Source organism: Paramormyrops kingsleyae, chromosome 13 (assembly GCF_048594095.1).
Source record: "Paramormyrops kingsleyae isolate MSU_618 chromosome 13, PKINGS_0.4, whole genome shotgun sequence".
NCBI lineage: Eukaryota > Metazoa > Chordata > Actinopteri > Osteoglossiformes > Mormyridae > Paramormyrops > Paramormyrops kingsleyae.
In genome coordinates, this window is record NC_132809.1 from 28,622,607 (window position 1) to 28,694,695 (window position 72,089).

At 41.4% G+C, this 72,089-nt stretch overlaps 2 protein-coding genes across 17 annotated transcripts in view; both read right to left on the reverse strand.

The window, feature by feature from the left end:
* The window catches only part of LOC111851957 (two pore channel protein 2-like), a 14,870-nt gene extending 4,064 nt beyond the window's left edge, over positions 1 to 10,806 (reverse strand). For 2 of the 7 annotated variants that reach the window (XR_002840137.2, XM_023827349.2), the window contains exons 1-16: positions 10,475 to 10,797; positions 9,891 to 9,946; positions 9,725 to 9,801; positions 9,323 to 9,500; positions 9,071 to 9,187; positions 8,697 to 8,803; positions 8,158 to 8,230; positions 7,426 to 7,525; positions 6,449 to 6,514; positions 6,185 to 6,249; positions 5,506 to 5,627; positions 3,815 to 3,896; positions 3,626 to 3,712; positions 1,590 to 1,709; positions 887 to 946; positions 582 to 710 (exon numbers count right to left, since the gene is read on the reverse strand). Coding sequence is in view for 6 of the 7 variants with exons in the window: in XM_023827349.2 (XP_023683117.1) it covers positions 582 to 710; positions 887 to 946; positions 1,590 to 1,709; positions 3,626 to 3,712; positions 3,815 to 3,896; positions 5,506 to 5,627; positions 6,185 to 6,249; positions 6,449 to 6,514; positions 7,426 to 7,525; positions 8,158 to 8,230; positions 8,697 to 8,803; positions 9,071 to 9,187; positions 9,323 to 9,500; positions 9,725 to 9,801; positions 9,891 to 9,946; positions 10,475 to 10,604 (1,569 nt within the window). In the remaining variant the exon portion in view is untranslated. Of the gene's footprint in view, positions 1 to 581; positions 711 to 886; positions 947 to 1,589; positions 1,710 to 3,625; positions 3,713 to 3,814; positions 3,897 to 5,505; positions 5,628 to 6,184; positions 6,250 to 6,448; positions 6,515 to 7,425; positions 7,526 to 8,157; positions 8,231 to 8,696; positions 8,804 to 9,070; positions 9,188 to 9,322; positions 9,549 to 9,724; positions 9,802 to 9,890; positions 9,947 to 10,149; positions 10,210 to 10,474 lie in introns of those variants that run through there. The other 5 variants (XM_023827347.2, XM_023827351.2, XM_023827350.2 and 2 more) reach the window with 5 other exon arrangements.
* Positions 10,807 to 17,517: 6,711 nt separating this feature from the next.
* On the reverse strand, positions 17,518 to 47,274 carry LOC111851852 (xylosyl- and glucuronyltransferase LARGE2s). 10 transcript variants are annotated; one of them, XM_023827131.2, is made up of 16 exons: positions 46,984 to 47,273; positions 38,282 to 38,342; positions 34,666 to 34,845; positions 32,720 to 33,009; positions 31,886 to 31,968; positions 31,165 to 31,288; positions 28,999 to 29,170; positions 28,806 to 28,910; positions 28,484 to 28,596; positions 26,843 to 26,968; positions 25,255 to 25,410; positions 24,887 to 25,050; positions 23,392 to 23,670; positions 23,029 to 23,175; positions 20,150 to 20,345; positions 17,518 to 20,033 (listed from the first exon to the last, which is right to left on the reverse strand). In XM_023827131.2, the coding sequence occupies exons 3-16, from the start codon at positions 34,763 to 34,765 to the stop codon at positions 19,842 to 19,844; spliced, it is 2,247 nt and encodes a 748-aa protein (XP_023682899.2). In that variant the 5' UTR covers positions 34,766 to 34,845; positions 38,282 to 38,342; positions 46,984 to 47,273; the 3' UTR covers positions 17,518 to 19,841. The 10 variants fall into 10 exon arrangements, with proteins under 10 accessions (XP_023682899.2, XP_072554648.1, XP_072554646.1 ...); XM_072698547.1 differs by lacking the exon at positions 46,984 to 47,273 and adding an exon at positions 43,494 to 44,615 and having other exon boundaries at positions 23,452 to 23,670; XM_072698545.1 differs by lacking the exon at positions 46,984 to 47,273 and adding an exon at positions 43,676 to 44,614.
* Positions 47,275 to 72,089: the final 24,815 nt, after the last annotated feature.

Sequence of the window (72,089 nt, forward strand, 5' to 3'; positions counted from 1 at the left end):
GAAATAACTCCGTACAGGGTTCCCCCAGATCTGGCAGAATACATTTCCATGACTTTTCCAAAACTTTTCCAGTACCATATGAAAATTATCCAAAACCCACAAGTTTGTAAAACTGAAGTAGATAGAATAGTATTTGTATAAGGTAGTTAACTACTGACTTCCGCTCGTACATTTCCGTTAGCGCGTTGCGGAACGAAGCGGGAAACAAAAATGAACAAGGCTAGTTTCCAAAACTTTTCCTCTCTATCCAAGAATTACAAAACTTATCCAGGGCCTGGAAGAATTATTTCAAAATTCCAAAACTTTTCCAGGTTTTCCATGACCGCAGGTACCCTGTCCATAACCATCAAAACCATCATCACATTACAATCCTAAAGAGTATATTATTTTTACAACAACGAACATGCAAATGAACATAAAGAAGAAGTATGTTAGTGGCTGTCAGAGTCTGCTAAAGCTCACTGACTGTAACACTAGTAGGAGTTAATGAATTATTAGCACTGTGACTGGTTCAGAACCAAGTGTGGGTACCGTCAAGTACTTTTCAAAAATACAATTCTATGAAAGAAATATGTCCATACCACGAGTGAAAGTGTCAGCAACCCATCCAATATGTTACTTCTGTAAAACAAATAGCCCCTCAATCCAAAGGCAACTATCTTCAGGACCATCTCCAACAGGTAGAATATCACAAAGGACAAATTGATGACCTTAAACAAAAAGGAAACAGAAGCAATTTCATTAACAATTTATTTAAATCAATTAAAAACACATTTATTCTTCTCAGCATTTACACATTGTTACATCTATAACACCAGCAAGAGATTTTCGCTGTACACATTTGTTTCTACAAGCCAAAACAAATTAAAATCTATTCAGAAATTACCTCCAGATAGTATTCACTCCAGTCTGAGATGGACTTTTCTGAGTCAACCACCAGAACAGTCTGCAAGACAATTCATATTAATTGCTCTGTCAATAATGACCTCTGCAGTCGATGTTACACATTTCCACAAGGTGGCACTGTTGTGCTACTTTTAGTACAGTCTCCTGTATCTACCCCTTATAGTCCAGCTAACTGGACATGAATGGAGGTTTCTTATTAGTTGAAATTTCATTTAAACGGTACAGTTATGCATGTTATCAGGTGTATAAAGCATAAATAACCAGGGAATTCGCATTCCCCTTGTTTTATTCTTTGACCTTTCTCTGAACACAGAGATTTATCCTGAGTATTCTACATGGTAGGACCATGACACTGATTAAGTTTGCATGCCCAAGCACTGGGTGCCAACCAGGGCTGGAATGGCATTAAAAATCTGCCCTGGACTTTGGGGTCACCCAGGCCTGGTGCCAGGAACCGTGATTGGCGAAACATCCAGAGCTGATTAAACTGCAAACTACTAAGCAGGCTATCAGATATAAAATGCTTTTCAGCTGTACTGCACGTGAATAACCCAGGTCTGAGTTTGTGTGCCTTTATTTTTCCTAATAGTTTATTTTAAATGTCTAACAAATATTTAACAATATTTAGGCAGAGTCAGAATTTAATGGAAAAATACGCAGCCCAGCTGCCTGTACAGACTTACAAAGATGCAGACGACGTTGGCCAGAGCCATAATGTTGCCAAGCAAGGTCATGTAATAGTGACTAAACAAAAACTGCAGCGTCTGCATGCAGCGGAGTCTGTACTCTGGCATCGGGGGCGGCTGAGGCAAGACAGAAAAAACAGAAACAGCATTACCATGTGGATCTCATTAAAATGTGTGAAATCAATCCAGAAATGAAATTTAACTTGCACAAGTACACTGGGATCTATTAGTTTTCACGTAATTTCATCTTGTCCTCTTTATATAGAGGTGAGAGTGAAGCGTGCCCAGCTAACAGGGAACATTCTCATAACTTTAGCCAGTGAAGGTCTTCTCAAAGTTTTTAAGTGTATACCTATGCATGATGTGTAAAGTTAGAGTGGTACCTACTACTATTCCATGTCCTTCGTTTATCTTCAAATTATTACTTAGTTGTAGTAGTGAGATAATGTTTTGGCAAAATCAGGAAAACCGGACACTGAATGTTTCCATACTTCAATCATAACATTCGGAAAACATTGCGAGAACAAAAAATTATTGGGGTGGGGGGGTCTGAGCACAGGGTCAGCCATTCACCCAGAGCCCCTGGAGTGTTTTCTGTGGGATAAGGGCCTTGCTCAACGGCCTAAAGGAGACATGGCTGCTCTTTGGAGCACAGGATTCAACCCAGTGGCCTTCTGATCACAGGCACAGAGGCCTAACTGTGCGCCACAAACCACCCCCGACCAGGAAAGCTCCAGCCAGCCAAGAGTGAAACCTGGAAACTTCTGATCCACAGTCAGACGCATTATCAGTAAAATATAATGCTTTAGCTTCAATTCAACTAAACTTCAAATTTAGAAGCGAAAATGGTAGATTACCTGGATACATATGCTGAGGAATAGCCAACATAGATTAAGGAGATGTAGATCCTGTTCGACTAATCTACTTGAGTTTTTTAGAATTAGAATTTAGTAATCACACCACAGTGCACAACAATGAAATGTGTCCTCTGCATTTAACCCATATGTGGCATTGTGACATAGCAGGGGGCAGCTAATTCAGCGCCCGGGGAGCAGCACCTTGCTCAGGGTACCTCAGTGGTGCCTTGCTGGACAGGGATTCGAACCTGCAATCTTTCAATTACAAGTGTGCTTCCCTAACCATTAAGCCACCACTGCCCACAACAGAGTATATTGGCTATGAAGGGCAGCCACCTGTTGCGGTGCCCAGGGAGCTGGGGGTTAAAGGCCTTGCTCAAGGACCCGCAGACTGCGTTCAAACTTGTGACCTTCGGATCACAGGCACACAGGCTCAGCCAACTGAGCCACGTGTTCAGTGGGCAGCTACAAGAGAAACTGAAGAAGCTACAAGAGAAATTGATCACAAAAAGGCCTATGAGGTGATCATCTTAGATTTCCAGAAGGCCTTTGATGTTATTCCCAACAAACGGCTCCTGCTTAATTCCACTTAGAAAAATGTGTGCAGGTTTGGTCACCTTACCATAAAAAGACATTGCTGCCTTAGAATGTGTTCAACGTAGGGCTATAAGAATTATTCCTGGTTTTAGAGGAATGTCTTATGAGGAGAGATTAACTGAGCTGAATCTGTTTACCCTCAAGCAAAGTGGACTAAGGGGGGACATGATCCAGCTATATAAGATTCAAACGGGTCAGGATGCTATTCAACAATACAGTTACTTCAATATTATTTCTAATACAAGAACGTGTGCTCATAGGTGGAAATTAGCAGAACATTTTAAACTAGATTTGAGAAAGCACTTCTTTACACAGCATGTGGTAAGAGTATGGAATAGTCTTCCTGTTACTGTAGTGCAAGCTAAAACATTGGGTTCCTTTTAATTAGAGCTAGATTTTAACAACTATGAACTATTATTTGAGTTTTCCCAAAACGAGCTTGATGGACTGAATGGCCTCCTCGTTTGTAGATATATTGTATTCTTATGTAAAAACATTTCAATATAATGGCAGGAATAGACCAGGTCTTGACTTCACTACAGGTACATGGAATACTGTGGTGGGAGCTCTGGGCACAACCTCTTTTATCCTGTCCCTCTCCAAAACATCAAAGAGGTTCTGAAAGGTCTGGCTCTGGATGCGGCGCTCTGTCAGCTGCTGAACCTCCTGGTGTGAACGAGAGGGACAGAACAGAAGTCAACTTGGTCACAGAGGGATGAAGAGGCTGGGGGACTCTGGGTGCAGATGATCCCACAAGGTCCTCCTCACCGTCATGATGGCGTGCTTGTAGTAAGACTCTGCCTGCACCTGCTGCAGCACCTGCTCTATGGTCTTTACCTGTACACCTCCGCTACAGGACCGAAGGAGGAGAGGGCAAGGATATCAGCTTACAGTCATATTAGACAGTCAGCTCATTATCTATTAGCCTTTTCCATAGACTACTGATCAACATGAAGTGGAAAAGCTTCTGGGGGTCAACAAAATGGCTCTATTTGAATACAGCCAGCTCTTAATTAACATAAAACAGACTTGATAAAATCCAGACTTATAAAAAATATCTAAGATATATGGACAAAAGTACTGGGACACACCTCTTAATCGTTGAATTTAGATGTTTCATTCAGACCCATTGCCACAAGAGTATATACAATCAAGCATCTAGCCATGCAGTCAGGTTTACAAATATTTGTGAAAGAATGGGTCGTTCTGAAGAGCTCAGTGAATTCAAGCGTGGTGCTGTCACAGGATGCCACCTCTGCTATAAGTCAGTTCATGAAATTTCTTCCGTTAGATATTCCATGGTCCACTGTAATTGGAATTATTGCAAAGTGGAAGCATGTAGGAACAACGGAAAGGCAGCCACAAAGTGGCAGGTCACATAAAGTAACGGAGCGGGGACACCGAGTGCTGAGACGCATAGTGGGTAAAAGTTACCAACGTCCTGTTGACTCAAAAACTGCAGAGTTCCAAACTTCCTCTGACATTAACCCCAGCACAAACACTGTGCACCGGGAACTTCGTGGAATGGGCTTCCATGGCTGAGCAGCTGCATGCAAGCCTCACATCACCAAGCGCAATGCCAAACGTTGGACGGAGTGGTGCAAAGCACACCGCCACTGGATTGTGGAACAGTGGAAATGTTCTGTAGAGTGACGAATCTTGTTTTTCTGTCCGGCAGTGTGAAGGATGAGTCTGAGATTGACAGATGGAGGAGAACACTACCTTCATGAGTGTTCTGCATACAAAGCAAGATCCATAAACACATGGTGTGGAAGAACTTGACTGGCCTGCACAGAGCCCTGACCTCAACCCCATCCAAAACCTTTGGGATGAACTATAACAGAGATTGCAAGTCAGGTCTTCATGTCCAACATCGAACATCAATGCCTGATATCATAGATGTTTTCTGGATAAATGGGCAAAAAATTCCACAGACACACTCCAAAATCTTGTAAAAAGCCTTCCTAGAACAGTGGCAGCTGTTACAGCTGCAAAGGGGGGATCAGCTCCATATTGATGCCTATGGAGTTAGAATGCGATATAAAAGTTCCTGTAGGTGTAATGGCCAGTTGTCCTAGTACTTTTGTCCATGTAGTGTATATAGTTTATGGAAGTGCTAATGCAAAAAGGCAACATACACCTGTAAATAAATTTACACAAAATGTTCACTTTTTTCATTGATTTATTCTGATGATTGGTTCTTTAATACATAATACTAGTATATTTTAGCTTATGTGTGCTACAAGGTGTCTTGAATGGTATAGTAACATAAATACATAAAATGTGACTTATGTAAGGGTTGCAGAGCAAATAATATACAGAACTGCCTGTATATTAAACAAGCATTCCATTGTTAGGCAATAAACTAGCTATTAAAACATCAAATACGGTGATTAAAAGAAACATGCTACAAACAGAAATGGGTATCGGCTTTTGGTGAAGGGGGCCACCAATCTTACGCTTGCTCATTTTCACACGCCTTTTCCAGGCCCTGGTCCTCAGCCTGGCCCCTGCAGCACAGGACCTCGAAGGCCGCCCGGATGCCAAGGCGCCTCCTCAGCACTGACTCTTGCATGGACACCTACAGGGAGACATGGACATCTACAGGGAGACATGGACATCTACAGGGGGACACGGACATCTACAGGGAGACACGGACATCTACAGGGGGACACGGACATCTACAAGGGATCCTCAACGTATGGGACACAGTTTCTCATTAAACACCAGTTTGTTAACAGGCTTGCTCCATTCTGGTGGGTTCTGCACGTGTACAGTATGTGATTCACTGACATTTTTCTTGCTATCAACCATGGCCTGTCAGTGGCGTGGTAGCTTAGTGGGTGGCACTGTAGGCTCAGATCTCACCTCTGCTCTCACCTTTCCTCTAAGTATTCAGGTGTTTTCACATAGCCCATAGTTACGTAAACTAGGACCACTAGTTGCTAATTGTGTATGATTGTGCACATGCACCCTGTGATGGCCCAGCATTCTGTCTGGGGTGTATCCCAGTCTTCTGCCCTATGGTGCCAAGGACAGGCTCCAGACCCCCCTTACAAAGATAACATGGATGGACAATGGTCTAGAAATTTTGATTGTACCTATTTTTAAGAGAAGATTAAATTGATTTAGGCTTACAAGTAGATATCCCCTGAACTGGTTGTAGATAATGGCTGTTAAGAGGTTCATTATCAAGTAGGTTCCTGAAAAAGCAGAAATGTGCATTTAGTTGGACAGAGAAGGTCAGAGAAATCACTGTGCAATAATAAACAAATAAAAAGGTTATAGATTGCTCTTTACTTTTGATGGCAAATACAATGATTTCTTTTGAATCATTTGACACTGGCTGGTTTGCAGCTGCATGTAGGAACATTTGAAAAGTTTACGGTATCTCTAACTTACCAATCACACTAAAGGCGATGAAGAAGATGGCATACAGTCGGTTTAAAGAGTATGCCGGGGTCATCACTGGCCACAGGAAAGCAAGAAGAGACTTTGCATAAATGTTTGCTCACTGTGACCAAAAGCCACAAACTTTTGAAGAGAAACATTTGCAAAGCAGCAACTGAAAATCCAAGGCATAGCCTGTATTTAATTTCCCATTGGTTTTCCAAATGTTCCCCTCTTCTCTCCGCTCTGAGCCATGTGGCCCAAGATATCATCATTTGGATCACAACATCATGACCATGGTCAGAACAGGTCCATGTGAACTCAAGGATTCAAGGGTTTTATTGGTCACATGCAAAGGCATACAGTCAGACCATAGCCTGCAGTGAAATGTAAGGTGGTCAACTCTCCCATATAAACAATGACAGCAGAAAGACACTTAAAGTAGCAATATGATAATTACGACATAGACATGAAAGTTACACTGAAAAATAGTTATACTGAAAGCAAAAATAAAAACGCAGAAGTTATGCTGTAGAGTAAATAGGCCTGACACAGTCCAGCAGTCTGACAGTTGTCTCCACCAGCTCGCCCCCAGCTTCATTCTGACCCCTAGCCCACAGCTCTGACTTCATAATGACTATGCCTGCTCATGACTGCCAGTCTCTTCACCATAACAAAGCTGTTTATGTATTCTCCACAACTTTGTCACTTAAAACTCTCCAAATACTCCTTTCCAGAAGGGTAACTCTGTGAGTTGCTTTACTGGAATAATCAGGGTAATATTTTCCCCAATGCTGGTAATTACAGGTCTTTCTGGTTATCCATGCCCTTTGGAGAACTACTGGCAATCACTGTAAAGTACTTTTTGGTTGTAATAGTGCTACACTGAAAAGGACTGATTTCATTATAAATTCAGTCTTTAACTGTATAATTTATACAAAGAACACTAGGAGGCCACGAAGGCGAAGGAGAACTGAAGGAGTACTCACCATCTGGGTTATTCGCGGTGGTGAGGAGCACAAGCAAGGACGACAGGGACAGAGGTAAATTTCTGAAGTAAGTTTCCCATTCTGCGTTCTCCTCTGATTTCTAGGCGAGAATACTTCAAAAATAGTCTCTGATCTGTATGTAGGCACCGCACAATTCAACCCACTGCAGTACATTCCAAAATAAGCTGGCATTTCCACTTTTGCTAGCTTCTGCTCATTGTGGTCATCCACTAATCCATACAAACACAACACAAAACAAAATGTACTACAAAGTCAGTTGTAATCAATATACAGATGCTCCCCGGGTTACGTTGGGGTTACGTTCTGATAAATCTATTGTAAAGTGAAAGTGTCATAAGGTGAAAATGCACACTTACTGTACATTAGCCTACAGTGGGGCAGAATCATTAACACAAAGCCTATTTTATAATATAGTGTTGAATGTCTCATGTAACTTACTGAGTAATGTACTGAAAGTGAAAAACAAAATGGAACACCCATCGTAAAGTTGAAATATCATAACGTGGAAATATCGTAACCCAGGGAGTGTCTGTAAACATTAAGTCAAGAAAATTGTACCTTACAATTATTATGTTGTACACATTTTCTTCAGGTGATTAAGGTAATTTTTTACTAGGTGCTTTTTAAACAGTACCCTTTGTTATGTTGTTATGTCATGCTATGTCACGCTATGTCACACTATGTAATGTTATGTGTGCTGGCCTCTTTTACCTCTCTCTTGGCAAACAGCAGCATGCCAAACATGGTGAAGAGACACAAGTGGAGAGCCAGAAGTAGGACCACACTGAACAACAGGAGAGATTGGCTGATACCCACCACAACATAACAGCATCATCAAATGTAAGCATACAAACATCATCGTAATGTCACATGCATGTACTATAATAAATGGGTATAGGTTGATGTTAAATTAGGGCAATTGCAAAGCTTATGTACAAATACATAATCAATAACTGAAGCAGGTGCTACTTGTGTAACATACAGAAGATTACCAAAAAATGTGAGCACAACAACATACACATGACCACATACTGTGCAATTTCAAGATACAATAAATTTCCCTTAGGTCTCATTTTATACATCAAGATCTAAGTTCATAACCAAGTAGAACATGCTAGAAACACATACATGCAAAAGCCTAAGATTATCTAGTAATAATAGCAATGATTAGGTTTCTCTTCTTAATAATCATTCATTCATTCCTTCCTTCTTCAACATTTTACAGTTAGCCATGAAAAAACGAAAGTTACCTTGCAATTTCTGGCAGAGTTTTCTTGAGGCTTTTTAATGTCTTCTTCATTAGTGATGAATTTTGAAGGAGAAAGAATGGACGAAATAATCGTCTGACTCTTATGTTCTGAAATATATATTAAAAAGAAACATGCATCGACACATTTCTGACTTTTAGACAGACGGCGCTCTCGGGACTTTTCTGATGAAGGATCGGCAGAGAACACAAACTGAGTTGCTCTTTTATGACACCCATGTGTAAAACAAAGGGACACATTGCTTTGGATAAGTGTAGTAAACCGTACATTAAAGAAATTATTTTGTCAGCCAGACAGACAATACATTCTATTCACGTTTCCACTGATGACAAAGACAAGTAAAGCACCTTGCCTACCTCACCACAAACCATACTGAGTGATACGATCAAGTCCATTAAGGACCCCGCGATAACCACCGTATAACTAATGAGCCACTTATTCTTCTTGAACTCCGTCCAGCCAATCAGATAACTCTGCCAACAAGAAGGGAGAGATTAGAAAGTAATCGGTATCTATATGGAACTGGAGAGTCTGATGACAGGATCAGAGGCAGGAATATGAACATTCCAATCTACGTCTAAACTCTCTTTAAACGCTGAGCAGCTGACCTTCACTGTTACATCAAAGGCAAAGATGATGAGGAAGGCCGTCTCGATGCCCTCAGTCAGGCCACAGGGGGGTTCCCATGCAGCCTGTCTGTAGCGTGGATCAGAAGAAAGGGACAGGGACGAGGGCCTCTCTACAAACGCCAAGCCGAGGATGACGGCGATGGCCAAAATCATTCCCCTTCATGAATCACCAAGTGTTGGAAGAGCAACAGGTTACACTGAGGAGCTGTCATTAAAAAATCATAGGCCTACTATGTATAAGCTACATAAATATCCTATTAATTCCTGTTACAAGGAATAAAATCGATCAAAATGAATGCTTTAATGATTTAATTTTTTTAAATAATATGAAAACATGTTACCTTCATAAGGAAAAGCATTTGATAGCTAGACAGATCTCACCATTGCCAGATCCAGGAATAATACCATCTGTAAACACGTAGTGATTTCGAGTCCACGCGATGATTGATTGAACGATACTGTAATAGATATTAAACTTTTAATAATGTTCTCAATGCGATCATGTATATATATTTTTATTTAAAGCGTACAAATATATAATTCATACATGTATTGCATCTTCGATAAAGACAACAGCGCGCCGGATATAGATGTCGTCTTCATCTTGAAAAAGAGAAAATAAACTAATTAATTATCAGTTTAATGTAAGATAATATATCTCTAAAACACGCAAACATTACTGAGTGAAGATGATGCATTTTTGAGTGACATAATCACCATCACAGATGTCGCAAACATACCTACGGTTACAAAATTACTAACTATACATTCATGTTGAAAGAGACAGCTAGGTAAAGGTCACCTACTTAATGTTATTTTCACATAACACACCATAAGTACTGCACCCTGTCATCCGCTAGATGTGCCTGTTCGTTAATAAAATACGCGCGTTAGGACTGTATCTATTATTGCCATTTAAATACATTTAACAGCTACACAATGACCAACCCTGACGCTAAAATCATTCAAAAATCAAAGCTTCCAGTTCCATATGCACTTCTTAGTTAGCTAGTTTACACTTGTTTGGCTATATACTGTAACTATCAAAGTATTACGTTTCTTTCTTTCTTATTTCGTTTTGACAAATTATGCGTTTTAAAGTCTACAGTTTGCAGATGAGAAATGACTCACCCCCCTCCACTTGGTAGGAGTCCTCGCCTGGCTTAGATGACCCGCTGAGTGTAACGGCTCCCGGGGCAGAGCCGTAACTAGCGGCTCTCTGGTTGATGCTCTCGGTAAGTAGCGGCTCCTTTTCCATCATATCAGTTACTTACGGTGATTTTCTTATCCCCCTTTTTTAAATAAGTAGAGTTGGGACACTGGCCTGGACACCGTAAAGTGCGCATATGTGTGACAAACTGACCTCAACTTCACTTCCTAGCAGATCTGCCGTATCTCTGTTTCTACAAGGCGACTCCGTCCTTCGTAACATGACTCAAAGAAAGCGGTTTTGCGCGCGCCTGCGCGCGCGATTGTGAAGTGTGTATGTGCGCGTGTCTGCGCGTGTTGTGTGTAAATTGCCTCAAAATAACCTCAGTGAAGGCGAGGTCACTGCTATCCTGGCAAATATAAGCACTACAGTGCAATGCATAAAGTATTCAATAGAAACGAAACAATAATAATTATTAAATCTTTAACAGTATATGATGGTTATTTACAAAACCAGGGTTGCCAACGACAAATCTGTATTATTACATTTTGAACCTAAATTTAGCTGCATCAAAAGCGTCGTAGTAGTTTGCAAACCCTACAGACTATTTACATGGTAATATAACTGTTACATACATGTCCTGCAAATGTGTACAGACTAGTCTCGAACTGAAAATCTAAATCCAGCCTGCTGACCAAAGTTGGTGACGCTGCAAAACAGACATTTCTGACGCACTAGTTTCCGCTAAAGGGCTGAAAAAGCAGATTATCTGGTAGTACAAATGTTAATGTTATAGTACTATAATCTCCACGCTGTCAAATTTAATGAATACATTTCAGTTACGATGTTCGAATATCTTGAAAGTACATGTAAACGATGTTGGGGTTTTATGAATGTCCTTTTGGAGTGCGCTTTGCGCGATGTTCAGAAGCTGAAAGACCACAGACAATGTGTATTTCGGAAAAACAAGAAGGGTTGTGGGTTTTTTGTAGGCATCCTCAACAATAACCACTTCCTGTGCCGTTTCACACAGGATGATGACTGCACAGGACATGTCAGGACTCACATAAATATTCTGAGAAACAGAAAGTGATACGTGTGACGTTAAAGTAAATCCATCATACCCGTCCAGCCCATGCCCTGGTGAAGAGAAATGATTTTTCCCCTGTAGGTCAGACTTTGACACTAGTCTGTAATTAATTTCACTCATTAAATCATTGCAACCAAACATTTCCCATTTGCTTATCCTGGTTGGGGCCATAGGGGAGGCTGAGACCACCCTGAACAGCACAGGTACAACCAGGACTGGATAACAGGTCAGCACAAGGCACATACACACACTGTGGGCAAACTGGAGACACCAAGTGGCATAATTGCATGCCTTGGACTGCAGGAGGAACCCGGAGTATCTGAAGGAACCTCACAGAACAAGCCAACTCCACACACAAAGTGGAAGTGGAATTCAAACCCTAAACTGGGAAGGAGTGAGGTACTGGCCAACTCCAAACCACTTCAAACACAGAAGAAGCTCCAGAACCCAGAACCTGTGTGCATATTGTTACCATTTGAATCATTAATACATTTAGATTTGTTCTGTAAGTGTATCAAGGACTGATAACTGATTATATCAGAACCGTATAATGTACACATTCCCAAGTTTGAAAAACAATTTTGCCAAATGAGAAGTTAGAGGCAGGAGTGGACCTGCAGGTGGGGAAGCCTTAGTGTATATGGTGTTGTAGACAGAGGACTGGTACTCACAAGATAGGTCCACCGGGAAAATTCCCAAACTTCCCGACGGCCAGTCCACGCCGGGCTGGAGGAGAAGTTGTGTTATGAGGTATGAGTAGCATTGTTGCCTTACATTACCAGGATTGGGGGAGGAGGTTGCATGTTGTCCTTGTGTTATGTGGGTTTCCTCCAAGTAATTAAATTTATTCACGCAGGGCTGTGCACAGGGGTGGGGCCACAGGGGCAATGACCCCAGCTTAAAGGTGATTGGCTCGCAGAATGAGTCCATCCCTGTCATTCACCAATTCAAAAAATATCATTGGGTAATGATAATGTTGACCTCTCTGTATAAATTATGCCCATCTTATGCCCCCCACTTTGAGAAATCCTAGAATCACCCCACCTTTGATGCGCAGGCATCTAATTTATCTATGGTTGTCTTCCCCATGATGGACTGGCATCCCAACCAAGGCGTACGCTGGCCTTTTGCTGCCTTGGTCTGGAAGATGGATATGTGCTATATTAACTCTGACTTAAAAAAATGTTCCAAAGATCATCATTTGCTTCACCAGGCCCTGTTTTCCATATGCTACTGTCCCTTTAAGAAATGTCATGCCCCTCCATTATGGGAAATGGGAAGGGTGCCCAAACGCTACGCAGTCATGTCGCAAAATAAAATTCCAAAGATGGTATGACTCACATTTAACCTGACTGCCCTTGGACTGGTGTGGGGAACCTCAAACAAAAGTCAGCTAGCAGACAGGAAGGATGTCACAGGACTGACTAATGTCATCGTTTTCCAATGAGAAAAGAAAAGAAAAAATTCTGCAATACTGAGTATGGCTTCATATATTTTGCATTTTGCGTTACAGAAAAAAAATATTATTATTTAAATATCCCAAATGTGGTCCCTAACAATATAACTGTATGGAATGTAATACAATTAACAAGGACAGCCATAAATAAAAATGCATTCTAAGCAATAGTTCTTGCTAAATGGAATTTCTCCTTGTGGCAGACATCCAGATGTTAGCAGACATTTAAGAGGCTCAGTGTGCTGCATTATGCAAATGATGTGGGTCTACAACAGCCTTATCAGCTGGGTCATGATTTCCACAGGACTTACGCATTACAACAGCAATTAAAAGCTTCACTCCTGCCTGTACATATACAATGTGCACATTTTTACAGTGGATATTTCAAATGAGCTGATGACCCTGCTCAGGATATGCAGCTGAAAGATGCATGGATGGATGGATGTTTCACTTGAGCTCCTGGGTTCTAGTGTCAGGAGATTGTAGCTATCTGGTGCTGCTTCAAAATATCCTAATTAAGGAATGTGTTTATGTAATATTTAGTGTAGTGACTGTTTGTGGCCAAAAGGGGGCACCAATCAAGTGTGTTGCTTGAGTGTTGCCAAACACCGGTGCTGCAAAAGGGCTTTTCACAGGACATGAACCAGCCACCTTAAAGGTAGCTAGACATGGACTCAACGTCTAGTCAACTGGTTACATTAGGAAACAACAAGTGCAAAAAGAGCAATATCTGGAAATAGTATGAAATACCTGCTTGATAACTAGAATATAGACACAATTGTTTAGTGCTGTAGGAATGTGGTTTAAAATTAACCAAAAAATTACATATTTGTGTATGTGAGTTCCACTCACAAAACGTGTGTAGAGCAGAGTGGCGCAGTGGAAGTGTGCTGGGCCCATAACCCGGAGAGTGATGGATCAAAACCATCCTCTGCTAAACAGTCTGTTCTTTCTTACTGGTGTACAGCTCAACTCTACCCTTGATCAGAAGGTTGCCAGTTCAAATCCCAGGTGTGACAGAGAGATGTCACAATTAGACTGGTGAGCAAGGCCCTTAGCCCTCAATTACTCCAGTGACTTTGTCAGAAAGAAGCATGTTGCTTTGGAAGAAATTGCCTGCTAAATAAATGAAGTTTCTTGAAAATAGAGATGAAGAATATACAGTATATACTGTACTGTATATATATATAACTTTAGCTTCTGCATGGACCTGCCTGATCATTCTCTGCAATCTGTGTGATGCTGTGTCATACATCACACCAGGCTTCCACAACATGTGACAGAGCATCGTCCTAACATGCAGGCTCTGGATGTTTCTGCCGCAGCTGCAAGGTGAATCGCATTTTTCTCCCCTCTCTGCCCCTCAGCAACAGGTGCCATGATGGCGAGGAGGACGTCCGTCAAGGCTTAGCTTTAATGGGGTGCGAATGTAAATTGGAAAGGAAAGGACGCGTGCTAACTGAAAGACTTATCAAGGATAGCCCACTGCAGGAAAATAAGGTTAATCAAGGGTATTTGACATTAAATCGCATTAGCCCTGTAGGTAATCTTCGAAAGCCAACAGGGACATACAACACAGGAGTGCATTTGCATAAAAGTCATGATAGAAGTAATAAAATGCTTTATGGAAGTCTTAGCCTCATGTGTATTAGATAAGCTGTAGGGAATCTGAGATTGAAGTAAGCTGTGTAATAGACACATTAGGCTGCAGGGGGGGTATGAGGTCTTCAACAGATGCTTCCCCATGTAAGAGGAGTTATTCGCCCTAACTGGACAAGGAGAATTGCTTCTGGGCCTGGTTGCTGTCACTGTCCTGAAGGTCTCCCTAATGAGGCTTACCAGACCTGCCACCATTTCCCCACCAGATGGCGTTGTACATCTCTACCCCACATATTCACAAAATCTCATCCAGCTAAAGGCACATATTCCTGCAGGAAATAGCTGTACGGAAAAAAACAAGGTCTTTTAGTACTGATAAATTACATTTAGCTGTTTTCCCGACAGTTGTAAGTGACTTAAAATCTTAACTTCATGATTTGGGTACTTTACGGCAATATATCATTTTAAGTATCATGCCTGAGGTTTCCAAGCAGAGCCCATCCTGAGAGCTGTATCGCTAATGTTTGCAGTCCATGTCATTCACAATGTCATTACTTTCTGCTCCAGGTCTCTCCTGCAATTTACACCATTAGACAACAAACCCAAAATAACCACCCAATACTTTCCAATGAGCATGCAGAAATATCTAATGTAATTTCTATGTATTCCTACTGTCACTGTCAATTTTTAAATGTTCCGCAGTGGGAAGCCAGGGATTGTAATGTTTGCTGGTGCTTTTATGCTTCTAGACCTGTTTCTCAAAACGGGACCCCACAGACGGTCCACGATTTTGCTCCCTCCACAAAAACGTGGACCGTCTGGCTGTCCACAAGTACCAGATTGAGAAACAATGGTCTAGACAACAATCAAGTAACAAACCCTGTGATCCTGGTCAAACACAGGCAGGTAACAAGGGCCTTTGTATTGTCACACAGCCAAAACCACTCTAAAAACATTAACGTCAAACATTACAAAACATTTATGCACAGATCAAAGCACAAAATCCTCTCTGCATCATGTAATTTAACAAAATATTTTAGAGGATTACCAGATCATGGGTAGAGTTCTCTGCTTGAGAGCAGTTTTTTTCCCACTCTGCATGGGATTTGGGGTTTATCTATACCCAGGGCTTTATGTGGAATAGGGGATAGGACCAGTAGATCATTAACAGCTGTGCTGACTATTCTGGCAGGAAACTGGAGGGCAACATTGAGTCTGTCTATATTTCCTGCACACCCTGCAGGTTTATATCATGTCACAGAATTTACTGTGTTCATTTATTTTATTGCTCATGTTTCTACTTTTCTTAAGGTGCAAGGTCTTAAAGCATAACCATCTACTCATCCGTCACATGGTCACCGGCGCTGCATAAGTCATCTTGAGCAAATTTCAACTACAGCCATTTTCTAACTATAATAAAACATTTTATCAAATGAATCATTTTGGAAACAACTTTCCAGTACAGGATTGCAGTGAAACTACAGCATATCCAAGAATCACAAGGCATTGGGTCACCATGGATGGAAAGTGAGCCTATCGCAGGCCATTGAGTCATACAGCATGACCAGCTTGTAGACATCGATTCACCAAAATGCAGACTTTTAATGCAAGTCGCACACGCACTGAGCTGAAGTCAGAATGCAGCAAACAACCAGGAAGCGGCAAAGCCACCCAAACGTGCCTAAACCTACCTGCCATTATCTTTGATTAAATTAGATTAGATTAGATTCAGCTTTGTCACTGCACAAAATACAAGTTCTCAGGCAACAAAATGCAGTTTGGCATCTAATCCAATAGTGTGAAATAGTGCAAAAGTGCTAGAAATGGCTGTACTACTTACATGTGTATAACAAGTAAATAGTGAGAAAATGTACATATATACAGTGGTATACATAGTGTGAAACATGCAATGAGGTATAGACAGAATCAAGGATTGCAGTAAGACGACAAGAGTTTCTGTACAGTGACTGCCCTTTGGACAGTCTTTAAAACTTATATACAAACCAAAAAACTGCAAGTTATTCCATAAGCACACAAGAAACTAAACTTCTTGGTCAAATGAAGTAACTATTGAGCTCTACAATGACATAGGATAGAGTTTGATTTGGGGGGGGGGACACACACAATTATTACAGTACAATTATTTAAATACAAAGGTCTGTTTCTTGGGAGGGATGAATTAAGCCAAATTTAATATTGGGGTGGGGGTACACCAGTATTTTCCTCCCCTCCCAGCCCAGTCACAATGTTATATGCTTTACTGAATAACAGACCGTGCAGTTCAGTACCTGGTGCCCCCATCATGATCTCCTCTCTTGCCAGCATCCAGCTTCTGCTTCATCCAAGCGTCAGGCTCAGCAGCACCACCATCTCCATCACAGGTTCAGCATCTTCTGATTGCAGTAAGAGGTCCAGCAGGATCTGATTTAATGGGACATAGACCTGTGTACCACGTTGCTAAAGAACATAAACTGACCTTAGAAAATAATATTTTATAAGCTGGACACAAGTTATAACACAAATGGAGTTATGTAATATCAGAATAATCACTTCTAACCAGTGAATATGGATCTATGTGAGATGTATAAAACAATGTTTGTATTTGGTAAGTACAGTAAATTAGTGTGCATCAATAATCGTAAGTAAAACCATAATTTCTTAACCCTCCCCTTGTGTACTCCCTAAATTAAGCAATTAAGCAAAAAATGTGAAGCTGCATCGGTATGCAAAAAGCGGTTTCATACATTTGAAGCAGGTGACACACTGCATTTAATAAGGCGATTGAACCCAGAGACATGCTGAGAGTGACGAGACCAGCATTCATAACACAGACAAGTTGTCAATGAAATAATGTCATTTAAAGGAGTCACGTACAACTCTGAACAAAGAGATACGTTTATTTAAAGCAGCTCTTCCCGATGTAGAAAAATATCAACAATTTAAGCCAAAAATTAGTTATTTCCCAGGCCTCACTAATATACATATATACTGTAGAATCATTAACGCCCAGTTTTACAATACAGCAAGGCACTAGCATTTTACACACTCAACATAAGCAAACTTTCAGGTTTTTCTTTTTCTCCCATTCAGCAAAGGTAGTTCCTCCATCTGGCCAATAAGTCCACTGATAAACATACGTGCATTTTTTCCATAATTATCCAGTTTGTGACTGATGGTTATACTCATTTGACCAAACTTTTCAGCCGTGAAGCATGAGCCATCGTCAGAACCCCCGCTCGGTGACATTTCACACTGGTTATGCTAATGTACTTGCTCACTTGACAAGTATCTTCTGTTACATGAATCATAATGACTGGAAAAGTAAAAAACAAATGCTCCAAGATCCTTGAAAAATAAAAAAAATATATATCTATATATTGCTCAGTTTTCTATTTTTTTTTTTTTTTGGATGTGCTCATGATAGAAATGAACTCCATTAACGCTTCTTAAGATTATCTTGAGTAAGTCTGGTAGCTGTTTATGTACCTGCACTGATTAAATGAATGATGCCCTCTATTCACTTTTACAGTGTAATGAATAGTGCAATTATTCAAACAAAACACGGCAACACATAGAAGACCATAGAACAAAATGAAACCAGGCACTATGTTTTTAAAACCATTCAGTATTAGTAACAGCAAATTAAGGAAAAATGACAACAAATGAAGGTTTCCCTCCACAAATTTTGAATGAGTTGTACTTAAAACAAAACATTCAAAAAACCATTTCGCATTTTTTTTCTTGGCAATTACTTGCGTGATGAAAAGTAAGTGTTTCAAAAGAAACATTTACTAAAGAATTATTTCCGTCTTATGACAAAACATCTGAAATAATTTAATATGATGACACAGAAAATAAGGCAGAATATGCTGAATGGCTTCTCCACCTTTCTTAGAGCGTCTTCTGGAAAGTTCCAAAAAGTGAGTCTATGAGTAGTCACCTTATACCTTGGCAAGCTCTGATTATCAAAAGACGAATGACTGCATTTACATTTGTATTAAGTCAACAGATTACAATCTACACTCAACACTGCTGAGGTTGGATGGGCAAACCGACGGATCCAACCGGCCTTATGCAAGACGAGCCGTGCTGTTGTCGTGTGATATGGAGAGGAGAGTAAAATTACAGGCTAAAGTGAAATACAGTTTCAGACACTTTGAGCGCGCTGACACACACGCGACACAGAGGGATGCTTTCTGAGAGGTCTTCACAATTGTTTTTGGAGAACCAATTCGTGGAAGCTGGACCAATCGTCTCTCCTGTTCTGCAAGATGACATCCTGTGTGGCCTTAGCCCTTATTTGGCTGCTCTGGAGCAGTTTCCGAAATGCAGTGACGTACGCCATGCAGAGGGTAGAATGCTGTAAGAACCGTCCTCCAATGAGAAGCGCTGCCCTCGTTACACGCCCAGACTAGAGGAGCTGCACACACTGCATATGCAGCAGGAGCAACTGCTTGGGTGTAAGGCAGTCTTCACCCTCCCACCTAAAACACCCCCCCACCCACACACACACCCTCTGTCAGAAGACACTGTTTCCCTTGGGCTTCAAGTGTGAAGACAGTCTTGCTTAAATTTTTTATTTTTTTTTTTAACTTAAAAATAAATGTCAAATGTTTACAAATAAATGTTGATTGAATGTTAATAAATGTTAAACAAAATGCTAAAAAAAAAAAAAACCCAGAAAATAGAAGGGAAAAAAAAGAACCCAATCGATGGTGTGTAGCTCAGAAGTAAGCCACTGTGCTAGTGAGGGGAAGGTCGTTGGTTCAAATCTCATGGGTGCTGGAGTGAGAATGAGGTCTTCGACCTGCGTTACTCCACGAACTGGCTAATCCTGCTTGCTCTTCATTTTGGATAAAAATGTCAGGTAAAAGTAAATATATGATAGATTTGGTTATTGAAAACGTTCTGCCAGGCCAGGGAAACATCTTGCATGGGTGAAGGTGCCCATCCACTATGTTGTGCAGTTCTGCATTAGTGGAGATGTGGGACAGAGAAAGCGGGAGGACGTCTTCTGCTGCCCCAGTGCGGGTTGGTCATGGCGCCCATGGTGGCACAGACCTAAACTCCTCGCTTTGATCTGCCCCTGTGACTCTTGTAGCTCCATGATACAAGTCAGTGTTAACAATGAGGTGAGATCTCTAGACCAAATTAACTGGTTTTATACTCGTAATCCCACGGTTCCAAGAACAGATGCTTTGGTTTAGATATTCCTCTCAGCTGGGAGATATTTGAGAGCGTTGGCGCCGTACTTTCGGGACAGATCCTGGTGGAACTCCTCCTTGAACACGCTCATACAGGACCTGTAACTGGAGCGGAACTTGGAGATGTCAAAGCTGGGAGCGTGTGGCATGTGGATCATGAAGGCATTAGGTAGGACCACCAAGTCGTACTCCTGGAGATGAAAGGAGAGAGAGCTTCATTTCCCTGACTTTACGCTCAGCATGGTGCCCCGAATGCCACTGTGCTTGGGTCACTCAGCACTAAGTCCGTAAGCATCGTCCTGCCTACCTGGGCGTCCAGCTCCATGATGTGGGAGACTTTGTTCCAGCCAAACCCTACAAACCTCTGGTCGTACTCCGGACAGTCCCGCCGCACCACTACGTAGGGCTCGAAATCGGGCTCCCACTCCACCTTGTAGGGGGTGGTGGCCGTCCGCCACTTGGCGTAGTTGGTCGGTGCGTGGCCCTTGGTCCATACGTGGTACCTGACACGTGCGCACAGAAAAACACAGACCACAGGGTTTAGCTATGTGGTAATCAATCAGCATAATGATTTAGTGAACATCTAATTTCCACAAATATAATTGCAATACTAACTAAAATAAAAAGTCTAATGGACAATATTACATCAATATTAATGTAAATTAGTGGTCCCCAACATTTTTTTATAGTGAGAGCTACTTTTACAAAGACAATACTCTGGCAAGTTGTGGAATCCCAACAAGGGATGGGAAGGGGTAGAAGGGGTATCCCTCGGGGACTGGAAGTTGTGTTGCAATGGACTAGAAATGTCAAGTCAATTTATTTGTGAAGCACATTTAAAAACAACAGGAGCTGACCAAGGGGCTGTTCCATGAAGCAAGATTTCTTGTTTAGCCGGATAACTTGTCGGATTTAAGGTAGTATGGGCTTAAGGTAAGGGAATGAAAATAAAGTCCCTTAATCCAAGACTACCTGAAATCCAAGAAGTTATCTGGCTAAGCAAGAAACCCTCCTTCATGGAATATCCCCCTGAAGTGCTTTCCAATCCTTGTTGATTGACCAATTGGTAACCAGTGATACAGATTGTTCAATTATAACTGTATTCTGGTTAGGGAATCACCCATAAATTATAAATTATAAATTATAGGTAAATCATATGCCTAATCGCAAAATCTTCATCACACGCCAACACACCACAACGGCATGAAGACAAGTAAAGTATGAACTAGGTTAACTGAGCTTTAGGGTCAGGTAGAAGCTAGAAATGTCAGCCTGAACCCAACCCAGGCCCGTGGCATTCAGGCGGCACCCAACCGGAGCATGAATATTAAAGATATTTCTCAGGCCGAGCCCGACAAACATGGCACAAATCTTAATGATGTCATGCTGCAGAGGCTCAAACACACACACATAAACTAACGGGTGCACTCTCTTACACACTAACGCAAAGTAAAGCTACAATGAGCCTGAGCCCAACCCAAACCCGACCAATTGGCCCAAACTCAGCCCAGATCTGGCGATGAGCTCCGTTTGGCTTGCAGACCTATTACGTGGCTATGAAGCTTTATGAAATGCTCTAGTTCTCCATTTGGGGGCAGTGTGGCATTGATGTTCAACCAACTGGCATCCGGAATTCTGAATCCATGGTAACTCCACTCATAGTGTGAAAAGTGACCAAGTACTACTGATGTTAATGCAAAAGTTTTAGGCCATTAAATTCATGAATACCCTTCTAAAAATAAAACTGATTTTGAAAGTCTGGGTTACTAAAAGGTATCTTTTAATATTTATTGCTCATAAAACCAGTGATTCAGTTGGCTCCTAGATCAGACTATTACAACATCCATCCATCCACCGATCATTTACATGGGAAAGGATCACGAGGGCCTGAAGTCTATTTTTGGCAACACAGGGCCAATGTCTAGAGTATACCCTTGATTATAACAGATAACAATAATAATAATAATAATAATAATAATAATAATAGAGAGATGTACAATATTACAGACTGGCAAATTTTACCTTAATAATACAGCAAACTAGTTCAGACATAAGATGTTATAAGATGGAAATAATTCTTTGAAACATTCATAAGAACTATTAACATCAACCGTAGGTGTGTAAACATACAAAGGGAGGCAATTGTTTGCATTTTAATAACTCTAATCCAGAGGTTTTTATTTTCTTAATTCAATTAATTGCAGTACATACGATTAAAACAGCATTTATTCCGTATTTAGTCTTAAGTGCTTAAGTAACTTTTTTTTAGAAAACGTTGACATCTGCACAATTTTTCCACTCATTTAGAAACAATTCAAGCTTTACAAAAATACCCACTTATGCTTCTGTTAGAATCCCACAGTAAATTAGTGTAATCCCGTGGTGGATGCGCTTGTCTTACAGATGGTTTCAACAGATCTCCATTAGCAGCTGTTCAAGTGACAGCTAGCCCAGTTAATCGATTGAGTCAAGACAACACATAGAAGAAGAGACAGGAACGTGCTACAGAGGAAAGTGTAGGAAACAGAGACAAAATTACTACTGCGTACACAAGATGGACTTTATAAAAGTGCCTAAAAACAAAATCCCACAAAAAACGCCACGTTAAAATTTGGGGTGACTGGAATAAGTAGATACAAAATGTGTTAAAAAAAAAAAGTAAATTTTCCAGCACTAGCACAGTGCAATAAAAAATTGAATAGTCTGATAATCTTCACTCTGCAGCTTGAGCACAGAAATCAAGCGCATCAGTTAATAAACAAAATTTCCTATATATAACTTGCAAAGTATCACAACACAAATTATTCCACTTCATCGGTACTTTGGCAATCTTGACATCCATTTAAAGGTGCAAATTTTGGATGCTAAGGAGATTACTTACCTGGTACAGGGTCTGAACACAAGATAAACATAATCATTTTTATTATTATAACCTTTGTTATTATAGATGGAATTTGTAGAGTACACATTCTAAAGCATAATTGTATAAGCATAATTATAGTTATATTTCACATACAGTTATATTTCTAACTTTCTTCTAAACTGCTAGCTCTGAATAACCTGCTGGGCTTGTTTAAATATTTAAGAGCTCATTATGGTCGCTGGACTTGTATGTTGACATTGGCAAAGTGAAATGATTGAGACAAGGAAAATGAAAGGTGGTGGTGATTTAGAAGGTTCTCTCACCTGAAGGGGTAGAGGGTCCCCATGTCCAGCATGGAGAGGAGCTCAGCTTTGGATTTGGGGAAGGAGAGACGGTACCTCAGGGTCTCAAAGGCCGGTACCACCAGCGCCTTCTTGGTGTGAGCCAAGTCCAGCTGCAGGACGGACTTCCTGCGTAGAAATCACAAACATTACTGTAAAACCGGTCAACAAGGTCAAGTGGGCTTCACTATCATACCATCCATATACAGGTACACAGTGGCTTCACAGGACTTAAAGTACAAAACATAGGACATTGATAACAGGGTGGCTGGACCCAAGGGCTTATATACATGATTCCCTCAAACGTATGGTTTAAGAAGACTCTTCGGACACAGAACTGCTCACCTAAGGTAATCATAGAGGCCGTACATGGGCAGGAAGTCGACGTCGGCCAGGAACACGTACGCGGTGCTGGCGTGCCTCAGGGCGACGTTGCGCAGCAGGTTGACGGGGTAGAACTGGCCCTCCTTGTAGACCACGTGGTAACCCACGTTCCTGCGGTTCTTCAGCAGCTCCGAGGACTGGGCGTAGCGCAGGAACTGCTGGGCCTCGGCGTCGGACATGTAGAGGGCCAGGCTGATGGGGCCCTCCCAGTGCTTGCAGATGGCCTCCAGCATCTGCAGCCTGGATACACACAAGCGACCTTCACTCAGGTGTCGTCCTTCCCCACGGGAGGCCGGCAAAGCTGGGTCAAGCAGGGCTTTTCCCAAACACAGCGTGTACACAATGAACTAAACACTTTAGATACTTGCCACATACCATATTTATTCCACTCTTCATGTTGCCAAGTTATTAATTATCCTTATTTATATACAATAATGCATGTAAATTGCACGAGGCCAGCCCCCCTGATTCGCACTGTCCTGTGGTTCTGCACTGTTCAAGTTCTGAATCTTCCAGTAACATTTTACTTGAGGGGGCACAAATAATGTAGTAGTACACTCTTAATTAAAGTATTAATTAAACAGAAACTAAGCGTGAGTACTGATACCATGTCCGTTCATCATTAACCAATCGTGAAGGTTCTGGTATTTCATGCAGCTACTATATTTGCTCATGGTTTGTATTTGAGTAGTAACCAAGCTATTAAATTACTTGTGTCCCCTTAAGTAAAGTGTTACCATCCTACCCCTTGTCGTTTGCTCTGTAAGTGACTCCGTGGTGCTGGAGGAATGTTCTTGTGCCACTGTGTACCTGAACATAGATGGCACGACAATAAGGCCCACTTGAATTGATTTTACCTTACAGCCGGGCATATATATTGAGCCTGACTGAATACATAAATATGTATAGCTTAACTTAATAGGTCTGCATAATGTGCGATGTTAGTATAGACATCGCATATAATGCCAATTCAACTGCTGCATCATAAGGACTGTGATAGTCAGCTGGGATGAGACTACTGTCATAGGAAACAAAACTTAATAAGCCTTGCAACTTTAATGATTGTTCCTTTTCAAGATTATCTTGTATATGTTACAAAAGCACTGGTTTCTGTCCATTAGCACAGACTCTTGGTAGATATTAAGTTCTTTTTGATTATATATATTTTTTGGGCAACTTTTTGACTCATTTTTTCCCCACAAATATCGCAATATTTATTGCAAACTTATTTTCCAATATCTTGCAGCCCTATTAACTAATAATCAAATATAATCATAAAAACACTATTCTGGTTCCTATGTAATTTAGTATCAATGCAAATCCCAGTGAATCTATCTATTCCTGAATATAGAACCTTGTTAAACTAACCTACCGATTACATGTCTCACTCCTTCCTGAAGTGCTAACAGTCTGCAAAGGCTTGAATTAAGAATGGAATTAGCGGTGATGCTCACACCTGTCCATGGAGAGCTGGGCGATGAGGGTGACGTCAGAGCCGTCCTCGGTGGGGCTGTAGTCGTACTGCAGGAAGTACAGATGCATTCTGTGCACCGTGATCCGCTCCCGCCGGAAATCGTAGCACTGGTCGTCCTCGTCCAGCTCCTCCAGTGCGGCCTGTAACTGGGGGGCAGGGGGTGGGCAATAATTGGATAGCAGTGTCAGATGTCGGATGAGAATCAGAGAGTGGCAAATGGGAGCTGGCTGATGTGACCACTGGGGTGGAAACGTCTGACAATTTAAGGCAGCGTGTTGAATGACTACGGTGTGACAGCTGACAGTTTAAATTTATTTTTTTTTTAGGGGGGGGGGGGGGGGGGCGCTCACCGGGACGCTCTCGGGGCTGGGCTGGCTGGGGCAGCCGAAGAGCTCCCTGCGCAGCAGGTTTCCGTCGTACTCCAGGAAGGTCAGGTACAGGTTCCGGAAGAACTCCACGTGCTTGTTCTTCACACGCAGCTTCTTGGGCGAGTTCCAGTGGATCACCTTGGGAATTGACATAAAAATTTGCACATGCAAAGTTATACTGGTATAGCTTACAGATAAATGAAAATCTGGCTCACCCTTTTGCAAAAAAAGAAAAAACAAATAAAAACAAAAAAATAAATAAAATAAATAAATGAAGTGGAGGGGAGCATAAAGACGAAAGCTAAATAGAAAATAAACAAAAGGCTATATATAGAAATAAAATAGAAAGATGTTATATACAGCGTGCATGTAGTCAGCCAAGGTCACGCACATCCCTTCCTGACATACGTCTGAACTCTCTGAGCAGGAGTGACATTAGAAATCCTGAGAAATCCCCCCCCCCCCCAAAGTATACAAAATACAATCTCTGCACATTTCTGGATCCCCATCCATCTGGGTCCTGTCAGTCATCCAGGGCTGCCACCACTGTCTATAAGATCGCAAACACTGCAGTATTTACAGTCATTTACAAGATAATCATCTTCCATTCTGAATTTCCACCAAGATCAACACCAGTATATAAGAACATGTCTTTGACTGGATGTAAGGAAGGGTCTCCTGTCACTTTCTTTAATGCAAACACACTAAACTCTGAAATAAGGTCATCTGGTAGAATTAGCAGTAAGCAAATTTCTTATTCCAAAGTGAAACAAACAAACAAAAGAAACAAACAAACAAACAAACAAACAAACAATCTATAGCAATCTGTCCCCACCTCACTTCTGTAGCTACTGTGGGTACAATGATGCAGTCAGGATTCGCTTTGACGCATGATTCCGGACTCACAGTTTGACACCCACAATTTATTCAACACAATAAGCCTGAAAACAAACTAAAATCTCACAGTTCATATTTATTCCCCTTTAGGCATGTACATTTTTGAATTTTTTTTTCAAACCATTACTTTTTTTTTCTTGCAGCTTTTCCCTTATTCTGCAGACTGAATTGCAAAATGTGTATATAAAAATCTCAAAATCTCTTAAAGTGCTTTAAAAAAAAAAAAAAAAAGCAGATCCCTACCATCTTGACACTAAAAGGAAAAATACGAATAAATCAAAATATTCTTAATGTATAAACAATATATTTATATGACTGAAAACAAACTAAAATCTCACAGTTCTTATTTACTCCTTTTTACGTATTTGTACCTTTACAAAAAAAAAAATCAGTTTGCAAATTATTTCTTTTCTTCTGGTAGTTTTTTTTGAACATTAATAAATATTATTTTTGCCATGACACATTATTACACCAATACAATGCGTATCGTCATATTTTTTAATAAAGAAACATTGTGTCACGGTGCCGTGTTACACCCCCTACTACTGTAGGTACCTGCATTTGTGAAGCCTGTACCATTCCAAATGTCACCCGCTAAAGGGACACACGCAGGCTGGAGGAAGAGGAGGAGGAGGGAGTCGGCTTTCATCTCGCTGACGCTTTGCAGACCTACCTTGAGGTCGGACACCTCGGTGTAGCACTGTTCTGAGCGCGTGTGGTCGGACAGCTGAACGTTCCAGAAACAGGGAAGCTGGTGCACCAGGACTGGGTTTTGCTTAATAACTGCATTAAAAATGTCCTGTACAAGCAAAGAAATTCCAAACATTACTTTCCACAGTGAGTAAGATCTTCCCGTACATTGCCTTATGTTTTTATCAATTATTAAATCTGTCCCATGTCATTACAACTATGAATGAGTTTGTCATTTGAGAGAAGTTGCAGCTATCTTGTTGCTATATGTTAAGGTCTGAAACACTGTAATTCTATACGCATTATCAGATCATTGCATCACATTCACTTATACTGCCGGGCCAAAAAAAAGTTACCATTTGAATTTTTCGTTGGACCGCCTTTAGCTTTGATTATGGCGCACATTTGTCATGGCATTGTTTCCACAAGCTTATGCAACATCTCACCCTTTATCCAGATTTGCATTAATTTCTCACCAAGATCCTGTATTGACAAATGAGTTGAACCTCCATAAAGCCTCCTTCATCACATCCCAGAGACCTTCAATGAGGTTAAGGTCACAACTCTGTGGTGACCAAGTCATGCGTGAAAATGACCCCTCATGCTCCCTGAACCAGTCTTTGACAGTTCGAACCAAATGTATCTTGGCATTCTTGTCCTGGAATATGCTCATACCAACAGGGAAGAAAACAATCTATTGATGATGGGTGGAGGTGTAACTTGGCCATTCAGTAGATCCAGGTACTCTATTATTACTTTATTGCTGCATAATGTTGCTGAGCTGTAATAATGATCCAGTCATTGGCTCTTGAGTATTTGCTGATATAAATTCAAATGGCAACTGTTTTTTGACCAGGCAGTGAATTCAGCAAATCTCTTTATCCAAAGCAATGCGATGCAATCGAGAAAGCAGGGTTAGAAACTCCATTGAGTAATTGAGGGAGAAATGACTATGAAGCCTGGGATTTGAACTGGTGACCTTCAGAACACAAGTACAGAGCCCAAACCCACACAGCCACACAGCACAGCAGAACATCAGCCCTGAGGCATCACCATGGCTCAGCAGGTAAAACCGCTGCTGTCTGGCATGTGTGGTTCATATGTTCTCCCCTTTTCATGCTGATTTGCTCCCAGAGTCCAAAGACAGCGTAAATGGCCCACAGTCTCGTGTCTGTCCCTCGTGATGGACCCACATCCCATCCAGGGTGGCCTTATGCCCTGTGCACCAGGCCCCCTGTGACCCTCACCAGGATAAGCTACTGTTATTTACAATTCAGCTCTGGAATCTGAACACACCATTTCTTTTTGTATGACGCCCCTTTGAATAATAGCGTCTGACAAGTAATCAAATGCAAATAAAGCACAATTCATGTAGCAGGGGCTGCAGAATATTAATAAAAACAGTTACTTGCTCAAGGGGGCTGAATTCAGTCCACAAGGCAGTTCCACAATACCTTGGCCAGGAAGTCTAACTATACACAATGATCCATTATGCATTACTGCGAAAGAAGCAGTCTGTATTGTTTCATCTGACATTTGAAAACAGCGTTGTCAACTACTTCATTAACGAGATGGATGACTGCTGACGAACAGTGACCCCCAGTGGCGCAGCGCCGGAACTGACCTGGTCGGCCAGCGACGTGGAGAGCATGCTCATAAGCTCCCTCTCCGCAGTCAGCCGCCACATCTGCTCCCAGCCAATCCTGCGGAGCCGGTCCAGAAGCAGTAGGATGACCCCTGTGATCAGGGCAGACCACACAACCTCAGACACGCGTCACTAATCGTTCATTTAAATTCAAAAGATTTAACAAGAGGTCACTTTGGCTGTGACCACTCACACACACTCCGCCCAGTACAAAATAAATTTAATAGTATCGATGAAAATTTCCCAGTGATTAATGACCTTAATAAAACTACAAAGTTTTTGAAAAGAAAAGGAAGCAAACCAGTGTTGAATCCACGTCCAAGGGCAGGCCAAGGCTTATGGTTCTTCCAGAGGTTTCCCAGATACCAGTCACTCTGATTCTCCACCAGTCCGATCGCCTGTTTGTCTGAAAGAGGAACACGGCATTACGGCGTGAGGCTCTCGGACCCGAGACCCCTCCCTGCGTTACCTCGCGGCAATCCGACGTCCCACACCGGTGAACTTCCGGAAGATGGCCCACAGCTCGGCCATGTCGGTGGCGAAGGTGATGTCCGTGTCCAGGACGATGACCTTGGTGAGGTCAGGGGGCAGCGCTTTGGTCAGGGTGAGCTTCATCAATCCGTAAATCCCCGAGTAGTGCTTGTTGGGGATCCAGGCCACCTCTGACTAAAACATCACAGTAAGAAAAGCAGAGCTGAGAGCCTTGAACGCCTAGCAAGTGCATTTCAGCTCAATTACATCAGAAAACAGGATCGTTCAGGAGCACAACACGCCTTCTGACACAGCAGAGGGCAAAAAAAAAAAAAACAAACGCTCGGATAAGATCTTCACATCACCGGCAACGGCAAGTTAATGTTCTACATGGCAGCCTTGGAAGAGACTTACAAACATCATATCATTAATGGCAAATGAAAGGTACAACATAATGATGCAACATCACAGGCAACCAATAACCCGCCTTCCCTCAATGCTAGATACATGTTTAATTCATCAACTCGATCAATTAGGCTCATATTAAAAGCACCTGGTTTCAGTGCTTTCCTTGTGCAGTACTGAATCTCACAGAATAGCGAGTGTTTGTTCCATGATCAACTTCTTGGGCAGGAACCCTGCTTACTCTCCTGGTCGTCTTCTCCTTTGCCTAGCGGATCCTGTTACTTGCCCTGAATTCCTGCCATTGACCTTTGCCTGTTTTCGGATTACGTCTTTGGATCACAATTTGGATTCGTTTGCCGGTGTTTGTCTCTACCTGTTTTTGACCTTTTGTCTGTCTGTGGACTCTGGAAATAACCTTGAAGCTCCTGCACTGTGATCCCGTTCCTGTCCAGCTATTACACAAGTGAGCTTCGATAGCTTTGGATCTTTTTTTTTCCTTTTGCGATACTCTGTGGTTTAATCCCGGCTCTTCAGAGGCAGGGATGATGAGGCACAATATTTAAGGCTTAAGCGCTTTATTAGTTCAACACCAGATGTTGCCCATCCATCTGAGAAGGCACCCTCTCCGTTGGCTCTTCAGTTCTTCCCATTCCTTTTATCTCACATCTTATGTATGCCCCATGCATAAACCTTTCTAAAGACACTATTTGTGCAAGTGTGAATACAGGTACATTGGACTGCTTATTGGACTGCATATGCCATCATGCTCTCCTTTGAGACACACATAAATTCCGAGATGAGTGACATCACGTCCGACAAGCTTTCGTTCGAGCTGCCACATCTCGGAACAAACATGGCTGCCTCCATGAACACGCTGCTGTGTGTTGTTGCTAAATATTTTAGCAGATTTGGAGTGAGATTCTTTTTTCCGATAGACATACAAACAAGAAACACGAACTAGTCAAACCACATTAAAAGCTAAAATACTTTAGTACATTCATAGCAATATTCTTTTTTCGAGAGGCAAACAAACTACAAACAAACAAAAGACACTAAGAAGTCTGGTAAAAATCTGATATTGCATGATAGGATACTGTTTACGGTCATGATATGGCACTCTCTAAATCGACCACGTGCAATTACATTTATAACTATTAATACATTTAACAAAATAAACATTTTTCAGTATTTATAAAACAGAATTACTGTTGACTGTGTAAGCCGTCATGTTGAAATGACATCGCAGGGGAAACTCGGACAAGAAAATTCTGTCCGACATCAACGTCATAAAAGAGGCGTGTTTCCAATGGGAAGTGACGTTTTCATCATGAGTTCCGACTCAGAAATAAATAGTGGAACGCAGGACCATACACCAGGGAGAGAGAGGCTTGGGGTCAGAGCAGAGTGTCAGTCATTCATCTGGTGGCCCTGGAGCATTTTTCAGTAGAGGTTAAGGACCTTGCTCAAGGGCCTAATGGCATAGAACTACCCTGCTTGTAATTCAAATTGGTGACCTTCCGATTACAAGCAGAGTGGCCCCTCCCAGGCCGCCCCCCCACCCCCCCCCCAGACCGCCTTTCCCTTCATCCTAACTTTGGTTTTCTAGGTTACACAAAACTAGCCATCTCAGAAATAATGGATAATAATGGATATATATAATAACCAAGTATCTAAGCTTATCTCCACCTCCGATCCAGGGTTTAATTCCCATGGGGCATGTCAGTGACAGGAGATGCACTGGCTTATCAGGAGGAGGAAGTGGCTAAGAAGGGGATCATGGTTACCTTCAGATCATCTGCGTCGTAGAAGCTGACCAGCACGGACGGCACCATCCAGGACGCAAAGAGGGAGCTGAGAATCTGGTGGGCGACCGCGTCCGTGATGAAGTGAAAGTGGAGGGGATTCCTCCTGTGTGGAACAGGATGGATGAGGTCATCAGCATGACAGATGCCAGGTTAGTCACTCCAAACAACGTGACTCAAGTTGAGGGGGGAAAAAAAATGGATCATTTATTTACAAATAGGAAACGCAGTGTACACTTTGTCAGCATAAATGTGATGGTTTTAAGCCCAGTGTGAAAAGCAGACATCCCAGGAATAAGCAAGCAGGCCCTGCATGTTTATTTGACCTGCCCAGAGACTATGGGCCCTAGAAACAGGAAAGGGCAGCATACTAAGCGCCAGAGAGGAGGTCTGGCATACCAACCAGTGTCCAGCCAACGCCCTATCACACGGCACCTAGCAACAGCTGCGATACCACCCTGTCTACAAGAGACGGAGCTGTAGCATGCCACAAGGAACAGGAAGATGAGGCAGGGGCTGGGTCACGATTATCGGCAATGCCAGGAGAAAAACAACAAAAGCGCAGGCCCTAAAGGACCAGCAGAAAGCAGTGGGATTTGGTAAACATCTGCTCGCTTTGTCAACAGGCAGATTAGGAACATTGCAGGGCAAGGGCTGAGAGCGGGAGGCTCCGGCACGAACCAAGGCAGGCGTCTGCTCTCACCTGTGGAACAGGATGGACTTGACCAGGGTGACGACGTCTCTGCTGGCGTTGTGACCAGCACACACGCATGCGACATGGATAAGCTGGAGCGGGGGGGGGCGGCGAAGAGACTGAAAAAACCTGGAAACTGCAGTATTCTACAGCCAAGGACAGGGATCACTGACCAAGCTGGTCAGCTCATTCACAGTAAAACATTCCAGCATTAAGAGGACTGATATTACTTTGTTTTATGTATTTGAGAAGGACAGATACCAACAAGATCATGCTTTATGTATCCCTGGGGAAAATTGTTTAAGGTACAAGGTCTCCACAGTGTGTGCGTGTGCGTAAACTTGGGTAAATAATATCATGTAGTTTGTGGAAAAAAGCCATTATCGTTGACCCTGATGCAGAGGCTCGTTCTTATTGGAGAAAGTTCAAGAAAACTTATTCTGTCCATAATATAAACAGCATGTCCATATAACATAATCAGATAAAGAAGACCCAACATTTTTAAGCCCATTAGTATATTATGCATGGCTTTACCCAAATGGCAGGATCCGATTTTTAAAAGCAACCAATTGTTAATTATCAATCCAGTATACATGCGTTTCTCAACCCAGTCCATGGGGACTGCCAGATTATACACATTTTTGCTCCCTCCCAGCTCCCAGCCAATCAAGAACACCAAATACCTGGTACAGGCGTTATGAGAGCAGGGAGGGGGCAAAAATGTGGACTGTCCGAGGGCCCCCAAGGACTGTGCTGCCGTACAGCAAATGTGACAAGGTGCTCTATGAGCAGTAAGCAGAACCCCAGTCTTCTGGAGGAGCAGGGAGACCATCAGCACCTCACCTCACACCTCTCCACCAAGGGTTCTTGGGCACAGTTGCTCCGGTTGCCTTGCTTGTCCGTCGTGTTCTCGCTGTCCAGTGGCCCCGTGTCTACCACTGCCACCCAGTGGTGACTGCTGTAATTCCCCTCCGGCACCAGTAGCTCCCTCCTTTGCGACTGGTTTAGCTGGAGGCGCAGCCTGCGGTTCTCCCTCTCCACCTCCCGCACACGTGACTCCAGGTCTTCCCGCTCCAAGTACCGCAGCTCCGATTGGTCGACGACACAAGGGGAGAACATCAAAGAATGTCCGTCTGTGAAAGAGACGGACGCCGTCATTCCCAGCTTAACGCTTTCCCTTAAGCGTGATGTAGCACGGCTAACGTAGCTCTGAGGCGAAGCGAAAGGTCAGCTAGGTATTTTATTTTAGCCTTCAAAAGATCCAGAGGTCCAGAGAGGCTTTAGTACACCATCCAGCCTACCGTACGTCAACATATTTCACAGTGAAAGTTTTCCCATCATGCTTAGCATCTGAACCACTATACTGAAAAATTTAGTTAATTTTAAGGTATAAGAAGGACTAACAAGCAATGATGAATTACGGACATGCCCTTTATTACGCAACTGCTGATTCCTTAATGCGTTAAAAAGGATTGCTCCATTTTGCATTTTTTTGTAAGTGAATGCGTTTTAACCTTGAGAATAAAAAAGCTATACACAAAATGCTATTTTCTTTGAGCGAGAAAATGGACCCCCCCCCCCCCCCCCCCCCCCTTCGTAATCTCCCTTAACCTCAAAATATGGGGCAAACACAAGACAAATGAGAACATTTTTTTCCTGTCATTATATGTATTTTAAATGAGTCTAAACAGGATCCAGGGCATTTTGTTTACGTGTTGTAATTCTTATAGTACAAAAAAAAATCCCAAGTTGATACACAATGAAAAGAAGTCTCATTATAAACCTTGTTTCTGCCACAGAAGTTATATAATAAGCAAAATGAACAAGATGAATAAATGAGTATGTTGTTAACAAACCTAAAACACAAACAAAATACTCTCACACCCCAGGTCCCCCATCTGGTGAGAATTTGCACCTGGATACAGATTCTTTCACCTTCACATAAGCCGTCCCCAGGTTATTTTATTCTTCCTTGGGAGTTTCTATATGCAAAAATACTTTCCCATTAGCGTCATACTCTATTTGCACATCATTTACAATTTTTATGAAAACACGATTATTTATTTACATTTTTTACAACCTACTATTTTCTACACTTTGAAAATACAATATACAATGAAATTTCAACCGACACTTTAAAGGCTGTACTGCAAGTGACATACCTAATATATATTTCAATTTACAATATTTATGATGCATTGCTGATAGGGAAAAAGACGAGGAGTAGTTACATTTCACTCCTACTCTAATCAAGCTTCCATTTGAGATGCTATTTGTGCCAAGTGAAAGCCTTTATTTAGATTGAGAGCAGGAGATACACTGCCTGAAGCTCAAATTGCGTGCTGTTAAACAGTAAAAGAGGTTAAATTTCCCAGGCTCCTGGGTCTGTCAAAAGGGAAAAAAAATGCACGGCAAAACTTTCACCCATCAATATTTCCAAATCCAGTCCTGCCTTTTCTCAGATTTTAATGCGCGGTTTCCTGTTTTTCCTACATCTAATAGTACGGGTTAGTACTGTCAGGGAGGTATCTGAACATCAGTACGATATAAACCCCTTATTTAAAGCTGACACATGACAAACCAGAGATTAGCAAGTCATTACCGCATTACCTTTGCGCAGAAAACCCCTGTTGCGCTTATGGAGGTGGTTTAATAATCACCCCGGGGTTTTCCTGCTAAGCGCCAAGGTGACTGGCAAAGAAATGACGGGTAATTCGGTAACGGGCACAGCACCAGACTAACCAGTTCTCAATTAGTGATTAAAAAAAAACAGCCATTGTGATACTCACTCTCCAAGTTGCCCATGGAGATGTAAAGCCATGTCAGGAGGACCATAAACGTCAGAGATGCGAACACGAGCTTCAGCCTCCTGCGGCAAGGGCATGGCATTGTGGGAAGGCAAGGGTGAGAACCAGACGGTGTTCAGGTGGGATTCAATACCATGCTGGCCAGCTGCAACATCCTGTCAACTGCAAAGGACCATAGGAGATGCAAGAAATGGTTAAAAAGAAACACTTATAATAATCACAAAATACACAAAATCTGTATAAGCTGTGCTTATATGCATATATATATATCACACAATTCAGAAAACTGAGTTTTCCTTTCCACATAACATGAAAAAAAAAGACATTCATGAAGTTGTGGGGACATTTGGTCCCCACAGGGTAAGAGATACCTGGACCAAACTTACACACATACATACATAAACTGCTCTGTGATATGCCCAAACAAGATGTAAAACAGTAGGCTAGCATACAGTTGTGTAACCTGTAGATTTTTATAAAAACACTGCAGTTTTAAATCAAACCGAGAGGTTAATATAAGGAAACAGATTATGCTCTAGTGAACTAATGAGGTCTTACTTTAATATTCACAGTTGAAAGAATCCATCAGACACGTTGAGCTCAAAACATTCATCACATTGCATTAGGTCAGGAGTTACAGTGTAGTTCAATGCCATTTTGCCTTGTTATTTGGGCCAAGCTCCACACTATGCTACCTGACAGCCCTAGGAGAATCTCACCACGGCTATTGGTGATAAGTGTTACTTTGCATTTATGAAGTTGTCATGTCAGTGTCACGAGGTGCCAAATCACGTTTTAATAAGAAGTCAAAGGTGTGAGGGCGACATTTGTACATGGCAGGAGTAAATGGAGCTTTGGTGGCCTTGAAATGCACGAGAGAGATGATTTATAGTGAGAGGCTGCAAAACGCAACGCAAACGGCCGTCATGCACGAGTCCTGGAAACATCATGAAGTTCAGGAAATCTGCTACCAACTATTAGCCTGCAAAATAATACCCACCCAACCTTACGTCATCCTTTACTGCTTATCCATTATAGATCTGTGCTGGTCCTGGATCCCATGCCAAGCAGCACAGAGCATGAGGCCCCTGCACCCTAGACAGGATGCCAGACCATCACAAGCTACACAGTCACACACCATGGGTAAGCTCGAGATACCCAACTGCAAGAAACCAGAGCACCTGGAAGAAACCCACACTAACAGAGGGGGAATATGCAAACTCGACACCCACAGAGACGCGGGAGGGAACTCAACCCACAACCCCAGAGGTGTGAGACTACAAAGAAAAATCACAATACTGCAGCAGCAACCACAAAATGATAGAAAACGGTAAAAAGGGAGTAACCTTTACTGGTAGTAGAGTAGATATGATCTACAACTGTGTTTTTCAACCTTGGGGGTCGCCTGGAATTCAAATGGGGTCCCCTGATAAATTACTGATAATTTTTTTTTTTTTTTTAATTATGATTAAAACACCACATACAATCTTAAACAACTGTATTCTTTTACGTTCATAAATATTAATAAGTTAAATATGAGTTCAAATAAAATGATCGCAATCACCTTCAGCCTTGTAAAGACAAGCTCGCCTAATTGTGCATGTGATCAGGGAAAATAAAATGTGACTTTGTGCACTAATCTGGCTACTCTGTATTTGCAACACTGTATAACAAACATGATCAAAATCTAATTCTAGGAAAAAAAATGTCTATGGGGTCGCTAGAAATTTGTGATGTCAAAATGGGGTCACAGGCCAAAAAAGGTTGGGAACCACTGATCTACAAGTTTTGCACTGCAAAGGCCCACTGCACCGGGGCAAATAACAGTGAGGGAACCTGTTATTGAGTCTTACTTATTTGAGTAAAATAATCAGGAAAAATTAAAAACTCAGGTCAAACCGGCTACATTCAGCAGCACGGCGCTAGCACAGCGTGAGCACTGTCATTCAGGGCCACCTACTGGTAACAGGCGAGGAGAAAGGTGAGGGCATGTGGAGACGGCTCTCGCGGTGAGGCTGGCACAGCGGCGCACGTGAAGATCATTCAGACAGCGGGTAAAGACGAGTAAAGATACTCGCCTCTCGTGCTAAACCGTCAGAGGGGAATGGAAAAATAATAAATAAAAACTCTTGACTTTTCATCTTAAAATGGGAAGGGAGGAAATGCAGGGAGGTCAAGCGTAATTACTACAGCGAGGCGGACATGTCTGTCATGCCGCTGCTCTCAGGCTGTCACATTCCCCGACAGGTCTGGGCTGGCCATCTGCCATATCAGGCCTTTTTCTAGGGGGCTGATGGCTTTGTGGGCCAGTAAAATATATCAAGGGAGCCCCCCCCCACTCAGCAAAAATTAATCATGTCCCCCCCCCCACTGCTCATCAAAAACCATCGTGAGGGACCACAAAGTCCAGCGCCGATATTTAATCCCAGTCCAGCCCTGTTCCCAACCTCACCCTTCTAATGTCACACCACAATAATGCCAGCGGCCACGTTTACCACCACTCACATCAAGCATTTACATGAGCCCCCTGAAATGTTTCTGAAACACTCACTGCACTAAATAGTAAACATTTCTTGTTTAGAAGATGCTGAAGCCACACTGCCTGCTAATTAATCAGCTACCTACAATATTACAACTATCTGCTAGTTATTTATTTCATTGATGAATCATCTGAGGGGGGGGCAGGGGGCCCTGGAGTGACTTATTGAATGGGGCCGCAGAAGCAGCAAACACACCCCTGCCTAACAACACCCTGTGGCTGGTATTTGTATTCAGCCCAGTAAACGATACGGAAGCCAACAAGAATAAGGTTCAACCCCCTTGATTAGTGGACCCCATCGCGGCAATGAGCATCATAGGGAAAACAATTAGAAAGAGTCATTGATCGGAGTCCCACAAATGGACTGAGTGAACAAATGACTCCAATTAGTGGTTGTAATTTAGATTTAAGTGTTACGGACACAATAGGAGTGCACAAAAAGGCACGCAGTTTAAATCCTTAAAGGTACTGAAACCTCAAACCCTTTTAAAAACTCTGGCTGGAGGTGAAAGTGCTTTATAGCAGGCAGCCAGAAGAATCTAACGTAGGTTCTCCTTCCCTTGGTGAACCAACTCCACTAGATAACGGAGTTGGAAAATGAATGAAGGATACACCTTTCAGCTATGATGTAAGAGCCTTAGCGTAGCCTCTGCCCCCGACAGCATGGTCAGGCAGTCTGTGGGCTTTCTCGTGGCACCAAGGCCGCTTTCACGGTCCGCTCGGTTTCTAAAGCGGTGGAACCCTTCGGAGGGCTAACACCCCGGCGGACACAGGGCTGCAGGCAGCCTGCCTCTACAAGCTTGACCCACGGTTGACTCTGGCAGTATGATTTATCGAAAGCAGACAGTTAGGAAGCACTGATGCACTAGCTTATCCCCCCCCCATAACCTAAGTGGGAAGACGAAGAACCAAGCTGCAGTCAGGATAAAGAAGGCAGGGGAACAGCCAGGCCCTTCACCAGCCTCTCACCACTCCCACTAAGTGGTTATTATTTGTTTTTGTTCCTCTTACCCCGTAGCTGCTTTTATGCACATTTTAACCCACAACTCGAGTACCCACCAAAACACATCCTGCTTCTTCATCCCGCCGGCTACGGGCCTCAGTCCAAATGAAGTCTCTTCTGTGGGAGAAACCAGGGTTGTGAGACTCAGACCACCATCTGAAATTCCTCCTCGGGCTCACTGTTACCCTGAGGTGGCTTTCAGGCTATATGTCTTCTTCAGATAAAAAAAATGGAAAAAAAAACACAAACCAAACAACCACTGTGCTGAAAAATACTATTAACTTTTAAACTGAAAAGCAGGCCGAACCTTACAGCATATTCAATATTACAAAACAGTCTAGTCATCAGAACTAATACTACCCTATTTTTTGTTTGAAAGAAACCAATTTTTGGTTCCTTATTGTTTTACTAATACATACATACATACATACATACAAGCAAACAATTGCAGGTTACAAACACAAGATCTGCAAGCATTTTGAGGTTTTAACACGGGCTGGACCTCCCATTACTGCACACTGGTCATTCACTGACTGGCACAAAAATGTTACTGTTATGCTACAACTCAAAAATGTGTGCAGTTTATTTATTATGGAGACAGAAACTAGCCATCACTGTAGTGGTTTCCAGTGAACCAATTTACAATCCAAATTAAATATTAATTGCTTATGGGTGAAGAAGGAGTGGGAGTGATGAGATGTAATATTTGTAGCCTCTAATTCTGAATTGACTATTGACCCCGTAGATTAAGAACAACAAATTAGACTTTGTAGAGAATGACTTTCTAATCCCTTTGAGAATAGTCACGACGTGCCAGTTCATAGCCTGAAACATCTGGCATTTATGCACGCCTGGTCACAAGTTTAGGGAGCAGTCTGGATATGTAATGCAGTGCCGGCCGATGTGAAGAAATTACACTCATTTTCAAAAAAGCCACAATGTTACCTCGATGCAAGAATGACTATGAAAGGTCATACATTCGGCCTGCATGTTTCTGCAGTTATTTCACAGCCTAAGCATTCACAGTAAGGTACAAGCATATATATATATATATATATGGTTATATAACGAGGTTCTCAATGAAGATCTGTCAAATGCTGAGGCCATTATATGGCACAGTCCCATGCTGGGTCAGATCCCATGTGTGGAAGAGGAGCCTTGATCACGGCTCCTACCGCCTGAAAAGGGGCTCTGGATGCAAGGCTGACCTGCTTCTCTGACCTCAGAAAAGTCACTCTCACCTCTGTGTGAATGTCGTACGTATGCAGAGTAATAAGGACATCAGGAAGGGATATGCAAAAACATGCATTTCTATGCATTTCAACGTATCTGTACGAATGGCAAATAGTCTCATTTCAATTTCGCAACTTTAATAACCACAGGCAAACATTCCTTTCCAACTGTGCTCTAACCCTCACACGAATGTCCTTAGCACCCCACGGACTACAGTCCCTGACCTCTGACAAGGAAGATACAGAAACTGTCAGATATCAGAGCCATGTTCGATGAGGTGTTAGACTTATAAGCCTGGCTTCTGTATTTCATTTATGTCAAGCAGTCATATACAGTAGCAGTAGCCTTAACTCATCACCGGTTTTACTGTGACGGTTTCAGCCACCACACGAACATCTTTTGATCGCGGTGTAAGAAGGATTGAGGTGAAGCCGTAACTGTACGATACATCGGAGACAAAAATTACTTTGATTACACTTGTCCACCCCCATGAAAAATGTCTGGAAAATAAATAAATAAATCAGTGTGATTTTGGGCGACAACTGGATCAGTTCAATGAATAAAGAATAAAGAAGAATAAAGATCAGCTACTATGTACAAGAACTTATTGTGTTTTTGGACCACTGACCAGAACAACCTTTACAGCATCAGCTGCCTCGGTTTGTCACAGATATTTTACACATGTGTGTAATTAAAATGCACAGCTTGTCAGTATTTAACTGACACATGTAATTATTGAGTATCAAGAAACCAAACTCTGAAAATCAACCTCTGAGCCGCCGTGTCCTGGAAAGGCCTTTCTACTCGAGGGTCTCAGGGGGCCGAAAGGCTCTTGGCACCGTCACACCCGGTACTAGATGCATCAGCGCACTAATCTTCAAACTGCACTGCTCTCTGTGTTCCTTATCTCCGACTCACATGTTATAGTTATTCTTTGAACTACAGAACCATAATGTACGAGACTCCACAAGTCTGTTTCCATCTCTTCAAATCTCACTAGGCCAAAGAACTTTTTCAGAAGCTTGTGGAGGGAAAAAAAAAAAAAAAAAAAAAAAGTTATGCTAGAGGTTAAATGAAATATTTTTCAGCTACGTGCTTCATTTTTTTTTTTTATTGGAAGTTATTTCTATTAAATTTCTTCTGGAATTTTCTTTTTCTTTGCCTATTATATTAACAATGTACCAGGTGCACCGTGACCTATACGCAGTTATGGAAGATATATAACTGGCTACAGCAATTTCACATCAAGCTTCTTAATTTGTAACAAATTTATTATTCAAATCGAATTAAATTAAAATCTAACAGGTAAATAAAGCCTTTTCTTTCATTCTCGCTGTTAAATCCAACAATCAATGCACTATTTGTCGTTGGTCAAAACACATGTTTAAGTATGATATTATGATAACTGACTGATTGTACACAGCAATTCCCATTTCATTATGCAATAAAGTGCACATTGTAAATGACATTGATTTTTAGCTTGAAAGCACAATGCAAGTAATCCACACTAAAAAATAGTGCACACAGACACACAATACTGCCAAACCAGTAGAATGCATTTCTGATCACAGCCTCCACTCAAAACATTCCCCATCAGCTTTGTATTTAAAGATGCTAATTCACTTCATAAACAAATCTATGAAACTAAATAAACAGACTAATACTGAGCCATTACAAATTAACAGCAAGGAAAAGCCGTGCTGTTACCCCAAAATCTTTCTCCCATTCTGAATTTCAGAAGTCTCCATCCTCATCGTAACGCAACGCCCATGCCAAGTTGAGAGGTGAAGAAGAGACGCTTCGTTTTTTTGCACCCTTCAGCTACAGTTTTCATGAAGCAAAGTAACACATTTAGGGGAAAGAAAAAGTGCTGGGGGGTCCACTAACAGCCCCATAGCCCCCAGGGAGAGTAAGTCAGCAGTCTAGCCCAACAATAGGATCTTACCCACAAGGTCTACTGCTGAACATTAAAAATCAAACCCGCTTATCCACCTTGCTTCTCCATAACGAGGTAACAGTGCACGCACCGTTACCATACCACCGCGCAACCTTATTTAAACAGGAAAAACCGCTAATCGCCACCCCCTGCTGTATTCTAAGTACAGCAACGAGGTCTTTTATTCACGCTATCGTTTTAGATCTCATCAGGTGAGCATGAATTACAACAATGTGCTCTTTGTGCTGATCATTAAGACCTCTGGATGCCCTCCTAGTTCTCTTTTAATAAGGTTTCTATTGAATGAGAGATGTGTGGTTGGGTATGTGACACAGAAAAATACCTAATTTGTGTGAAATCTCCCTTTCCCCAGGTCTGACATTCATCGATAAGCAAGAAGAACTCAAGCCGCACTTCTCCATCATCTAGTGGAACAGTGCCTGCGGGCAGCTGTGAAGCTCCCTTAAGATCTCCAGTTACACCATTTAAAGACGCCATAAATATGTCACAGTGCCGAAGTCTCAGGGACAGAAGGCCATGCATTGATGACCCTCTCCAAAGAACAGACCAATGGGAGGAGCTGGAGCACCTGAAGTATTTTATTGCTTAGAGCAGTGTTTCCCCAACCCAGTCCTCGGAGACTGCCAGTCAGTCCAGGTTTTTGCTCCCTCCCAGACAGTCCACAGCCTGGGAGCTGGGAGGGAGCAAAAACCTGGACTGGCTGGGAGTCTCCTGAGGACCGGATTAGCAAACACTGGGTTAGAGCGCCAGCTGTCTGAACATGCAAGCCTAAACTCAAAATAAAACTACTTCAAGATGACTGCACCTTTCAGTCACATGAGACCTGCCTCCTGCAGGCTATATGTTTTCGCTGGTTTTGGCAAGACATTAGAGTGTGAGTTTCAGTAATATCACCCCGTCTTTTTGGATTAATCTTCAAGCTATGTAACCTACCCTCAATAAAATGGATTTATTACCCGAGTATGAGGAAAGGTAATTTGGTCTGTGGGTGGATCTCCCATACATCTGAATTTAAGGGCATTCTATTTGAACGACTGTAAAAATCGATACGTTTAACCTTTCCTGCACACCATCCCAAAAATAACTTAGAGGAGCTTAACTCTTCTAATTGAAGCAATTCAGTTTTGTTTGTTTGTTTTTCCAGATATTTAAAATGCCACAGCTCTCTCTTACACTCTCCCAATCCAAGATACTGCAAAAACATAACTATGAAGTTCTATTAGGAAAGCCAGTACATCCAATACTTAGCAGTACAAACGAAAAAAGCTTGCACAGACGAAAAAACTGCAGCAGTAATTGGTGAGCTGCCAGTAACAGTCAGCAACTCAAAAGGGAAACAATTTTGAGGCAGGTTCCCATAATTCAGCGACTGCATATATGCCTTGGGTCCACAAGAGCCCTGGTTATAATAGATTCACTATAACTCGGCTTGTCAAGAGAATCAATATTAAAAGTGCACCCGACCACCCCAAGAAGGGGCAACTGTAGGTCACACAAGCACCAGGGAGCATGTTGAACAAAGGCTTAATGTCAGTAAAAGACAAGGATCTTTACATTTCAGAAATTTAAACACATGAGAATGAACCGCAGTAACCTTACCTGTTTTTACAAGTTCTCCTACTGAATATTCTGATAATAACTCTGGCTTAGAGTTAGAGTAAAAGCACAGCAGAAATAGTAATGAGCACCAAAAGGCTGCTGTGATGCAGGCACCAAAAGAGCTTCTCTTTTGTTTTTGTGGAGTTTGTGTAATTATCACCTAAGATATTTTCGATTTTGCAAGGCTTTGAGACCGGATGTCTATTTCCACAGCAGTGAGCATGACAGACACAGGTGCTCCAATACAAAATTATACAATTACAGTTCTTCTGGTAAAGCACTATAGATCCGAAACTTCAGATTAATTACTCATTACAGCCCGGCTTACAATCATAATACATACCAGAAAGTTATGGACAACAGAGGTACAAACTATAGCCATACATGTAATATTAATTTACCTGTTAAAAATATGACTGCCGATTTCATAATGCAAAACACAAACTGTAAGATTATGAAAAACACAATAATATACTTACACTGTAAGCAGACCTGCAGGGCGGAAAATAAACCGCGACTATCTGAAGCTCACATCACATCAAGCCTTCCACGTTTCCCGTAACAGCTTGACATTTTAACGAAGGACACGAGGTCAGACGCTGAGCGAGCTCACAGAGCCAACACTAATGGATCTTCTGACATAGCAGATAAATCCAGGAACCTTTCGATGCTCCTGCCCACTTTCCCACCACCGTCATGTTGTGTGAGCCTGCACTTCACAGACGGCTGCCCCATCCGAAGCATTCAGTCCTGAACCGGTTCCCGGCTCACGTTCCATCCCTACGTCTCGCTTTTGTCCTGTAAATCCATCTCTCTCCCCACTGCCTAACCTTTCCCTTCTAAGGTTCCTGGGTCACCTGCCACCAGTGACTCGGCTTTGATTGGATTGCGGATGGATTCTCGATAAACACAACGGACCGCTTTTGTCTGTCGCTTCTGCTACAACTTCTCAAACTTGGAACTATGAGGCGAGACAGAAGCCCCAAAAGGGCAACCAGTTTTATAACTGAACTCTCAGCCCCGAACGTCCTGCCTGAAGACAAACAGAAAATATGGTTCTGTGGTATCAGTGTGTTTCTTTTCAGCACTTCACAATTTGGAGTGATAATCTGGCTCGATAAAGGCCGATGTTCAGGAAGCACTATACTCTACTGCTCTGGTCTTGACTGACTAACAAATATACCAGGACAGTGCAACATAAGTAGTTTAAATAAATAAATAAATCACAAATAAATAAATTCCCACAGCTCTGGTTCACGCTGGAGGAGGTACCACGGCCTTATCACTAGTGGAACTCAAACTGCAGCTGTAGTCTCACTGGAGCCTAGCTAGGGCAGAAGGCATGGAAAAGAGGCATCAGTCCATCGACGGTGTCCTGAGGTTCAGAGCCTGAAAGCAGCCTCCAGCCTCCCAACACAGAAATACACCACAGTGGTGTGACAGCAATATGCAGCATCATAACGTGTGAATCATCCACTTGCGCTCAAAGCCAAAAGTAAATCACTCTGTTTACAACCGTCACCATCCCTCTAAAACCAGCTGTGTACGACAATAGGGGTGAGCAAATTCAGTGGTAAATTTACAAAGCTCTGCTATGCTGAAGAGGCAAGAGATGTCAAAAGAAGGCTCTGTTGGATGCTCCTCCCTACTCATTAAATTGTGTTCATTCAAAATAGACATTGACAGGTCACAGCAAGCTTCTAATGTCATCAAGAATTACAAAGGTGAGCCAACACTGTTCTAGGGTCACAGGCAGTTAATGAGTGAAGAACTGCATTTTAGCGCGCAGGCACACACACACTCCCACACACACACAGGTTTGTAATTATATCTTTGTGGGGACTCTCCATTAATTTCCTTGGGGAAAACTCTAATCTCAACATGAAGACCTTAGCCCCTTGCCAGCCATAACCATAACCATTTTTAGGTTTTTGATCTTGATTTTTATAAAATTGAGGATATCCTTATGGGGACTGGAAAAATGTCCCCATGACATGGTATACTTAGACCACACACACACACACACACACTGCATCCTGGGGGTACCCTTTCCATACATATCAACCTAACAGGGAAAACAGTGAGATAGGTGATATTAAAAAAAATAAAAATAAATAAAATAATAATAATAAATCAGTGGAAAATAAAAAGGTGGGATCCATGAACTTGCTGACCATAGGGGGCAGCGACGATGAACCTCAGCCCATGCGATGGCAACATGGACTAAAAAATGTGAGCCTCACGGGGGAAACCATGACACTGGACGTCTGGTGCCCTACGCTGTTCTATGCCCTAACCACGACCCTGACCTGCATGGATCAATGGTATGCAGATAATTATTTTAGTTTCCCTGCTCAAGGTCTCCTTCCCTCACCAAGAAGTCCAGATAAATGGAATCAGAAAAGAAGCAAATATCTATTCCAAGTTAAATGTAGAGTTCAGCTGGGGGTTTCATGCATGCTCTTTCAGAGTCTCACTTCAGATGTGTTTATGTAAAACACCCTCTGGTTCCATCTTGGAGCAAATACAATTACTACTTACAAAAACATCAGTCAGTTACCAGGAATTCTCTTACTTGAAGTTCAAATGTTATGCTATATAAATCGTCCAGGTATGGCGTACTCTGCTATGGTAATTGCGCCTTTTGGGTGCCTGACCTTTTAAGTTCAGTGAGGACTAGAAAGTCTCTTGTGAACAGATGTACCTCTCAGGCAGCCCTTGATCACAAAGCCAAAACCTATTAGCCGAAGCTGCTTCCCCCATTTTCCCTGCAGGAATTCCGGAAGGTATTGAGAAAGAACGTCATGAGAGAAGCAAAACGGAAAGTCACAGGGACCTTCGGGTAACAGGAGAGGAACTGGAAATTGTCAGTGACAAATTCCTAAACAATATTACCAACAATCTTGGCTGAAAGGCTGAAATACTGCTATGCATTTTAATCATCATCATCATCATCATCAATTATTATTATTATTATTATCATCATCATCATTAATGCAGATAAAGCAGAATCCACCACAACAATGAGGGATTTATTCTTTGCCTTTGTTATGCACCCATCCTCCCCCCCCCACTCAAAAACGTTTCACTGAATAAATCTCAAAAGCTAAGCTGATATAACAGAAACGTGTTAGCAGAAAGTGGGTGGCAATTAGCATCTTAACCGCAGCCTGTGAGTGTGAACTGGCACAGCTCCCAATGGAATGAAGATTAATTATTTACTTTCTTACAGTATATGGTGGAAATCTTTTTATAGTCATCATCTGGTACATCATATGGTAGATTTAATTAAAAAGCATATTGACTTAATTAAATTAGTCGAACCTGGTATCAAACACAGTTTTATGCAGTCACGCAGCTTTCTTACACTTCGGTGCGAGTCAAAAACACCTCAGTCCAAAAGAACCAACACAAGTGGTAACAGAACAGTCTTGGGCGGTCCACACTTAGTCCAACCAGACCGTGGAAATACTCCCCAAAAACTGCCCAACATAAATTTAAGAGACAACATCATGCAGCTCCATCAAACCATATGCAACCTGCCTTCTTCGAACCCATCGTATTCAGAAAGTCATACCGCGTACTTAAGGAAATAAACAGATTTTTTTCCCTCTTAAATCAAGCCAACAGAAAATGTATGAAAAGTGTAAGTGACTGACCATGTAGAGCAGTGGAGCAGCACATGGTCCAGGGGCAGATACACACCTCATTCCCCCAAGAAGGTGAAGCTTCGGTACTATCCAATGATACTCAGACCTGAACCATATCAAAACTACCCAATTAACTGCTTAATTAACTGCTACATAGAGACTGCCGAAGTTAATGCCGTCTCATTGTCTGGACATTTTTTAAAAACGTTCCACCATCATCGTGCCCGTCTGCACGTACCGGTACCTCCCAGCGCGAGACACCCCCACGATACGGTGGAAATGAGCAAGTTTGTTTGTAAGTAAATATTCGGGCACTCACCACGTTATCCGCGGGCACGAACCCCTGCACACCACAGTTCCCCGATCCCCGTGTATCCCTACATCAGTCTCCTACATCGGATAACAGACTTAACAGAATCACTGTTGTTCCTCCTACATTCCATCTTCCTATTTTCTACTAGCGAGAAAATGTTACCGCACGAATAAACGATCCGGTCGGCTGCAGACTGAGCTGTTTGTGGACCGATCATCTTGCGATGCGGCTATTTAGAGAATCTGGACACCAGAAGGGCTTGCATGCATTTCCTAGTCGGCTTGCTGGGAGACAAAGCTTAACGCGGCCGCTTTATACTCCGGCGTCGGCTGACGTCTGTTTGTATATCAAGGGGGCGCACGACCCAGTTCTGCAAAGTCCGGAGTATATAATATGTGTATCAAGCATTTTAGGACATACCGTATATTTTAGGCACTGTTTGCAGCTCACGCAAAAGCGTCTATATGCTAGTGAGTCTGTTATTAATAAAAAAAAATCATGATTTAACATTGCAAATTTCATAGCCCACAGTATATTGCCCCAAACAGCATGGAAGATTTACATTATGCTATGTAGCACAGTCTGAAACGTAAAATTAACTATAGGCCTACTTCAACTGTAGACATGGAACCAATGACTCCTACAAACAACTGTATACAGGAAAATCTACATAAATCTGAAACCTTAGGATCCCTGATGGCCTGTGAGCATTAATATTACTATATGGTGTAATGTATTTTCTGGGATGCACTGCTGAAGACTGGGTTATCAAATGAATAAGGAGTGGGGGACTCTTCTCAGTCAAACAATTATTGACTGTTAATAAACTTCCATTTCAAACTATATATATTGATCCCCCTTGCACTAATGGTGCTACACATTAAGCTAATGCTACACAATTCGCTGGAGAAATACATAGACTTATTTCATAGCTTTTTAGAGCCAAATTGCGTAAATATACATGCAAAGGATTCAATTGCAATAATGAGTGTTGCAAACACAGCTGTTTTCTGAGGTCTAAATGTTTGTGACACCTCCCTCCCCAAAAATCCCCATGTCAGCTGCAGTTACAGTAACACGTTACAGAATGATGACCTCTGCGTTAAATAACTTAATTAATTCAGCCAGCAACTACCTACACTGACTGTGAGACAAGTTAGTTTACAATCAATGTTAAGGGAATCTTTTGTACAGCAGATCCCCACTTGAAAAATGAATGTTTATTTACCCATATGTTAAATAAATGATCTCAACCATGTGCTTCTTCTGGAAAAAAAGACCTGTGATATGAAATAAACTATCTTACAATAAATTGCTTCATTAATACTGAATTGCACCATATAGTAAGCTTATAATTATTGAAAAATCAAAGTATATTTTGTAAAAATAAGATTAAGAATATATTGACTTTCTTCAAGCTTATAGAGGATTGCAAAGCCGTATAAATAAACTTATTTTTTGTTTTCATAGGGATTTAAACTACATTAATTGTACAAAGTTTCAGTGGTGAAAATAACATTAAATTTATATCGAGCCCTCTGTGTTGCAAATCTGAGAACTTCTTAGCTTTCTTTGTAGAAAACCTTCAATTATTAATTGATAAATATGTCAATGGCAGGATATTTGCTTGTACCACAGAGGAATTAAACAATGATGCACTGATGAGCAAGACTTTGTGCATCTTCAGGAAAAAAAGCCACATTTCCTGTGGGGATGTACTCGCAATGTGAGTCTTGGGAGAGAAGTACTGTTACCTACATGTATAGCAGATGCGGTAAGACAAAGAGAGCAACATCTCATTCTTCAAAAGACCCCTAAACTTACCAGCCTTTTTGATGCAATTTGCTGGCAAATGTCAAGAATCCACACTAATGTTTCTTAAAGACTCTTCTCTTCTCTGTTAACAAGACTATTAAAAATGAATAAATAAAATAAAGAAGTAAACAAAGCTGCTCATTTTTCCTAAGTTTTCATTGAAGTCATAAGTTGTAAGGAAGCACCTCAGCCCTTTGAAACTAAGAATTCGCAGCAGATGCAAGTCTTTATTCTCATTAAATAATTGTATCATGAATTAAGATTTATTGTATAGTTGTTATTTAAGTCCCAGTCAATAACTGTATACTTAGATTTAGAATAAAAGCAATTTCTTTGAGATTCAGCACATCAACTTGGCACAGACTTTTCTCTCTGCCCTCACGCTGAACCATTCCCATTTAATAGTGTATGTTTACATTTCAGACTGCTGAGCCTACGCAAAAAGAAGCAATGTTTTCTCATACGTTCTGGTAAATATATTTTTTTCTACTTTTCAGCATTTATAAATGTTTTATTTGTCACATCAGAGATTGTACAGTTGAGCGTAAATTGAAAACCAAAGGAGAAAGTTTGTTGTCAAAATGAACATTCTTGTATATTATTAGTTAAATGACTGCATTTTTGGAACAGTTACTAAAGAAAACTGATTAAAAGGACACAGTTGTGGAATGTCTCAATTTTTAACACCATAGAATCTGATAAAACTCTACATTTTAACCAGTTTGCACTAACATGCATGTCTTATGTTTTTTAAACAGCTGTTGAAGAACACAGGTACTTAAGCATAAAGCATATGTTACTCTATACCACTTCAAAAAGGTTTAAACAAACATGGACAAATTTGTTGTTACCCATCCACAAAAAACACAACTATCTCTGACATAACTTGAAACTGACAAAAGTTTAACGGCATCCCTTGTTGTTTACTCCATACATAAATCCGACTTTGATTTTGATTGATTCAGTTGAATATTTTATATAATTAAACAGATTAAAATGGCATGGATGAAAAAATATGGTACCCTTAATTTAATATGTTGTGGCACCACCTTTTGCAGCAATCACTGCCACCAAGCAATCTTTGTGCTTCACAATGAGATGTATGCATTTGCCAGCAGGTAGTCTGGGCCACTCCTCCTGAGCAAACTGCTCAAGCTGTCTCAGGTTCGAAGGGTGGCGTCTCCACACTGCAGTTTTCGGGTCTTTCCATAGATGTTCGATAAGATTAAGATCTGGGCTCATAGAGGGCCATTTAAGAATATTCCAGTGTTTTTTCTCAGCCATTCTTCAGTGCTTTTAGCTGTATGTTTTTGGTCATTATCCTGTTGGAGGACCAATGACCTGCGAGTGAGGCTGAACTTTCTGACACTGGGCAGTATGTTTCACTCCAGGATACCTTGGTAGTCTTGATACTTCACTGTGTCCTGCACATTTTCAAGGTTCCCCGTGTCAGATGCAGCAAAGCAGCCCCAAAACAAAACCAAACCCCTTCCCTGTTTCACAGTAGGTATGATGTTCTTTTCTTTTAAAGCTCCCTTTTTCCTTCTGTAAACATAGAGCTGATGTGACTGGCCAAAGAGCTCCAGTTTTGTCTCATCAGTCCAAAGGACTTTGGGGCTTGTCAACCTGCATTTTGGTGAATTTGACTCTGGCTTTTTTATGTTTTTCTGTCCTCCTGGGTCATCTTCCATGGAGCCCGTTGTTCAAAATGTGCCAGATGGAGCGATCAGAATGTGACATACCTTGACCTTGGAGCGCCGCTTGGATGGTTTCAGATGGTTTTCTTGGCTCTTTTTCTACCATCCACACTATTCTTCTGATCAACCTGGGGTTGCATTTCCTCTTGCGCCCACATCCTGGGAGGTTGGCTACAGTCCCATGAACCTTATACTTTTTAACAATATTGGCAACTGTGGTCACAGGAACATGAAGCTGCGTGGAGATGGTCTTACAGCCTTTACCTTTAACATGATCATCTATAATCTTCTTTCTGAGCTCCTCAGACAGCATTCTCCTTCGCTTTCTCTGGTCCATGTTCAGTATGATAAACACAATGATACCAAATAACATAGTGGCATGTTCTGTCCCTTTAAAAGGCACCTGTGATACTAATTAAGGTTAAACACTTAGTTTGAAATATAATGCAAGGGGTACCAACAAATTTGTCCATACTAATTTAGCATATCTTTGTAAAATAAACAACAAATCATTTCTTTTCACAGTTTCATTGGTTTAGTCTATCACACACTAAAGGCATACAGGTATACATTAGACAACTGCTTTTACATGAATCACTTTTCAAGAGAAATGAAGCATTGTTTCAATGAGCTGTATGGGTACCAACAAATTTGTCCACGTCTGTATGTGAGAATACTAATTAAAATGTTTTTAAAATATCAGTTATGCATCCCATGTGACATTCACTTAGTTTTTGTTTCGCGAAAACTGATGTGTGGATAAAAGGTTGTTTAAAAACTGTGGAAGGGGTGAGTGAGAACAGTCATGGATTCCATTTGATGAAGTTAACGTGACTGACCGACTGAATTCACCTGGTGTAACCTTCATAAAGTGATCAGTGACAGGACATAATAATGGTGACCGTCGGCTATCATTAAATCTGCTGAGCCGGACCTGTAAACAATTGAGGCGAAGCGTGGACCAATAAGCATTCAGTCCAAATCCGGAAGACAAGCCTGGCCGTGCCAAGAAGTCCTGCTCGAGGGATTTTCCCATTGTGCACCATGCATAACTGCAGGGGGCTTTCCCATCTGAAGCTGAGACGAATTTATAGACGTCTGTAGCTAATGAAGCTCCTTTGCCCGGTTTTTACACTGCTCCCTTAATAGCATCCCATCTTTCTTCATTTGTTACCCCTACTTAGCTCTGTTTATTTCCCGAAAGGCAATCAACAAGCCCCCTAACTATCAGGTAACCATGCAATGGCACTACAACCTAATGTCCTCTCTATTTAAACATTTTGCACCATATTAGCCCAGGTTTACTGACTGATATCACTAGGCTGCACTCTCTATAGGCCATGTAGCAGATAATTAACAGGACCCCCCTCCCTCCCCACAGACGATTGCAGTAGATGATCAGAGAGTGCAATAGGTTTTTCTATGAGACGGTGCATGACTCTATATAGATTAGTAAAATGGAAGCACAGGCAGTTTCCTTCTTAGACTTTTAGAACTTAAAATATACCAGCGATCAATGAAAATAATCAATACTTAGTTCAATATTGAAAATCATATTGCAATAGTAGAAAATAAGAGCTATTTTTAGGTATTTCCTCTTTTTTTATCAGTAATTAAACATCATTTTACGATTACATCGAACCATGTCCAATATTTGGATATAAATCAAACTGAATGGTTTATGAATAAAGAAAAAGTCATAATAGACAATGAACCAAAAGTGTGCATCAAGCTTTATGTTCTAAGAAATCGTCCTTAAAGGGTGCATGAAGTCTCCCTTCTTGAGTCTATTTGCTAGACATTAAGTTCAATTCAAGCAGATGGTGATGTAGTTAGATTGTTCTACCTAAATGCACTTTAATATGGAGCTAAATTTGAGGTCAAAGAAAATGGTCTTTGAATTATTCATAGTAGATTGTCTCTGCATATATATTTATTTTTTTATTTTTTTTGTTTCTGCTGACTGTGAGACAACTTAATCTGGAATCAATGTTAGGGAAATATTTTACAAAACAGACTACTAAGAATACACAGTTATTTTACCCATGTGGTAAATAATTGGCTTTTTTTTTTTTTTAGAAAACGAGGTTTGGCTTTCAGGGTCAGCTGCAATACTGCGCTGCTACTTTGTTAAAAATGCATTTTATGTGTTCACTTCATCCAGCACGAATATACACAAACATGGATACGTCTGAATGAAATATAGATATATTAGCTAGCTCAGGCTAGAGCTAATAACCTCCGCCATTTCAGTTAAAAGAGTCCAAACATTTTTTTCTTATTCACTTGGTTTATCGCATTTGTTTGTGTAATGGAAACGATGAAATCACACTGTGAGGCAGGACAGACAGGCCACGCCCTCCCTGAAGATCCACTTGCAATAACCTTCCGAAATGTTTTTTAATGTTTAGCTTGTCGTTACAAAAGTGATCCCCTATCTGAGTGGTTTTATCACTGCTAGGTCTCTCTTCGCGTTTTTAAGCCAGTTTCTCCTGCATTGATGTTCTCATTAATAAGCTACATTGTAGACTTGGGAGTAATTTTGTAGAGGCAGAACACAACAGGCAGAAAAGTAACATGCATTTGGGATTTTTTTTTTTTTAGCTGCAGTCCGGTGCTTAAAATGTAAAGAATGCATATCTTCATGCTCTTTCATTGTGGCTTTGGGGTATGTTACTCCAAGTTGCAGGTTATTGTTAAGTAACTAAAGTAATATTTTTGGTATTCAGCTGCACGTATGACCTTCACTTTATTAGTTATGGGATAAATATGATAGCAGCCTGGGTGAAATTAGCGGGAAAAAAAATTGCATTAGCAGCAATAATAAATAAAGAAGATGTAATGTAATACAAGCAGCCTTAGAATTTTGAGGCAATGTTCCAGTCAAGGAGTTTTCAGCAATCTGAGCTAAGGACCTAAGGACAGAGTTTGGGAGCACCTCATTTTAATAAAGGTATAACAAAAAATGAATGTAGGTTATGAGGAAAGTGTCATTGGTTTAAGCATGCAGTCATTCAAACAGGCCTTGTTAATCATGGAAACCTTGGGGCCGAGTCCTGGAAGGAGGGTTATGTTAGCAGGTTATCACCTCTATGAAATACTGCCTTCTTTGCAGAGACAAGAGCTATAGTCTCAGACAGGTCGTATGACTAATGAACCCTCCACGAAACATCTCAATGAGAAAACTGCCCCTCTTCTATAATACTCTGTTAAATAAAACCCCTGGTACTTTCAGGAGATGACAAGAGAAGGAAAAAAACATGAAAATGCAGTTGCTACCCCATTGTCAGAAGAAAAGGGTTTTCAATCCCTTGAAAAATAAGTAGTCTGACCTTTAAAATTACCAACTGTGACATATGTATTATAGTGACACATTAGTGACAGGAGGTAAGTCATTTAACATCAAGGGTCTCTTATGGGCTTTTCTATATTCACATGTCTTTCCTCTTCTTTATTTCTCAACCCTGTCTCTCATCTTGCTTTATGATGTGTGTTTGATCATGTTATGTAAGACATATGTTTAAAGTAATCTAATTAAACAAAATTCTAAATTGGAGCACTCGGAAAGTTGGCATCTTAATAGGGAAAAATATATCGCATTGATTTTAGGAGAACATTGAATACAAAAAGTATACATGCCAAAGTATCCCTCTTTAATTTTGAAAAAATTGGGATTATAAAACATTTATACTTAATGGGCTGCTTGTGTCACACTGCTTTCTTACAGTATGTGTAGCTAATCATTTGGTTAAACTGAAATATCTTTAGTTAATTATGTACTTGTCAGACTTTTCTGAGAATATAAGGAAAAGATGGCTACGAAACCATTCCGAGTTATAATGCCTACCACCAGTCAACATTGGTAACCACACACAACCAGACCACTCTCAACCAAACTACACCCAATCAGACCACTCTCAACCAAACTACACCCAATCAGACCACTCTCAACCAAACTACACCCAATCAGATCACTCCTAACCAAACTATGCCCAATCAGACCACTCCCAGTCAAACCACACCCAATTAGACCAGGTCCAGCTAGACTATGCTCTACCTCACCACAATATCACAACTCTGGCACACCCTCCAATTCAGCTAGGGGCGTATTAGACCCTCTTTGTAGCAAGACTTGGTCCAACTCATTGCTGAGCTGATGAGTTGCTGTATTTATCACTGACTTCTATTGGCTTCTGAAATCACCTGTTTTTGGGACTATTGCCATGGATTGATTCTCTTTTGACCCTAGATCTTGGATTACACTTTGCTACCTTTCGATCATCCTTACGAATCGTTCTTGCTTTAAATTTGGATATATTGTTTTCATTGCACAGAGAGTAGTTGCTGTAAGACCACACATGGATATTAACATGTTCACATGTAATTTGTAAAAAAAACAAATTCTTTAATAGTATGAAATGCATTTGACGATGCCTGCAAGCCAAGTTTAACAGCTATTCTACAGTTACCGGCCACAAGTACTGTAATTACCACACTAGATATTAAATAAATGCATTCCTTATTTAGGAGATGCTGAAGCAGCATGTATTGCTAACCAGCTAGCTAGCTATGATCTTCTGACTCTACTCACTAGCTATTTATTTAGTTTTTGAAACATCTGAGGGGAAGTTGGAGGCCATGAAGTGACATTTTGAGTGGGCCCCCAAAAATAACAAACCTGCCTCTGTCTGTAAGAACAAAAACCAAACACACAATGCTACTCTGACACATCCTGGGACACTATCCTCCCTTTCAGTCATCCTAATACCATCCTTCTTCACTCATAAGAGTTTTACTTACACAGAAATGTTCTGAGGCCAGAAGGAAAAATGATTGGTTCAGAGAGATAACCAATCAGACTGTAGAGGAGGTGGGTCCAAGCAACTAGTTGGGGTGGGACCAACCAAACATATGTCTTGGTTCTGCCTCCTCTAGTTACTTGGACCCACCTCTTCTACAATCTGATTGGTTTTCTCAGTGAACCAATCATTCTTCATTCTGCCCTCAGAACATTTTTGTGTAAGTTCTCTCGTGACCTGAACAAATCACAGATTACCGCATGGCTTAATTTGTCGACTTAATTTACACAGTATTTACTCATACTCCTCACCATTACGTCTAAGATCCTTAGCAGCACTGCATCTTATTGATTACTTATTGTTCACTCGTTCATATATTGCACTCTTGTTTTCTTTTTTTTTATTGCACTGCTGTTTGTCCTGTTGTCATCCTCCCCCCCCCAAGCACCTGTCCCTTCCTGTGCAGCCATGGCATGAGAATCTCAATGTGTTCCTCAGAACAGGCATAACAATAAAACTTGAAACTTAAATGTGTGTGGGAGGATATAATCGAATTGTTATGAAGGTAAATAGGGTTTGCACTCCATCAGAGGTCACTTCCGCACCAACGTAGTCAGACATCGCTGGTTTGTTTTTGTGAAAACTCTCTGCATGAACAGGGGGCCCCATATCTGGAAGGTGTCCAGTGAATCTTGTCAGAGCTCTTCCATTCCATTCTGCAATGATTAATGGTTTGAACCAGTCACCTGACTCCCCTTTTATACTCGTAAATAGTATAGTGCAGCGTGGAAATAAATTCTGCTTCTTGCTGGTTCGCAATTTTTGGTCCTACACTGTGCGTCTTTTAATACAGTTGCATGCGGCATGTATAATTTGTGCTCAGCAAATTAACATTCGCTCTCCAATAGCTCTTAAAATAGTATCTAAGCATCATCAACCATTTACAGGGATTACTAGGGAAATTAACGTATTCAGCGAGAAGTGTGCATTAAGCAGGAGGTGAGAGCAGAAATTGACAATGAAATAGTCCATCTTGACAAAACAAAAGTTACATAAGACATTTACATTATTTATTTGCCATGTAATGGGACATGGTGAGTCACACAGAGAAGCAATAGGAACCTGTTACAGAAGTATTTTGAAGACTTCCAGAAATGGGCATTTTTAAGTCAACAAGGAGAAAAGGTGGAAATTTTGTAAATCGTGTTACTATTTCTGTGGTGTTATATTGTTTCTGCTGTAAGCATAATTTTTTTTTCTGGCTGATAACGCAATGATTTCTCATCTTCCATTGACAACATCGCCACAGTTGTAATTAAGTATAAATGGCAATTTATCCCAAATTCCTGGAAGGCCACAGAGTAATAATGCTCAGGATGTCGCGTTAAATAAGCACACGATGCCAAACTAAAGCAAGACAAAAAAAAGAGACAAAAACAGATGCACTCACCTATGCACTCACAAGAGTGTGTTTGAAGTTTGGAAGCGAGGATGTCACTGGAGAGAACCCTCCCCGAATACGCCAGCCAATATAAAACATTCCTGCGCCCCCCCCTAAAAAAAAGAAAAGAACAGGCAGGTGCTGCCGAGAGGCAGAGGTAACGAAACAAAATAAAAACCCAAAACAGAATACCTTCATGGTGTAAGAGAAGGAATTTTCCCGAGCGCCACAACAGCAATACAAAATAAGCAGGAGAGTCTGCATGAAAATAAACATAAAGAGAGAGCGGGTGTTGTGTGTGTGTGTGTGTGTGTGTGGGTTTGCATAGATCACATTTGAGGACCAAATTGTCCCCAAAGTGTAGTAAAATCTGAAATTTCCCTACTATTGGGGACATCTTTTGAGGTCCCCATTTGGATAACCTCAATTTTATAAAAATCTGAGAATGCAGTCAAAAAAGTAAAAATGCCACAAGTCCTGTATTTGGGTTGGTTACTTATGGATAAGGTGAGGGATGGGTAGGGGTTAAGGGTGTCGTGATTGGGATTAGGGTTTTTCCCATAGAAATGAATGGACAGTCCCGATTTAAATAGGAAGACCAACTTGTGTGTGTGTGTGTGTGTGTTAGACTTGTAGTCAAGACCACCTAAACCAAGACACTACCAAGACCAGACGGTATCGAGACCAAGACAAGACCAAGACTAAGACCAAGACAGACCTAGTCAAGACCAAGACAAAGTCGAGACGAGACCAAGACCAAGACCAAAAAAAAAGACTCCCTTAACTTTTGTGTGCTGTTGAGGACTGACATGATGGGTACTGACTGGTCCCAAAGTCATCTGACAAAACAGTAACACCTTCAACAACTGTCTAAAGGATGGGAAATAAGTAACTGATTTCAATTATACTTAATTTGTAGATGAAATTGTAACATCAAATCGAAGATACACAATTATATACTTGAAATTGCATCATGTCCCATTGTAGTAGTACTAACCAAATGACACTGTATGATATCAACTTCCCTGAAATGGATTAGGCCTGTTAAGTCAACACAACGTGATATGCAGATATTATTTAAAAGTCAATGTGTCATGCGCGCTGTCCGACAGACAGGCAGGACGCGGGGAAAGGATCAAGCAGGTAAACCAAGATCCAAGAAGACGGGTTTATTTAGGACGGACAACACGGTCACTGACATCACACGCGACAATACAATGACCGGAATGGGGATACTAACACAGACGTGGACTAAATACACAAGACAAGTCAAAATCAAATAGGAAACAGGTGATAACAATTAGGAAATAACACGAGGTAACGAGGTGGGCGTGGCACACACGGGGATCGTAGGGAACCCGGCGTGACACAATGGTCACATTTATTTAGTCAAACAACACCATTTTAAGTAAAATACTGTAATCAAACAATATAAAGACATGTGCACACGTCACATGAATCAAATGCAAACTACAAATACTATATACCAATACAAACTGCACATCAAATTGTGCATTAATAAGAATAAGAAGAAGTGCTTAAAAAATTATGACATCTTGATGTCTGCAGTGGCATGTGATTACACATTTAACTAGGGCTGGACGATTTATCGATTTCAAATCCAAATCGCAACTTGAAACAACGCGATTAGCAAGTCACAAAAATTGCGATTTAGGATATACATTATACAGCACGTCGGACCCAGGGTTTAAAACTGCTGTGAGAATAGTTTTACAAATTCATGCCATGCTCCCTGTGTGACAGTCATTCTCACCAATCACAAGCGCCGTGCTTCTCGCGTGCCAGTCATGCTCACCAATCAGAAGTGGCCCAAAAACAACAACAACAACAACAAATTTATTTTTGTATAGCGCATTATCACAACATTACATTGTCCCAAAGCGCTTTGCAGCATCCCCACCCAAAGCCCCCAGTGAGTAAGCCATAGGCGACAAAAGGCGTATAGGCCCACAAACAGCAAACACGTGAAACCCAAGGAAAATGTTATATTCGCGGTGCGGAAAAATACTGATTCCGCTACTGAGCTATAAGTGAATTGCCTTCCTATTTCATGGTCCGAGATAGTTTCAGAAAGGTCCTATCATCAATAGAACCGGCGAGCTCCTTTTAAACACCATTTGCAATATTCTTCAGCGTATCATACCTTTGGTTTTTGTTAATAGGCAATAGTAGGCCTATAATATTATATAATATTAGTATACCGCTAACCCATCCATCCATCCATCCATTAACTTCCGCTTATCCGAGGTCGGGTCGCGGGGCAGTAGCCTCAGCAGGGAAACCCAGACTTCCTTCTCCCCAGCCACTTCCTCCAGCTCCTCTGGGGGAATCCCGAGGCGTTCCCAGGCCAGCCGAGAGACATAGTCCCTCCAGCGTGTCCTGGGTCTTCCCCGGGGCCTCCTCCCAGTGGGACATGCCCGGAACACCTCACCAGGGGCCTCATGTATAAACGGTGCTTACGCACGAAAATGTTGCGCACACCCGTTTCCACGCTCACGTCGAGATGTATAAAAACTAAACTTGGCGTACCGCCACGCACATTCTCACGGCAACCCCAGACAAGGCGTACGCAAGTTTCTGCTCGATTTGGCAAAATGGAGGCACCTACTGGCAAAAGAGTGCTACTGCAGTTTCACTGTGTCAGACTCGCATTCATGACGCGGTCTGCATGAAATACACCGAAATTATTTGGCCATCGGTCACCTGATCGTAATCAATCTGTGACAATAAAACTTTGTCACAAAAAAAAATATTCCAACCATGGCTGCTCTTGCATTGTTAGAGGACATTGCAAATGGAAGAGTCAGAATAGAGCTCGTATTCAGGGATCATATACTGATTTCCTGGCCCATGATGATGACTGGCTTCTAAGTCGATTCAGATTTCCAAGAGCAATCCTTTTGGAGCTGTGTGCTAAACTGGGGCCAGCATTACAAAAGCAGACGATGAGGAATTGCGCTATAGGCTACCTTTTCCTTTACAAGTTCTGTCCACTCGCGGGTTCTTAGCCACAGGTGCTTTTCAGCGAGAACTTGCGGACTGATCGGGTATTTCTCAGTCAATTCTGAGTCTCGCCATGCCGGCTGTATGGGACGGCATAATTCGCTTGTCACCCAAATATATAAAATTTCCTTACACTGTGGTTGAACAGGCAAATATTAAAGCGCAATTTGCAGCGATGTCCGGTTTTCCCAACGTAGTCGAAGCTATCGACTGCGCGCACATTGCTATAAAGTCACCTTCAGAGAACGAATTTGCTTATGTAAATAGAAAGCACTTTCACTCTATTAATGTACTCAATGCATTGGGGGCACTTCTTGTACTGTTGTCTGTAAGAATAAACAAACAGAATAAACGAAAGTAACACCGCATCTGCGCCCTGCGCGTTATTCATAAACATGCAAGTAATTAAAACAAGTATGGTACGAGAAAAATTCACCCGCGATGACATCGGCGTCCCCCTCACCCGATAAAAGTGTGTCCCCAATCATCGCAGCAATTAGTTGCTCAAAGGGTGTGAGACCGGGAATTCCGCTACCTCCGCCTGTGCTGTTAAGACTCTTATGGTGAGCGGCCGCTCGTTTTTTCACGTCGATTTTAATGTCCGACCACTCTTTTTTAATTTCGGCCACCGTGCGAATTTCGGAACCAACACTTTTAACTGTGCCACTCCGTCAACTTTCGTTTATTGCTGATGCCACTTATACCACCAAATAATATCACTTTTCTTTTCTCGATTTCTGTTAACATGACCTCCACTTCGCGCTCGCTGAAATACTTCTTTTTCCCTCGTGGTTTATCCATTGTTGTTTAAGAACAACATATATAGAACAAAGCGGGCGTTTATATAGATTTACATATGCAAATATACATAATTATGGGCGGGGGGGGTGGCTGTGGGCTCGTTCACGTACGTAAAATTTCACGCTCATTCGGATTTATAAAGGGAATGTGCGAAGATCTGTGCTTACGCACAGTTTTATGCATCTGGATTTTTTCTTGCTTACGCACATTCCTAGTTTTGTCCGTACGCCATGTTTTAGTGTGAATTCTACGCACGTCGTTATACATGAGGCCCCTGGGATGTATTTTCTATACATATCAATTCAGGTGAAACAAAAAAAGTACGTGTTCATGGTTGCAAACTCTTTCAGACTCTCACGCAAGAAATCTTACGGCAAATCTATATTCCATTCTTAACTTAAAATTAGCTGCATCAAAAACGTTACGGCAGTTTGCAAACCCTACAGACTATTTACAAGTTTTCATTATTTCGTACTTTATTTAACTTGACACATCACATCTTTAAATTCTCATCCTTACATTAGAACGTAGACCAGTTAATACTGATCGATAGTATCTAATGCTGCGTCATGTTTTAAAATGAATATTGAACTGAAGCTTGACATAAAAAAAATTAAATCGTAAATCAAATCGTAATCGCAATTTCTGTCAGAAAAATCGCGATTCAATATTTTCCCCAAATCTTGCAGCCCTACATTATAGCGCTACACTTATTTTGCGCGTATAATTCGTATTTTGGTTGGATGAGCGTCAATGTCTGAATCACAACAAAATGCATGCATGTCATTGATTGGTTGCATTTGAAGGGCGCCAAAGGCGAAATAATAATAATAATGTTGCATTATCGAACGTTACGTTGTCTGTCATGGATACTTTTCGCTCCAAATCTCCGGTCTCGAGACATCCAACTCTAGTGTGTGTGTATGCATGTGTGTGTGTGTGTGTGTGCGTGTGTCTGGCAGGCAAAGGGATCAGCGTGTGATTCCCCTTGGGCAGAGTCGATTGTCTGCCCAGGTGCTGCAGGGAGTTGACTCAGCAAAAACGAGAGGCTGGAGAGTTGAAGCAAATACGTGGCAACCAAAAAACACCCAAAAGCAGGTGCCTCACAAGATCTGAGGTTCCTGGTCTTTCGGGTTTAGAGGTTCCTGGTTTTTCAGCACCTGTCTGGTTCGGCTGCAGCTTAACGTGAGTTCCCTCAGATGCCCTTCACCTCATCAAAGCATCTCGCCTCCAACGCATTGCCACGAGGCCCCCTTCCACACCCTAACCCTCCATTATTTAACAGACAGGTGAGGCAAATAAAACTGCAAACACACAGCCAACAAGTAAACACACTCAGGCATCCACGTCAAGTGAAGGTGTGCTCCTCCATGATTAACTTAGTGATAAACTCATGATCAATCGCTCAGTGCATTCATCAGTGAGTTGATCTCAGCGATTGTAGCAAACTGGTGATGATGTCAATAATGAATTACATTTCAACACATTATGAAAAATGTTACGGCACTATGACAGTTTGGCAGGTAACTACTACTGATATCGACCCCCGCAACCTCAGTAACCACCACCTTCATGTAACTGGGAAGATAATTATTATTTATTGTAGATGCTGTCATGTCGATGTCAACCTCTAGCAATCATATACAGTAAATGGCATTTCTCCAGAAAGTTCTGTTCAGCCTTCTGGGTTTACTATGGTATGTTAATTTTTGTGGAGGCTGAGTCTGTACACCATTTCTTGTTTATTGGTTTTTGGTCATTCAGTTCCCAAATTGCTACATCTAAGTATGATATAGCCACGTCATTCGTACTTCAGGTGAAAATTCAGTCTGGATTTGAATCATGAATGCACTCGTTTGATTTCCTTTGCAGTGTGTGGCATCCATAAAGTGTCCCCTAACACCACAATTCAAAGGCATCAGTTCTTCCTGTCTTACTTCACCGACAAAAGGCATTAAAACCAAAGCAGTTATAGCGATGTTTAGCTCAGTGGGCAAGAGTGCTGCATCTGACAAATTATTGGTTCTAATCCTGGGGCATTCAGGGCAGTCATATCGATGTTGGATCTTTAAGCAAGGGCCTCAACCCTAACTGCTCCAGGGAAGCCGGTTCTGCTCTCTGCCCCAATGCATTTCTCACATGTACAAAGCTTTGGGCAAAAAGCATCTGTAAAATAAATGTTTATTCACAGTTATGGGATAAGTTAATCCCTTTATTTGGGATAAATAGATTTAAGATATGATAAACCATGTTCTGCATTGTCTTTGACACTTTAATTCGTATGGCAAAATGAAACATCCTTTTAAGTGGGACTATTACCATAACGAAGGTTTTAGTGATGTTGGTAAGACTGCCTAGTTTACACAGGGGTGGAGTAATACAGGGTTGCTGAGATGTTTCAGGAAGCGCAGCGGAAAGTAGCCTACAAATGACTTCCGGTCTAGTGCCTCAGGGTCTTAAACTCCAATCGTCGTATAGGATCTTTCTGGATTCCTTCAGTTTCAATGGATTAGCATGAAACTTTTGGAGGGAAAAAAACAGTGTTCTTCATTGCTACTATAAATGAAGCCCTGCTTTTGGTTTTAAACCCCCGCGCTGTCCTTCCACTCCCAATCTTTTCTGTTGACGGCCTTTTAATAGGAAAGCTTGGTATTAACCACCTTTCCTCGACTGGGTTTGGGTTTTGTGGGATGGACAGTAGGAATCGTAATTGAATGCCATTGTAATATTTGCCAAGGCTGTTGTTTTGCCATTAGAGCTACAAGATTCCAGAATCTGGAATCCCAACACTGCCAAATTCTACCAACACCAGGCAGGTGCTGTTGTTCTAATGCAACGCTTGTCACCTTGCTGTCAATATTTACACGCTCATCAATTTTTTACGAGTCCCCAGGTGCTGTGATGAATTTTTAATAAGTGTCTGGGAAATATATGGGAAGGTTCAAAGTCTTTAATTCAAAAGGTGGAAGGAATAAATTAATTACAAATTACTTTATAAGAAGACTTGAGAATTATAGGCAAAAAAAGCATGTCGGAAAAAGAGGAACCTAAGAAGGAAGCACTCTTTTATTTAAGTGGTGATACTACGGTGTATTTTAATGATTGTATGTGACCTAATTACAAGACTGTGTCCTACAATCAAGCATACTGCATTCTAGCAGTGAACAGAAAAGAAAAGATTTTAAACTGGTAAAAAAAAGAAAGGAGGGCCATTGCATTGATTATAGCTAATAATCATCCTAATTATAATCATCACTGAATTTTTTTCTGGATAACTATGGTGCCTTCATTTGAATTTTATGAGAAAACAAAAAAAAAGACGTATAACCCCATTTTAAAAATTTACATTTTACAGTTCAAAGACCGAGACATTATTTCCATGGCCTGGAACTTAATGCAATGTGATGAAATCTTAACAACATCTGCGCTTCTCAACATCTGTGGAAAAACATGGGAAAAGACCCACAGTTGGCAAGAATGGATCCTGCCGCCTTCGCATACTGACTAGTTATAATCTGCTACCTCACACTTCCTGCTATTTCTCTGCTTAAGGATGCTGAACCACCCTCCAGGCCGGACTAATGGTCATGTTCTTATAATAGGCTCAGATTTCATTCATAGGCCGGGGTCCTGAGGTTTCAACACGCCACATATTTTCATCCTATAGAAATTTCAGGCCATGTTGGTGCATGTATCCTGACTTCCTCTTCAAACAGCATGGAAAAAGAGATAGGCAAGAAAGTATAATACAGTTTCTGTCATTTTAGTATACAGGCAATTACTGCTTTATTGTGTAGTCTGCAAACAGTTTGTTTGTCTGTATATTTGCATTCAGAGTAATGCTGTATATTCTGGGCATAACCATGGTCTGCAGTGTTCTGTCTGCTGGTTTTATCTGCTAGTTTGGCCCCCGCATTTAAGAGCCCTCGAGGGGCGATGGAGCGGGATCCTTTGTTTCACAAGACGTGATGCAGGTTCCTCTTTGTCTTCACATTAACAGCCTCTGACTCATTAGTTGCTTTCAGGTCCTATTCGCGGTGATGGATCCTCGCAGCGAACTCGACGGGAGACGTCCTGGTACCAGTGGCGAAATTGGCAAAATGCAAAAGCCGTTCAATTTCCTCTACCGACTCGCCGCCCACCCCCCTCTCAACGCCCAACGCTCAGTCGATATGTATTAAAAGTGGGAAGGCTGCCTGAAATTGAGAAATCAATTAACCCTGCATTCCTGTCCCTGTGTGGTGTGGAGCGCCTTTCACTGCTGTTTATTTTGCTACCTTCTTTATGAAAAGCTGCCCGCGTTGTCATAATTGAAACCACAAAACGAAACCCCAAGGGAGACTATGACCACTTTTAAAAGAAGCTCAAAGGCTAAATGAACCACGCATGGCTCTTCATTGTGCCATTTACCGGGGCAGTAAATTGAGGTCCGGACCCCACTGGGAGACAGCTAATACCGCTGCCTAACAGAAGAAGCTAACTGTACACCAAACCTAGAGTGCAGCTACACATCCAAAAAGTGGTTTGAGCCTGGACCCAGACTTACTAAAATATACTGCTCAGGGTATGAATCCACTGGATTTGGCCAGGTGATTTCCCAGATATACCCAGTCCCCAGGATAAGAACATCCGACTTACGGACAACTCGTACTTAGTAACAGACCGCCATAAAGCCTATTATATCAACAATCCGAGTTAAATACAATAGTTCAGGATATTGAATGCATGTACTATTTTGTGAGCCTTGTGAAAACATTGCACGGTTTCAGCAGTTCATTTGCTCGAGGTACGATACAGTACAGTATGTAGTTACTATTATTATGGTATAATTATTATGTAATAATAGTACTATTATTTTTCAGTTTACAGACAAATTCGACTTAAAGATAGACCCAAGGAAAGGATGTGGTTTGTAACCTGAGGACTGCCTGTAATGAATGATTTTCTATTTGCCTTGGCACAAAGTAAAGATGTTATTCTTGCTGTTTATTGCCACAAATTAGGATGCATGCAGTACATTCTGCAGTTGGTGTATGACTCACAACTAAGTTCAGAACTACTTTAAGCTGTCTTGTTAACATTACATGCAGGCAGGCATTTGCAAACTTATTCAGTTTGCATAAGTATTCAGACTCTTGAACTTAATATTGGTTACAAGCACTTTTGGAACTAGTTATGGTTTATGTCTTTTTGGGTTCATGTGTATTGGTACAATTTTTACCCATTCTGGTTGGATAATATGCTCACTCTCTCTCTGCTTGGAGATTGTTTTTCAATAGCAGTTCTCAAGTCTCACCATAGATTTTCAGTTGAATTCCGGTCAGGAACTCTAGGAGACTCAACTAATTGTGTGTCTACTTAAGATAATTTTGTACATGTAACTTAATTAAGGTTTGCCACAATGAAAAGGTCTAACTACTGCAAATGGCATCTATCAGGGTTTGTTTCCGTAATTTTTCTTTACCTGTTTTGCTTTAAAATAATAATTTTAATAGTTTTCATTCTGAAATATTATCACATGGGAAGAAATACTAAAGTATATATTTTTTTGTATACTCTGTAGATACTGCCATTGCATGATGGAAAATGTATAGGCGTGTCATAACGTACAAAAGCTAACAATGGACTTTCAGACTATAAAAACATATAGCTGCAGTGTGCAGGTGAAATGACCCAAATTTCCCCAGTTACTTTCAGCAATATGGATGCCACCAGCAACACTAAGATGGTTTGGCGCGCACCTTAAAAACATGCAGAGCTTTGATTTACTGTGCCGGAAGTTAATTAAATCACTCTCTGGCCTATTGAGGAAAAAAAGTTTAATTAAAAGCATCGCCTTGATATGCGGCCACCGCGATGGCAGGGGGGTGGGATTAAGCATTGCTTTTCCTGCAAAACGCTGCTCTGAATCTAATTAGTGTGGTTATCGCTTCCCTGTTAATGGCGAACTCGAGGCAGGAATGGAGGTGGTGATAGCACTTTGGAAGGATCCTTCACATGCAAGAGTCAAGAAAAAAACAAAAACCTGCATCGTAGTACGGTCTCTGCATATTGGCTCGCCCGCCTCCTAATAATTCTGAAATTCAAAATCATCCTGCAACATACAATTCTAGTGTGAATTGCGTCTGCGAGGAGAATTTTGTCCAAGACTTTGGCCTGAAGGAGTGAGGCATTTATTTTACCTGTAAACCTGACCCTATTTGATGCTTCAGCACTTCAAGTATATGAGCTTTTTCGAGCAGTAAGAAGCAAGTATCGCACAGACAAATTCGGGCAGACTTAAATGCTAATGATTAATTTAATTTGCCGCCTTTGCGGGTGCTCTCTCTCCCGAAACAACTGGGTTACAATGTTACAGTGCACCATTTTTTTCCCCCGCTGAATATATTACTGAGGCAGTAAGACCATTTGCACACACGCTCTATGATTAGTATAATTGAGTGGAATGAGAGTCACACCCACATAGTTTCACAGCTCGCGGATACAGGCAGCAGGCAAATGAACTGTAAACCTTCTGGTCGTGAATTCGGCTCAGGAAGTTCCATTTATTTTTATTTTGTGCTGTTCCCAGCATAGTTCTTACAAAGTAGTTAAAGGAGCTTTATCCGGAAGCGCAGCATAGACTGATGTTGCAGTCTTTAAAAAGCAAGTAAATGGGAGGAGGTGTGGCTTAGGATGCCGTGCTGGTGTTCAGAAGGTCATCGGTTTAAGGCCCGTCGTCTACAGATGGATTTCACCCTGCTTTCTTGACTGTGCATCGCGTTGGGTAAAAACTTCTGCTAACTAAATATATGGAACGAATGATAATGAGGGAGAGAAAAAGATCTTAGAGTTAAGAATGGGCTATAAGTTGCAGGAGAAAAAACTCAAAGTGAAATGACTGCCTATATTAGAATATAAATTAAGCATTCAAATGATCTCTTTGCATATTAAATTTCTTTTTCATTCCATATCAAGACCTTTTTACTATATATAATATACAAACCATCTAAATTATGCCATTCTATGTGCAAAGTTACCACTTTACACTGTATGTTTTGGATAAAAATGCTAAATTAACGGCACTGAAAAGTTTAAATGTGGGATTCCGCGGTCAGAGAGACAGATAACAGGCGAGTGAGGCTGCAGGGTTACCAAGACAGATATGCGCGCCGTACCCAAGCCGAGAACTTTCACATTTAAGATGTATTATGCACTTACATTAAGAAATATTATGTATTACCTATATTTACATGCCTGTTATATGCTTTTATATGATCCCAGTCATTTCCAGTTTTGTTTTTGGCTTTGCGTCTTTTGTGAGTTTCTGCAATCTTTCGATATGCTCCAAAAATATTCCCATTTACTTGTTCACGGCCAACTTGAGAATTACCAAAACTGTAAATATTAAATACGCCGATGTAAAGTGGTTACTGTATTTCCGCACAGCCTACATGACAGCTCATGCTACAATGCACGTGTGTTATTGAACATCTAGCCATCACGTGATTCTCAGTTAGGCGTTAAGGCTCATGATTTTCAGGCCACACCTACTGTATCTCTGATGAAAAATCAGATCGGATTGTTACCTTCCCCACAATATACAGATATACAGTCCAGTATTTTTTGGCCCAGTACCGATAGTGGGCATTGTATCATACTGCTGCTATCTATAATAATAACACATAGAGTAAAGAGTAAATATATACATAGCACTTTATTTAGAGCAGAAAATACTGTCAATTTTCATGTGTGAAATCACACTGCCAGGTTCAGGATTCTCTTTTATGCAAATGATTTATGCCCAGTGATGCCTGGGATAAGCTCCGCCCCTCCACCCTGATGGACTGGATGGATACGTACTCTGTACTAAAAAACACATGAAACAAACAACACTAATGATGATTATGAATAATTTGAATGATGAACCCATAAGAACCTCTTCGCTTAACCACCATCCATTCATTTTTATGTAACAGCAGAGACCATGAGCAGATACCATGGATGCCAGTCCGTCACATAGCGGCACAAACATACACACACACACACGCACACACACACGGACACGCACATACACAGACACGTACACACACAAAGACACACACGCACATACATACACATACACAAAGGCACAGTCTATCCCATTATTCAAATGTGTCTGCTGTAAAAATGTACTTTTGTCTAACTAACATTAAACAAACGTCAGCACTTACTATCCACACTTGCTAAACGTTAGGTCAATACTTCACAGCTATACTGTTTATATGAAATGTACATTTGTTCTGTGATAAACCTCAAGACCTGTGTTGTAAATACATTTGTAACGGAGACTGGGATTTTCATTGTTCATTTCATTCTTTCTCACAAACCTTTTCATTTTTATCCTGAACCAGCATTCTGAGCAGCCTCCTTTGGTCCTGGGCTAGCTGTACCCGCGTGGTCGATACAAATAAATAATTATAAATAAACTAGCAATTTAACGGCCTACTGGCTCTCCCCACACCTGGCATCTGAAAGAAAATATCAGAAAGAGCATGATCAATGTTGTAAGCAGCCGGAGAGGAAAATCACACAACTCGATCCTAATTTGCTATTATTTCTCCCATTACAGTATAATTGAGTCGAAACTGATTCCCATGCTAAAACTGAAACTGAATTATTCAGGGTTGACTAAGAATGCACAAAGGCCATTTAGAAATGTTCATTTCTGATATTCTTGATGCATTACATCTAATTTCTTGAACTGTGTACAATTATAATAAAGTGATTCGGCTCGACCCCCTAAGTACCGTACAGGGCACAGACAGCCTCAGCGCACTGCCTACACGGAGAGAGCACTTTCAGGAAATAGCACCCAAAGACAACTATAAAGTATTAAGTGACTTCAGAAGTGTTATATAAATATTATTTAATTCATTCAATCAAATTCCAATCCTTGACCTCCCTAGTTGTAGAACCAAGCTGAAGCCACACCATACACAGGAAAGGATGCGTTATTTTTCAGGTGCACAAATATGAATACAGCTCCATTGGAATTCTTCAGTTTTCACATATCCCATCATGCTCTCCTTTGAGACACGCACACATACACAGGTGAGAGTGAAGCTTGGGGTCTGAGCGCAGGCTCAGCCATTTATCTGGCACTCCTAGAGCATTTTTTTCAGGGGGATTAAGGGCCTTGCAAAAAGGGCACAAGAGAGATGTGACTATTCTGCCGAGGACGGGATTCAAACCAACGACCTTCCTCTCACAGGCACAGAGGCCCGACCTCCTGAGTCACATACCACAAGCTACTGAACGTCGCCCACTGTTCTAACAGCTCAACAAACTGGCGGCCACAATTCCACTCTTAATTTCAGTTCCGGCAACAAAATGTACACTTTTACTTCTAACTGGTATAAGGTTATCATTCTCAAGGGACTGGGGGTACGGCTGGTCTGACACTACTATTGATTTTTTTTACCCCATTTGTGTCCTATTCTCTGTTGTCGTCTTGCTTTGCTCCACTCAGACTTTTAATAATGTGTACCAAACACTATATCCATCTATGATACTGTTTCCTGTTACTGTTGGTAAATCTCTATTAAGTGCTTTGGGGCAACTATGTTGAGCCCCATGAAAATAAAACGCACGAGAACTGAATTGAAAGTCTTGGTTCTCTATAAGTCTCCTCTGCCGCTCATTTGTTAGCTACAGGAACGGGGCAGGATCTGCAGAAGGCAGTAATGTGGATGTACAAACCACACGAACACATGAGACAAGGTGATGGAGCATTGGTGTGAACTCTCCTTGGCTTGCAATTCTTCAATAAAACATTCTGAATCTTGTGTCTTATTATAAAGGTCAGCAAACGCTGACATTAAGCCACGGAAAAGCATCCTCCAAGTCTGTAAGGGAGTTCACGCGTATAAAAAAAGCTCAAAGGTGAAATTACTTTTTGCCAGAGAAGAGTCGTAGACTTTTAGTTTTCTTTCCTTTTCGTCGCGAAGCCTGAATGTGCTGGGAAGCGTCGGCACTCTCGGACAGACTGGCGGCGGCTGCCTTTCCGTTACACCGCGACTGCACCTCGTTTACCTGAAAAGCGCTGCACTGAGCTCGGCTGACGTTCCTTTAGAAACACTCTTACTTCTGGGAGATTCTCCCGACTCCAGCCAGCTGTCACCCCGTGACACCCAATCAGCAGCTGATATTCACGTCTGCGTCAGACACCACCAGCACCGGGCGACACGAGAGGTGCGACTTCTTACAACTCGCTGCACAGCAATTTGTAGATCACGTCTATATTATTTACCATGTCCCTTAATCACAGCAGACCAGCCCTTTCCTTTCCACATTTAATTACTCTCTACATTTTTTAAATGCAAAGCTTTTCACAGTTTCAGAAGTGATATTCAAACCGCATTCTAAATAGGAGTGAAAAATAACATACAGTGAATATCGCCAGGAGAGTCACCAGTGACATCAGATCACAATCAGTTAGAAATTATATATATGCATATTTTTTTGGAGATAAATGACAGTGGTGCTATCTCTATATAAGCTCTCTCTCTCTATATATATACAGTATATATATATACTGTATATATATATATATATATATACTGTATATACACACAGACACACACACTCAGAAGTGCACCTTTTCTTCCTGTGTGAAACGCTGTGCCTTGTTTTGTTAGGACACCTCAGATCAGAGGCGTACGTATCCGCAGCTCCCACTCAGGTCCAGTGTTACAGTTCTTGTTCTGTAAAAAAAGGGACCAATCAATAATTTAGGTAAGTTTCAGGGGAAAATTCCCCCGGGGGCAACATTCCAATCTGAAAAGAGTTTAAGGTGTTTCCCAGACAGGGCTTTCTGTAGAGGTCCTTCTTTAGAAGCGAGGATCTGCCCAAAGCAGTAAGAAAGCTGCATGCCCCCCTCCCCCCGCCGCCCCCCCTTGCTCTGTATTGATGTTTTTAATTGCGTCTCAGCACCTGACCTGCACCTGAAGACCCTAGAGGCCCATCTCTGAATTATTTAAGCATTGCACTTATAGACAAGCGAGACTGTGGTTTGAGCAGCATCGGGTCACCGCCATGACTTCCGTCCCCCTCCCGCACTCCCACCCCCGTCCCCCCACTTATTCCCAGGTGGCTGTTGCTCATTGTGGCTGAATGGTCGCGTCGAATCCTGGGTCTTTCACTGGCAGCCCTGTCACTCTATCCCGGGAATGACCTCTCGCTCACTGAAAAGGCTCATTCAGAAAAGAAGATTCTGCCTCGTTATTAAGGTTCATTAACTGTCATTTTAAAAAGTCTAGAAGTTTCTAATTGTAAAATGTGTTCTCGCAAGCGAAAAATAATGAGTTTTATTGATCATGCTGCTTATTCTATATGCTTGGATTTCTAAACAAATAACAAGCATTACGATGTGAATAGTATATTTTAAACTTCCTCGGCAAAGGGAAGATATTAATTGTACCTATAATAAGGTTAAGTGTATTTGAATAATGCAGCAAGCAGAGTCGTAAAAGCTTCAGCTGTGTGATTAGTCACATTCCTGCATTTGTGTTCACG

Bases quoted from the DNA above. Each gene is read 5' to 3' on its own strand.
- LOC111851852 (XM_023827138.2), bottom strand. From the start codon at position 34,765: ATGCCATGCCCTTGCCGCAGGAGGCTGAAGCTCGTGTTCGCATCTCTG. The intron at 33,010-34,665 runs GTGAGTATCACA...TCTCTTTCACAG, and splicing joins CTCCATGGGCAACTTGGAGA to ACGGACATTCTTTGATGTTC. The intron at 25,411-26,842 runs GTAGGTCTGCAA...TCAATTCCCAAG, and splicing joins CCGAGGTGTCCGACCTCAAG to GTGATCCACTGGAACTCGCC.